The sequence below is a fragment of the Tiliqua scincoides genome, chromosome 1, assembly GCF_035046505.1.
Source record: "Tiliqua scincoides isolate rTilSci1 chromosome 1, rTilSci1.hap2, whole genome shotgun sequence".
NCBI classification, from domain to species: Eukaryota; Metazoa; Chordata; class Lepidosauria; order Squamata; family Scincidae; genus Tiliqua; species Tiliqua scincoides.
In genome coordinates this window covers 195,505,486-195,577,574 of record NC_089821.1, presented here as the reverse complement: position 1 = coordinate 195,577,574, position 72,089 = coordinate 195,505,486, and the positions used below count along the sequence as shown (strand labels likewise).

Sequence of the window (72,089 nt, the reverse complement as noted above, 5' to 3'; positions counted from 1 at the left end):
AATTCCACAGATAATGAAATTCATGAAGGGTGCTGGCAAACCAGAAATACTTTTAAGAGGCATCCAGGCGGCCTTCTGAAGCTTGGGGAGGCCACCTGTGACTTCCCCATGCCTCTCTAACACTTCTAAAAGACACTTCAGTCATGTCCCAGAGGTTCTCTGAGACCCTCCAGCCACGGCTTGGTGTCGGGATATTCAAATCCACAGATGCTGAGCCTGCAGATAAGGAGGGCTCACTATATATCATTCCATCCATGTAAATGGCTATTTATATATCTAGCGGGAGTTATTTTGGAGAATAAGATACCAAGAAAATTGTCCGTAGGATACAATACTGGTTCTAGCTTAAATTCTTTCTCATGGATGTATCCATCCATCAATCTATCTGGAATATGACCCCAAATCACCATTGTTTCATGGTGGTTCAGTGACGTGTTTAATGGATTGGTGGCTTTGGTCCAGTTCCCAGTGGGTAAGTGTTTACCTTATAGTAATTGACATGAATGGCATCTTTGTTGACAATCATTATATAAAGGTCAAAGATCAAATAGTTCTAAATTATCCTTGATGTGACTCTTTCCTAACCAGAGATGAGTCACAGTACTGATTGCAGCATGTGCTTTCCTGGTAATGTAACACCATCTGTTTATGCATAGAAAGCTATTTTCAGAGTGCAAAATTCAATACTTTTCCTGAGTATTATAGATCCTGAAAGAAGGCAATTGAATAATAAAGGCAAGTTAGGCTAATGCCCAAATTTATTTTCTGATTATAAAGACTTTTGACTGTGATTAAGGCCCAAATACTAACCAGCTTCCCAGCACTGGCATAGCTCTGCCAATGTGATGTGTGCTGCATCCTGCAGTTGGGTGTTACTCATGGAGTCTTCGTCATAGTAAGGGAATGTTTGTTCTCTTACAATGAAGCTGCATTGCCCTTATGTTGGTGCTGAAAAGTGGGTTAGGATTGTGCCCTAAGTAAATTAAATCTGAATGGGCATGCTTTTTTTGCCTTCCATTGTCTGTCTACCTTCTCATAGCTGACAGTGGTAACTTAAAAGCACTGGCTTGTCATTAGATATAAGTCAATCTAAGTTGTTCAAATGGCACTTTTTATTGCCATTCAGCTGGATCAGAATTTCAGTTTTTTTCCTCTTAAATGTTTATTAATCAGTGGATGATTTTATCAGTAATTTGTGTAATGGGTAGCGCAATCCTAACCCCTGCCTTGAACCAACTGAGGCCTTTCTGCACCATCTTTGTTTGTTGCAAACATGTTTGCACTTTCTTGGGATCTGGCTGGGCTGATGAGGCCTTTGCTGGCTCAGGCAGGCTGAATCCTGACCCAGCACTGGCGGTCACAGTTAAGTGTTCGCTGGGCAGCACAGGGGTGGCAGGAGGCATTTTAGAGATGATGAGGTGACATTTTGGGGAAGAGGACAGAATGGGGGAAAATCAGGCCCAGGAAGGGTGCTGGAACGGCAGAGTAGGCCTCCGCCATATCCTAACCCAGTGGTTCTCACACATTTAGCACCGGGACCCACTTTTTGGAATGAGAATCTGTCAGGACCCACCAGAAGTGATGTCATCAAGCAGGAAAAACTTTAACAATCCTAGGCTGCAATTCTACCCATACTTACCCTGGAGTAAGTCCCATTTAATAACATTGTTACAAGCATATCCATCATAGTCTGTTAAAAAAACAGTTCCCCAAATGCAGTCACATAACATGGCAGCATCGAGTCTGATACATTAAAAAATATTGAAATGATTGGGGTTCCACCTAAAATTGACTCGCGACCCACCTAGTGGGTCCCGACCCACAGTTTGAGAAACACTGTCCTAACCACTCTTCCGGCTGACCCAGGGTTACACCGGGCATCTCAGGTTTGTACCAGCTAAATACAGGTTGAGCCTCATTATTCCTGTGGGTTCTGTTCCAAGCACTCATGTGGATGGCAAAAAAACTTACTATAGCAAATCCATTTAAAAAACAAAGTTTCTTTGCTCCAGTGATTTAAAAACAGCCTTGCTAACCTTTGTGATGTAAGATAAGAGTCATTAAAAAGACAATCCATCAATCAGTCATCACTCAGTCCCTCACCTTCATCCACAGACTACTTCTTGGAATACTACCTTTTTGTTAAAAGATTTATTCACCAATGCAAAGTGATCACCATTCTTTCACTGCTCAGGGGGAAGGGAGGGGTCACCTAGAGGGAGAAGGATTGATGGATTGTCAGCCAGCTGCCCTCTCTCTCTCTCTCTCTCTCTCTCTCTCTCTCTCTCATTAAGGAGGCTACTGTTAAAGGACTGTTCAGTTTTTTAAACTGATTTTAAAGGGATGCATTTTTCCCCTTCTCCAGGGATCAGCACATTCCTTCTCATTTGCAGGGGCCATTCCTGTTGAGTCAAATCCGTGAATAAAAAATCCGTGTATAAATAGGCTGGACCTGTAGTAGCATTTAGTGGTGTTACTAAATAATAGTATTTTAAAACAAACTCAAAAGCATGTTTATTTTTTTTAAGTTAGTATATCTTGCACTGCTATTTGCAACTTCTGATGAGGCTGTGCAGATGCAACTGAGTTTAGTTGGTCAGATATGAATGATTTCTAGCAGAATTGAACATAACTCATTGTAGGAAAAAGATGATTGCCTATTTTAGGAGGAGTAAAACCTGCTTCTACATCTTTACCAGGAAGGGGGTCAAATACATTGTTAACTGCTAGAAGGCATTTTTTGTTGTAATTGTGACTTGGTTTTTTTTTTCTTTTAATCTTTCTGATAATCTTTGTTCTTGTTACATGCTGTGTGGTCCCTTCTCTCCCTCTTTCTGTAAGGTATCTAATTTGTTCTTCTTTATCAGTCCCTTCATCCACAGACTACTTCTTGGAATACTACCTTTTTGTTAAAAGATTTATTCATGTGGTTGGCCAGTTCAACTGCTTCTTATGCTAAAAGGAGGGATACATATTTTTTTAATATAAATATTCTCTTGTTTTTTTTTCTCTTCTCTGTTAGCATATTCTTATGTCTTTAATCCCTGCTACCTGTCTTGTATTTATTCCCTATCCTGCAGGTCTCAGTCCCCTTTTCTCTTTTCACATCTTTGTCCTCACCCCCCCACCCCCATTTCTAATTCTCCTGCCTGAGTTTGGTCCTGGAACATAAGGCCTTTACTCTCTCAACAGTTTGCACACCAGAAGGAGTTTCAGACACAGGCTGGCTATGCAACAAGCGCTGGTGCCAGCTCCACCATGTAGATGGAAATTCAGGGAAAGGTGGGATAGTGCAGATATAGAAAAATTGTAGGTAGTCATGTTGTGGGTAGTCATTTGGGGGAAAAACAAATCCAAAATGGGAATTGTCTTTCTTACTAGTGAGTAGGCTTTCCTGTGCTCAAGAACAAAAGGGAGAAAGATAGGTTTCTCTTTCTCACTCACCTTTTGTTTTTGGGGGCAATGTCATTGCTTGGTGTTGGATTCTCCTTTGTTGAAGATCTCCCTCATTGGAAGCAGAAGCTCAACAAGCACTTGCTGGAGATGCTGTATGAGGATTTCCTGCTGATGTTGGCAACCTTCAGTCTTGGAAGACTATGGTATCGCGCTCTGGATGGTGGTTCTGGCACAGCGTCTAGTGTGGCTGAAAAGGCCGATTCGGGAGTGACAATCCCTTCCACACTGGGAGCAAGTGCAGTCTGTCCCTGGTCTGTCTCCCTGGCTATGGGCCTTCCTTCTTTGCCTCTTTGCCTCAGACTGTTGGCCAAGTGTCTCTTCAAACTGGGAAAGGCCATGCTGCACAGCCTGCCTCCAAGCGGGCCGTTCAGAGGCCAGAGTTTCCCACTTGTTGAGGTCCACTCCTAAGGCCTTCAGATCCCTCTTGCAGATGTCCTTGTATCGCAGCTGTGGTCTACCTGTAGGGCGCTTTCCTTGCACGAGTTCTCCATAGAGGAGATCCTTTGGGATCCGGCCATCATCCATTCTCACGACATGACCAAGCAAACGCAGGTGTCTCTGTTTCAGCAGTGCATACATGCTAGGGATTCCAGCACGTTCCAGGACTGTGTTGTTTGGAACTTTGTCCTGCCAGGTGATGCCGAGGATGCATCAGAGGCAGCGCATGTGGAATGCGTTCAGTTTTCTCTCCTGTTGTGAGCGAAGAGTCCATGACTTGCTGCAGTACAGAAGTGTACTCAGGACGCAAGCTCTGTAGACCTGGATCTTGGAATGTTCCGTCAGCTTCTTGTTGGACCAGACTCTCTTTGTGAGTCTGGAAAACGCAGTAGCTGCTTTACCAATGCGTTTGTTTAGCTCGGTATCGAGAGAAAGAGTGTCGGAGATCGTTGAGCCAAGGTACACAAAGTCATGGACAACCTCCAGTTCATGCGAAGAGATTGTAATGCAGGGAGATGAGTCCACATCCTGAACCATGACCTGTGTTTTCTTCAGGCTGATCGTCAGTCCAAAATCTTGGCAGGCCTTGCTAAAACGATCCATGAGCTGCTGCTACAGACAGGAGATTGGAATAGATGGCCTTTAAGGTCCAACTCTGATTCTGTGAACATTCAGCCTGAGGAAGAGTTTCAGGGCCCTGGAAAGGTTATTCAGTACTTTTGTGATATTTTAGTTGGTTGTGATAAAGGTCTTAAGAGTAAAACTTTATACACTGCTTTTCAACAAAAGAGTAAAGCAATTTACATAGCTTTACTTTAGACTTTGAGCATAGATGCAAGTGTTTTCCCATCCCCATTCCTAACTTTTGTTGGGCAGGGGCAGGACCTACATTGCCTCACAAAGATAGAGTTGTCTGAAATTCCCCCAGGGGACTGCAGATAGACTGAGTGGGGCCAGCAGTTAGCCCATAGACTGTACATTGTTCAGGCCTGGCAGACTTCAAAGGCTAAGCAACTGTTGGCTTAAGGAAAATGGGCTGTTCATTGTTCACTGGGACTAGAGATTTCAACAACGCCAGTTCTCTGTCAGAATATGTTTAAGAGTTGACAGAATTGTTGAAGGGATTACCTTTCTATCTTGTCTCCTGGTCCCTTTCAGCCTTACTTGATGCCTGTCAGAGAAAAGATAGCAGTGCGATTCCTGGGACAGGGCAGGCTGACCCACAGGGAGTAGTGCCAAGAACAGGTACACACACACACCTTTATGCTTCCCACTTTCCCTTTACTGCAGCACTTTCCAAACTTACCCAACTGGGGATGCACCCATCAAGTTATAGACCTGGAAGTAAGTGCCAACTTACTTATCATTACTTGATGATATCAGCAACACCTCTGGGTTGGGGCAAAAAAACCTCAAGAATCACACAAAACTGACCTGGAAGTGCAGGTGGGCCCTTCCGTTGCTATGCTGAGCGGCAGCCCAGCCTGCTGCTGCAGACCTCCACACATTGCTGTTTTGCATTGCCTCACACTTGCACTGCCAAGTGGCTTGGTCCGTATGGGTCCCACGGCATCCTTAGTAATGGATTGCGACACCACAGGACATTGTGACACCCAGCTTGGGAACCTTGCTTTACTGGATCAGCAGCTGAACAGAGGAAAGAACCTTGGTAGTTTGTGTCCATTGCTATCATCTCAGGCTGCAGAGACTAGGACAAGGGCTATCCGGGGAAAAACTCCATTCCCTGGAAAGCACTAATTAAAAATAAATTCCACAGTGGCATCTGCAGGATGAAGAGACATGACAGTCCTCTGAATTACCTGTGAACATGAACCAGGCAGATCAATGGTCAAAATGTAGCTAGTTTATTAGAAGTCCAGAAACCTCTCTGAGGCTTCTTAATTCCTCCGTAAACCAGAATTAAGCCTTTTCTGCCCTATGTTGCATATACGCAACAGGGATCAAATGTGTTCACCTGTGGGGTGGACAGAAATGGGTTAAATAGAAGTGGGGGAAGGTGAGTAGTTCAGGTATAGGCAGACTGGAATGTGCTTGGGCTCAGCCGGACAGCAAAAGAAAAGTTTTCATCAAACGGATGCCATAACCAGAAATGCCCATGAGATGGAATTGGAATGCTACACATGACTCAGCCTGCAGACATGTGCCCCCTTCTCCCCCCCCCCCCGGTTGTTTCTTAAACCTGAGAAAGTTTGCACACTGGCTGGAGTCACTTGCAGACAATGTAAGAAAAAAGTATCTGAAGGTAGTCCTGCTAGAAATTCAGTTCCTGTTTGCTAGCTGTAGTATTTACATTTGTCCAAGGAATCCCTACCACACTCGCAGGTGAGCAAGTGGGTGCTCCTCTTTGAGCACCCAATGAATGGGTCATTCAGGCAGCTGGCAGAGAACAATAGTGAACCCTCTGGGCGGGGCTTGGGTGATGTCAAATTACCTGATTGAAGGAGTGACAACCTCCTCATCCCTCCGTCCCACCCCTTAACCTAGATGGACAGGTTTGCTGCTTGGTTGGCAAGGCAACTCTGTTGCTAAGTAGAATAGCTGCCCCAGACAGGACGATGATCCCTGAATCCACATCCAGCACATGGCTAGGGAATAATGGAGCTTCCAAATAAAGGAACAAGAATGCTGCAAGAGAATTTTCCAGTAACTCGTAAGACTGCTGACCCTCCACTGGAGCTCCTATGCATTAAAAAAACATGTTTGGGGGGGGGTGTTTATCACAATGCCTAAGAGAGATTTTGCCCATTCTGTTTTTCAGGGAGGAGTTTCCATTGCTTCCCTGTTCCAGCACACTTCTGTGTAACCTAATACATTACCAGCTGTGGACCTCTGCAGCCCCGTGCCCAGCTATCTCTGGCGCCCCATGGGCTATCTCTGCCCCCCTGCGCAGAAATCCGTGCCCCCCCCCACTCACCAGAGGCTCACAGAGCCTCGTGCAACCTTCTCTCGTGTCGGGGAAAGCTCTCTGAGGTTCCCCGACACTATAAACCAGGGGTGCCCAAACCCTGGCCCTGGGGCCACTTGCGGCCCTCGAGGACTCCCAATCCGGCCCCCTGAGAGTCCCCAGTCTGCAATGAACTCTGGCCCACCAGAGACTTGCTGGAGCCCATGCTGGCCCAATGCAACTGCTCTCAGTGTGACGGCCAACTGTTCGACCCCTCCTGTGAGCTGTGGGACAAGGGCTCCCTCCACTGTTTGCTGTTTCACGTCTGTGATGCAGCAGTGGCAGCAAAGGAAAGGTTGACCTTGCTTTGTGCAAGGCCTTTTATAGGTCTTGAGCTATTGCAAGACCTTCATTCATTCATGTAAGTTTCATCTCTAATATATTCATTTATGTAAATGTATTCAAATTTGAAATGTAAATTAACTCTTTTTTTTTCCCCCAGCCCCCGAAACAGTGTCAGAGAGATGATGTGGCCCTCCTGCCAAAAAGTTTGGACACCCCTGCTATAAACTATGCTTCCGGCAAACAGGAAGCAGTTTCCGCCCCCATCGGGAGCCTCAGAGAGGCTTCCACGGGGTCCTAGCGGCCAGTGCCTGGGGCATTTGCCCCAGGGAAGTGTATGGGAGGTATGCAGCTGTAAATTACATTACTCTTTTTTTGCTCAAGATTCTAGACTTAACTGAATCTGTGTAGAGGCCACTTCTTTCATCACCATTTTAAGAAGTGCATGGCAAACAGGTCTCGGTACTATACCCTTTTAAACACTTTTTTCTCATTCATTTACTCAGACATACAGTTAAGTGTGGACATAGAATTGTTAGGTTTAAATGTCATGTCATAAACAATCCATAAAACTTGAAAGCTTACACAAAACATTGTAAACTGTGGTTAGTACTAACAGAACGGTTTTTCCCATTGGATTTAAAAAGCTTTTCTGTTTCTGTCCTTAAGTACCATCTTTGTTATCTTATTATTAAACATAATACGTAGACCACTTTTTCTAAATAAAAAAGTTTTCAGTTTACATAACAAAAGGAAAGGGAAAAAGTGCTTCTGTATCTGAAAGGGGCTCAAAATCTACCAAAAAGGGAGGGGAATACAAGAAAACCAGCAAACAGCCACTAGAAATGGTGCTATACTTGAAGGAATATGGACAGGTGTTCTTCCTCTGTGAAATATAAAAGAGCCACAACTAAATGATACCTTTTTATTGGTTAACAGGTAAACGCACACATGTATGTACATGTGGTCATGTCATGTGTACATGCAGGTATGCATGTACATGAGCACATACACATACATGTGTGCACATTGCACACTTCATCCTTTAAAGACATTGTGAATGGAAAGCTAGTTTTTCAGCAGTCACGGAAATAGAGGCAATAGAGTTTTTGAAAAAAATGCACTTTGAAACTGCATTTGGCAATGTAAAATATGTCTACATTAAGAGCAATCCTATGCATATTTACTTGGAGGAAAGCTGAATACAGTGGGACCTATTTCTGAGTGAATATCAATATGATTGTGCTAAGTGACACATAGCTGTTACTAGAGAAAGGTTTGCTTCACAATGGGTCTTAACAAGATGTGGTTTATTGTTATTCAGATTAAGGATACTGTATTTGGATGCCAGAGCCACTTTTAAAGCTTATACACATAAGACGGAGTTCTGGTAGTAGACTGGTTGAAGTATCTGCATGTAACTTTCCATTTTCTCTATGTATATTTTCATATAATTGGGGCTGCAATCCTAAACACACTTTCCTGGGAGTAAGCGCTGTTGAATATAATGGGACTTAATTCTGAGTGGACAGACATAGGTTTGGGCTGTAATGCACCTATTAAAGTCCAGGTTTTCTCTGAATATTGTTGCTTTGAAAGCTACTCTGTTACAACTGTATTCTCGAGCATTGTGGCAGCAGGGAGAATAATGCATTCAAAAATCAAATACATCAAATCATATTTGATTTGTTGCTTAGCAGCCAAAGCAAATTATGGAAATTGAAATGTGGAGCAGATTGAACATTGTGATAGCAAAAGGGTTTTGCTTCTAGTTCCATCTTCAGATTAAATAACACAGTTTCTGTTCTGTGTAGTTTTTCTATACTTTTGCAAAATCACTCTGCTGAAGTCTCTGAAATACTCCAGCATGGAAGTGCAAATAAATCTCTACCTGCATTCCTTATGAAATCTGAACAGATGAATAATTAGATAAATGGATAGAAGATACTAGCATATTAGTATGGTGGTTTAGGGAATTCCCTTTGTTTTAAGTTAAACTCTAGTTCACCATATACATTCAAGGGTGTGAAAATAATCTTGTGGCTTGCAGAAGTAGTTCATACAGCACTTCTCTTCCATGTAATTTGGCATTCTTGACACATCCAAGGAACTAGATTCAAAATACAATAAATGAAGGAACATAAACACAAACTAGAAGTATAGTTAGCTATGCTTTTTGCTTTTGCTGCTTTTCCCCCTTTGTCATTGTTTGTTAAACAATACAGTTGGATTTAATTTTGGGTGAGTGCACACAATTTATTAAAAACAATTACTTCTGACAAAGCTGATTCTTTTTTCAGAAAAACAAAAGTATATTACGAACTACAGTGTTATGATTCACTTTTGCCAATAATTTAGTGGATGTTTGCTCTACCTTAATCAAATCCACACAATTGAAATCCTTCCTTAATTTCTGCTAAACGAAAAGGGAACTCTCCAAATATCTCCTCACTGTTCTCCTCAGCCAGGAAACAGCAGTGTAGAATTGTGTTGATAGTGTTTGCTTTGTCCGTAGGTGAAAGTGTCACTGCCTTTTAAGGACTGTATGAGAAAGTTCACAGCTCTTGAAGCACTCTGGAGGTACCATAATTCTGCGTCCTCCCCTACATTAATTATTAAACATGAGTCATTTGAAAATTATTTCATTTGAAGTGTTTCTATTTCATCTTTTCTCAAATGTGAATTCAAAAAAATAGTACAGGTAATTTTTTTGGCATGCATTGGAAATGTGCCATTAACTTCTGTGCAACTTCAGAATGTTTCTAGGTAAAACTTGCTGTTTTTATGGTCAGTTGTATACTGAAGAGTCTTTGTGTGCATCCGGTATCAGTTTTCAATATTATAACATATTTTTGTTCATCTCATCCTAAAGGTAGGACTTAGCAACCACCTTTCCAGTAACAAGTACATAACTTTGTCATGTGTAGTTTAATTTGTATATGTGTATAGTTGTTGTAATCAGACAATGGGTATGAAAGAGTCTAGGAACAGAATATTAGCAGCGCTTCTCAATGTTTGTCCCTGCCGTTCCACTTTGCATGGTCCACTTTTTGGAAATATCATGAGAAGTAATTGTTGATGATGTCATAACCAGTTACTTCTGGATTGGAAGGCAGATGCAACAAGCACCGATAAGATTTTCAGGGTGGATAGGAGGCTTTTTTGAGCGCACTGGAGCTCTGCCCGCTAAACCAAACCTCCTACCACTGCTTGTAACATTGCATTGCTGGTCTCACTGTCAGGTGACCGGGGTCTGGGGGTCCTGTGCATACCACTAGATACCAGCTCAAGTTACACTGGTTGAGAAAAATTGGTTCAAGGGATACCCAAATTATAAATTACAGAAAACATGGAATCTGCAACAAAATGTTGTAGTATATGCCCAGTGCTGAAATGAGTATTCCTTTAAATGGCTCCAACCAGCCTGAAACAGGAATACTGCTTGAGATGGAGAGAACTTCAGGAAGGGAGCGAGGAAACCTCTCTTTTCCAATCCCTTGAGGCCTTCTTGTATTTTGTTGTGCTAGAGTAGTGGTCTTCAACCTTTCTCGTGTTACAACCCCAATAAAGGCTTGTACAGGCCCTCACAAGTAGTTGTCCTTCTTGGAGCACAAGGGATCAGTCAGATCTAGGATTTGACTGTTGAGTTGGGAGGCTGCCAGATGATTGGAAATACTATGTTCAGATGCATGAGAGAGGCAGTATACTTGATCCTTTCACATTTCATTTCATATCCAGAGATGCAACTCGGTAAGTCCCAGTCTCTGTAATATGCACACCTTTCTATATTGGATTCATACATGCCCTTGGGCTCCAACAGGCTAGATTGTGTTCATTTGATTTTTATGCTGGAGTGTCTGTGAAAACAACCTGACTTTTACATCCTTAATCAATATGAAGCTTATTTATTTCATGTAGTAGCTAGTTGGCTGCTTATAATAGTGAAAAGAGACATGGGAGATGTCCTTGAAAATAGCCTTTAATACAGAATGAACCCATAGACTAGAGGAACTACAAAATATGTAATGTTGTGTTTCAACTCCTATTAAATCTGATTTCCAATATTTGTTGTTGCAAGCTGCATATTGTGCAACAAAAACAGTTGCAAACTACATGTATTTGCAGTAAAATAATGGAATTTGGCATAGCACCCACACGTGGAGGAGTTGACTTAGTATATAATGGAACCCTATTTTCTTCCTTAGCACATGAGCAGATATCACACCAACCTGTATGGAGAATGGAGATTTGGGTGAGCTTCCTTTGATCCTCTCTAGCCATTTGTGCTTGTGTGATGAAAGGAATGGGTTGGGCAGGGATATGAAAGATGCAAAACATGTATAGGATTTATGTTCCTTGTAACAATGTGGTGCACGGCCTCAGAAGGCCTCCTAGAGGCTTCTGAAGGCATGTCCAGTTTTCTGTGAAAACCATACACAGCCTCCCTGTACCTCTGAACGCCTCCCAGATGTTACTGGAAGATCTTCCAGTTACGCCTTGAGGTGCTTGAGGCCCTTCCAATGCAGGTTTGGCACCCACATTGGATCATGTCCACGGGTGCTTAAACCCGTGGATAAGAAGGGCCGAGTGTGTGCGCGCGCGTTTTAATTAAGATTATTCTTGGGCATCATTGGAACATTTTCTTTTTATGGCATTAAAGTATTGCACTCTTTGTCTTTGCCATGACAGCTGGTGCAGAATAATGGCTAAGCAATTGGGACATGAACTGTATGGTACGGTAGCTGCATGATGATGCAGTTTGGGTCTTGCTCAGTTTGGGTCCTGCTTGGGGCCATGGCACAGAGGTAAAAGCATATTTGAATACTCTTTACCATGTAAAAGGTATTCAAATTCACTTTGGGTTCTCTTTTGGGACAAAAGCAGGGTACAAAATGAATGAATAAATGTCATTTTCCTGCTGAAAATCATGCCACTGAAGTGCCTATTGAATGCTTAAAGTGCTGGGGGTGGTGGTGGAGTAGTTTATAAACATAAACTACTTTATGTTTTATACTTTATATAAGTATATGTTTTATACTTTATAAGTATATATGTTTTATACTTGTATAAGTATATATGTTTTATACATAAGTATATATGTTATATATAATAATTGAAGTTGAATAATTTGAATTGAATTCAATTCAAGTTGAATTCAGCTTGAATTGAAGATGAATAATAATTGAACTTCAGAATAATTATATAATAAGTATACTTTATATATGTTTTATATATAAGTATATATGTTTTATACTTTTTATAAGTATATGTTTTATACTTTATACTATAAATAAATAGTTTATAAACATAAACTATTAATAAACATAAATTCTATGATGACCTGGCCACCACTGTCAAGAAAATCCCTGTAAAAGAGCCATTGTTCATCCTTGGCGATTTCAATGCTAGAGTTGGTGCTGATAACAGTTCATGGCCCACTTGCTTAGGTCAGTTTGGCACTGGGAGGATGAACGAAAATGGCCGCCTGCTAGAGTTTTGCTGTCATCACGGTCTCTGTGTCAGCAACACGTTCTTCAACACAGAGCCCCAACATAGAGTCTCTTGGAGACATCCAAGATCAAAGCACTGGCACCAGCTCGACCTGATCCTCACCAGACGCTCCAGCCTTCCCAGCATCAAGATCACATGCAGTTATCATGGTGCTGCCTGCGACACTGACCACTCCCTGGTGTGCAGCAGAGTGAAACTGCAAACAAAGCGACTGTATCACACGAAAAAGGAAGGAAGACCTCGCATTGATACCAGCAAGACCCGGGATCAGAGAAAAGTGGAGGAATTTGCACAAGCGCTGAGGAATCTCTTCTAGGCCCGGCCGACGCAAACGCATCCAACAGATGGGAACATTTCAAGAATACCGTTTACAACACCGCCTTGTCCATATTCAGCAAGAAGACCAACAAGGCGGCAGACTGGTTTGAAGCCCACTCTGAGGAGTTGACACCAGTCATTGAGGAAAAGAGTAGAGCTCAAGCAGTATACAAGGCCTGTCCCAGTGAGCGCAACCTGCAGGTCCTCCGAACTGCTCGCAGCAAAGTCCAGCAAGCTGCCAGGAGATGTGCTAACGACTACTGGCTCCAGCTCTGTTCCCAGTTACAGATAGCAGCTGACATGGGCAACATCAAGGGGATGTATGACGGTATCAAGCAGGCCCTAGGTCCAACACAGAGGAAAATTGCCCCTCTGAAGTCTGCCACAGGCGAGGTCATCCAGGATCGGGCACAGCAGATGGAACGCTGGGTGCAGCACTACTCTGAGCTATATTCCAGAGAAAATGTAGTCACCGAAGAAGCACTGAACAACATTGAGTGCCTGCCTGTGCTGGAAGAGCTTGACAGTGAACCAACCCTAGAAGAACTTCACGTGGCCCTGGACTCCCTTGCCTTTGGCAAGGCACCTGGAAAAGACAGCATCCCTGCTGAAGTCCTAAAATGCTGCAAAGAGATCATCGTCACTGAGCTGCATGAAATCCTCTGTCTCTGCTGGAGAGAAGGTGGAGTACCTCAAGACATGAGGGATGCAAACATCATCACGCTGTACAAGAACAAAGGTGACAGGGGTGACTGCAACAACTACCGCGGCATCTCTCTCCTTAGCGTTGTAGGAAAGCTGTTTGCCCGAGTTGCACTAAAGAGGCTCCAGGTACTTGCAGAGAGCGTCTATCCAGAATTGCAGTGTGGATTCTGAGCCAACAGGTCCACCACTGATATGGTATTCTCCCTTAGACAACTGCAGGAGAAATGCAGGGAACAACGACAGCCACTCTTTATAGCCTTCATAGATCTCACAAAGGCTTTCGACCTGGTCAGCAGAGACGGCCTCTTCAAGATTCTCCCCAAGATCGGATGTCCACCCAGGCTCCTCAGCATCATCAGATCTTTCTACAAGGACATGAAGGGCACTGTTGTCTTCGATGGCTCCACATCAGACCTTTTTGACATCCGAAGTGGAGTGAAGCAGGGCTGTGTTCTTGCGCCAACCTTATTTGGAATTTTCTTCGCTGTCCTGCTGAAGCAGGCCTTTGGAACTGCAACAGAAGGCATCTATCTCCAGACCAGATCAGACGGAAAGCTCTTCAACCTCTCCAGACTGAGAGCAAAATCCAAAGTCCAGCTGAAATGTCTGCGTGACTTCCTCTTTGCCGACGATGCAGCTGTCACTACCCACTCTGCCAAAGACCTCCAGCAGCTCATGGATTGTTTTAGCAAGGCCTGCCAAGATTTTGGACTGACAATCAGCCTGAAGAAAACACAGGTCGTGGTTCAGGATGTGGACTCACCTCCCTGCATTACAATCTCTGAGCATGAACTGGAGGTCGTCCATGACTTTGTGTACCTTGGCTCAACAATCTCCGACACTTTTTCTCTCAATACCAAGCTAAACAAGCGCATCGGTAAAGCAGCTACCACGTTTTCCAGACTCACAAAGAGAGTCTGGTCCAACAAGAAGCTGACGGAACATACCAAGATCCAGGTCTACAGAGCTTGCGTCCTGAGTACACTTCTGTACTGCAGCGAGTCATGGACTCTTCGCTCACAACAGGAGAGAAAACTGAGCACTTTCCACATGCGCTGCCTCCGACGCATCCTCAGCATCACCTGAGGATCATCACCTGGCAGGACAAAGTTCCAAACAACACAGTCCTGGAACGTGCTGGAATCCCTAGCATGTATTCACTGCTGAAACAGAGACGCCTGCATTGGCTCAGTCATGTCGTGAGAATGGATGATGGCCGGATCCCAAAGGATCTCCTCTATGGTGAACTCGTGCAAGGAAAGCGCCCTACAGGTAGACCACAGCTGCGATACAAGGACATCTGCAAGAGGGATCTGAAGGCCTTAGGGATGGACCTCAACAAGTGGGAAACCCTGGCTTCTGAGCAGCCCGCTTGGAGGCAGGCTGTGCAGCATGGCCTTTCCCAGTTTGAAGAGACACTTTGCCAACAGTCTGAGGCTAAGAGGCAAAGAAGGAAGGCCCATAGCCAGGGAGACAGACCAGGGACAGACTGCACTTGCTCCCGGTGTGGAAGGGATTGTCACTCCCGGATTGGCCTTTTCAGCCACACTAGACGCTGTGCCAGAACCACCTTTCAGAGCGTGATACCATAGTCTTTCGAGACTGAAGGTTGCCAATACAAATACTCCAGCCCCCCAATAAAGAAACTAGCCTAACTGCTCAGGGGGGGGGGGAGAAGAGAGAGAGAGGTGTATATATAGAGCATGAATCATTTTTCCCAAGAAAATTGGTGAAACTGTGTACAGTGTGTTTGCTGTATGAGCTGCACATGAATAGTCACCTAAATAAAGGTGCTCTAATGCACACATTATGGTTTCTTATGGGGTGGAAGAGAACATGTCCCGTTAGAGATTCTTTGGGGATGCTGAGAATAGCGTATGCAGAATGTATCATGAGGGGAAAATTGGACTTAAAAGCTTGACCAATAACCAGTACCCAGTCATGTTAAGTGAAGGCAGCCTTAGTTCTGTGCACTACCAACAATGAAAAGCGAACCTCAGTATCTCAATCCTGGTTAAAGGAACAACTGCTGTCCCATCTCCCCACTATAATAGCAGTAAAGAAATCTGGAAAGGATGTAGGATTCTTTCTTTCACCACAATTGTAAAAAACTGAACATCATTATTACAGTTTGATAAAACACCCACTAAATCTAAATGCAAATGCAATTTCTTCTTCATGCATTTCTTCTTCATTCGGCAGGGAATGTAGACCAACATCAGAATATAACTCTTAACAGAGTTCTCTTTTCCCTGGGAAATAAGTTTGTGTTATTGTTGTTCTTTTTGCAAAGATAATGTATTAGGTGCATTTTGTCTGCTTATTTACAGTGTGGTCTTCAGGACTTGTGTGTCCACTAGATTTTGAATCCCATCTCATTGAATGTGTTTTCCTTGGCCATGTAGCTAACATGTGTTTGGTGTATACAGTGTTGATCATAGAGTAGTAATATGTGCACACAGAAGTCTGCACTTCTTGTGCACACAGAAAACTGATCACACTCAGCCGCTTGTCATATGCTGATACTGCAGTCAGTTGTTGCTCCTGGATCAGAAACGAAAGCTATGTGTGTTGCCTCATTTTATCATTGGTGGGCAACTTGTTAGTAAAAATGCAGTCTTCCAATATCGCCCTCTGTTATCACTTCTGTTAAAGTGATGCCAAGCATTCTGCCTGGCATCTTGAATCCTCAAAAGATTCCTTAGGCAATTCAGTACAATTTGATATGCCATATCATAACCTACTACTGAGGATACTGGTAACATCAATAGAGTGATATTTCCTCTATCAAGCGAGACACACTTTTTCTGAATTAAGATTGCTGGTACACTTCACATATGTAGCAGGAAAGAATTGAAAAATGAAAAAATTTACTGTTCTCTGATGAGCTTACGTTCCATCTTTTTGCATTAGTTTTTGTTTAAAAAAATACATGGAAGAAGGAGGGTAAGAAGCAGAGACTTATCAAGTGGTCTTTTCTGAGGAGAGTAATTCCTCTCCATCTCTGCGCTGGGAGTGGCTGACTTTTCCAATCCCACATGTTGCACCAGGATCACCTACCACCAATAGAGCCTAATTGAAAAAAGTCAAGGCCAGATCAGTGAATCATGCAGAAATTAGTGTGTTGCTTTCTTCTGTGGAGAAAGTCTGTCATTATTTACAAAAGACTTTAGTTATTTAATTATCATGTCATACTGGCCATGTTAGTTGTGGCACATGTTTAAGGGACTCTTGATTCTTAGTGAAAAGTTTATGCCAAGGCTATAAAAGCAGTTATGGTCTAAAATGGCCCCAATCAAACTTGAATAGATTTAAAAACTTTGCATCATTCAGAAATGATTGAAGCTGTGAGAAAACAATATGTGAGATCTTCTCCCAAAAGGATAGGTAAGAAAGAAATTGAGCAATGGTACACTATCAGAACTGAGGAATGAGGTTAAGAAGGGACCTGAGAACCAAGTTTTTAAGTAAGATCTTGGCAAGATCTCTTCTGCGAAGAAAGTCCTTCAGAAACTGTACCAGTAATCTAGATATTCTGTACAAACATAGGGACGTTCTGCACATTAAAACCTTTATAGATCAAGGAAGGAAAAGTACGAGGCCATGCAAATGCTGTGTACACATGGGCTTTTAAACTCTCTTCTCATTCATAGTCCTCTCAAGCTTCATGCACACTCAAGATAGCGTATTTTCTGAATGTTCTTTGCTTTTTTTTGCTTGGGAGTTCCTGCCCCATTCCCCCGCCCCACCAAAAGCCCACTGCATATATGCAATCCCTATGAACTCCTTATTTTTTTTAATAAAAGAGAAAATTCGACTATGGTATCATACAGCAGATGGTGGTCTGGCCAACAGTTGTATTTTGATTGTGTTGGATGTAGAATCTGCTTGTTCAGAGGGCCTTTCCCATCCCCTCCTTCACACTACTCTCAAAAAATCCTTTCCTGAGTATTGGAGGGGCTTCTGGAAGAAAATAGGGGGCTCCAGAGGGAGGAGATGTAACCCTCTGGAAAAGTGTATGCATTGCATGCATACAATCCTGAGCTCAGTCCCCAACATCTCAAGTTAGAGCAGGGAGATTCTAGTCTAAAACTTTGGAGAACCACTACTAGTCACTGTTGATCATACTGAGCTGGCTAAACCAATGGTCTGACTTTGTATGAGACAGGTTCCTGTGAGACAGACTTGTAGACAATCAGGCAGGGACTTCTTGCACACTCTTATTTCTGAAGTACTGAATCAAGGGTTATTTTGCATTTCTGTTTGCGTGTTTTTCTGTATACATCTGGCTGGCATAACTGTAGCTTATTGCTTGTCAAACATTTTCTAACCAAAGTTTTTAAAACATTTAGGTCACTACAGAAAATTGGAAGTTAGAAAACTAATAATAAAACCATGCCAAAGTAGATGTAATTTCTTTGATTTTGATGTGCTGCTATTGAAGATGAATATATGGAGTTGCATTCTGCTGAGTCAGAGTCTTGGTTCATCCAAGTCAGTATTGTTGACACTGACTGACATTAGGTCTCCAGAATTTTAGAGTGGGGTCTCTCCCAGCCTTACCTGGAGATGCTAGGGGCTTGAACTTGGGGCTTGCTACATGGAAAGCATGGGCCCTACCACTGAATTTTCATCCCTGCCCAGTGGACAGTTTACATGAAAACATCTTAATCAAGATATTTAAATCCATTCCAGTTTTATTTACTCAGAGGGCTTCCCCAGGTCTCAGAATGCCTTATAAGGCAATAAAAGCACCACTTCCAGTTTTATGATAAAACCGAAGGTAGCATTGTTCGTTATTTTGCTTTTTCGGGCATTCTGAGGTCCAAAGCAGCTGCGGGCAATTGTGTGCGGCCCCTGTGAGCCTCAGAAACCTTCCGGACCTGACCACCTGTGGCTGGGTTCAGAAGTGGAATGGTCCTGAAAACCGTGGGTTTCAATACCTGCAGTTTTCCATATCCGTGGGGGTTCTAGGAACAGAATCCCCGCAGATAATGAGTACGGTGAATTCAGTTTAATGAGTAATGAGCTGTTCATTAAAGTTGCAAGTCTGTTAAATCTAATTAATTTATGACTAGGTGCATGTGCAAAACTTATGATTAGTTTTTAAAGAAACAGATGGCACCTGTTATTTCCAAACTGTATTAAATTGAGGTCCATTAAATTGTCTGTTCACTGTATTTACTTTATACCAGAGGTGAGATTGTGCTGAAGAAGAGTCTGTTGTGAACTGAGAAACTGTGAGATACAGGAAGCTGGACTAGATGGGCCTATGGCCTAATCCAGTGGGGCTGTTCTTATGTAGCCAAGAGTGACTGTGTCTGTAGAAGTAGTTAGGAATTGAATTTCAGACTTAAGTGATATACAACATGCCCATGCCACTTGGAACATTTTAGATCAGTGGTTCTCAAACTTTTAGCAGTGGGACCCACTTTTTAGCATTACAATCTGTTCAGGACCAACTGGAAGTGATGTCATAGCCAGAAGTGATATTATCCAGCAAATTATTATAAATTAAGTAAAATAATTTTGGGAAGCAAACCCTGTTCTACCCAGTGAATTTTCTTTGTAGCCTGCCTGCAATAACACCCCCCCCCAACACACACACACACGCAAAAATCAGTAAGATTTTCAGCCCTACCCAGTGTCCAATTCAATTTCTTATATTTAAACCATATCACTATCTGGACCTTACCTAGCTTTAAAGAGAAAAATTTCTCTTTACCAGCTCAAGCCTTTGTTTTATTCTTTTTAGGGGGGGCTACCTTATGGAGATTTGTTAAGCTCTACTTTCATAAGATCAAGACCATTCTGGTAGCTTTGCATTCCTCTTTACCTGATGTGACCATAAGCCAAGGCATGTTTGTTTACTCTTGAGTAAATGTAACCGTGTAGATTTATTTTGCTTTCCATAGGGCTCAATACATTTGTCATCTTGGAAGGAGGAACTTCCTTCTCAGGTGTTTTTGGGGGCTGTGTTCATCAAATCGGGACCATTCTGGCGTCATTGGATTCCTCTCAGTCTGCCCTTTCCAATGGACAAAGGCAAGTTCACCTATATGCAATATGGCTCAGTTTCACTTTCCGTAGGGTTCCCTGCATTTGGCTTCTCAGCTTAGCAGCTAAAGCTTTGTTTTATGCAGTCAGTTTACAACAAAGCAAACTGACACCAACAGTAAGTTTGAGACCCAACAAGTGAGTCACGACTCACAGTTTGAGAAACCCTGTTTTGGATTCATGATCCTAGTTGGTCTGCTACTTTGCTTTTCAATTCTTGAAAAAATTTTTCCTGCAACCTTTCTCTTTCCTAGTCTCCTATTTTTATTAGAGTAACAGTAAAAAGAACCAGTGTGTTGTAGTGGTTCAGATCTCTGCTCATTTATTAAATTCTCTGGGTGATCTAGAGCCAGTTCTTCTCTCAACCTAACCTACCTGAGGGTTGGTGGTTGTGAAGATAAAATGTTTGGGTTATGTTGCACTAATCTCATTGGATGATGGTGAGATAGAGATGAAGGTAATGAAAGTGCACTATAGAAGAATTCTGTAATTGCTTAGAACAATTATTGATTTTATGTGTTACTTTTTAAATATATCCTTCTGGCAGTATGGCTTAATGTGCATTTCACAAACTTATGTGGTACAGAACATTACTTTGTTAATTTTGTCCAATGTATTATGTTAGAAGGGCACATATTAAGCACAAACTATTTTAGTAAACACTTCAATATAAGAATAGAAATGAGGAAAAAAGTTAAGGCTTAAGTTTTGTAAGTATACTTAGGCTGCAATCCTACACAAACTCTTCTGAGAGTAAGCCCCATTGAACACCGTGGGACGTACTTCTGAGTAGACATGCATAGAATTGTGCTGTTAAGGAAGTAAACATGCTTAGGATTGTACTGCACACAAATAGTATAAAACCCAGCTTGTGTTGTACACCAAAAAAAGAAGATGACTATGTGGCAATGTGCCTGTAATGAGATTTATAGAACTAGCAAAAACAGTACAGCACACATGTTTCACATGTGTTTCGAGTTGATGAGTTTTGTTTGTAATAAAGGAATGTGCTTAAAGGTTTTTTTTTCCCCTAAGGACTCTTTCTCAATTGGATTATTATGAGGGAAGTGTTTTGTCAAGTATAATTATTGCTCATCTTACATAATGTGTTAGTTTAAACCTGCTATTGCTGGACTCAAGCTATTTTGCTCATATGTATTTAAGCAAATTCTAGCCCTCTTGAGAGCTTGTTTGCACCAGCGGACCAGTTTACACTTCTATAGCAGCAGCTCAGAGTCATCCTTGGACCTTAATGCATAATGTAGGCAAATTTCATGTGAACTGATAGCACACTGATGCATCAGAAAGCAAAACCACAAAGATTTATGAACAAGCTGGTTTCCAGACTTCCCCTCACTTTTCAAAAATGGATGTTCTTGGGGAAAACTGAAACAATATAGAACTATTAAAATTGCATGAAATCCATTCACAATGGGTTGTATTCAAACTACAGCTTGCATGAGTACTTGGGTGGAGGTGATTTTTCACCTCCCTTCACCAGACCCAACTTCCCCTGAAAACCTACTTCAGAGGTCTGCCAAACCTTATGCAGCTTTAGGAGGTATGGGGGATCAGAGAGGGAAGGGGGAATAAATTGCATTTCCATCTCTTGTGTGAGCAGTAGAAAGCTGTGTTTGAATACAACTGATAGGAATTAAGGTCTGGAGGAGGTCTGGTCTAGAGGGTAGAGCCTCTGTTAGCTCACAGATAACATCAGAAGGTCGCCAGTTCGAGGACACCAGCAGCTCCCTGAATGGCTGAGAATGGCGAGACCTTGAAGCAGCTGACAAGCCGAGCTGAGTGATTCCACCCGCTCTTGGTGTGAGCAAGAAGTGTCTTGGCTGTCCTCCATGTGAGAGATGGAGCTGCTTGTCAGCCTGCCTGGGAGAACTGGAGGCCAGAAGTGAGACCAAACCAGGAAGATCCATTCTGAAATGGTTGGTTCTTGAAAGAGAGAACCTCTATGATTGTAAAAATCCCCTCGAGGGATTTAGAAACGCCTGCCTATGTAAAAATCGCTCTTCTATGACCACTATATTGATTGGTCCTTTATGCATTCCTGTGCTTTACGTTCTTATGTTTGTATTGTAATATCCATAATTAGCAGACAACTGGAATAATTGTATTTTGCAGCATATTTTTATAATCTCAAAGAGTGAAAATCTGTCCTGGAAACTATAACCTAATGTCATAATTTACCATTTATTAGCATAGCAACATGATACTATGTCTATACATTATAGATAACATGTGGATCAGGTAAATGCATTATTCAGCTTCTGTAATTCTAACAGGACATTGGCTTATCTAACTATTCAGAGGGCTTTCTGCTCTGAAATAAACTTTAAGAGGCTCTTTGGATCACAAAGGCCCGCTCTTCTGTTTCAGCTCTTCTTATGTAGAAATGGGCCTGCATCCCTTCCTTCATTTACAAGTACACAGGGATGCCTTACTCAGAACCCTGGCAGGTTTCTTCTGGCTTTTGTATTCAGCACAGTGTTTGCAGATGCTATTTTACCCCTTAAGGTTCCTTCAGAGTTTTCATCTTTTCATTATAAGAATTGCACTTTTAGTCTAACCGTTATACCTTACAAGAAGTCTGAGATTTGATTGCCTTTTTGTTTGTATAAAACTAGGATAAATTATGTCAGTGTGTTCTAATGACCCCAGGCTTCTATCCACCCGCTGCTATATTAATCTCCTCCAATCCTCATTGATTTGGAATATATTAACTTTTTCAATATAAAGGATGGTACAAAGGATGGTAACTCTCATATGAGCTAGCAGATTAACTCATCATTCCTTCTATGCATGAATGGTGATAGAAAACCTTTCTTGTTTGCCATCCTCATTGGCATATACACCAGCTCCCAAATTACATATTGTTGCATTGGGGCTTTGCTCAGGCACAGTAATCCTTTGGTAGCACTTTCACGCGATAGTGCTGGGCCGAAAAGAACTGGAAGTTTTGACCTATGGACATCTCAACTTACATACAGACCTTCAGAACCTAACCCGTACGTGCATAGGGACTTGGTGTATACTTTTATGTACATCCTTTAGGATGTCGGCCAGAAATTGAGTGCAAGGTCTTAACAGGTCAGTTCAGCTGCCAGAGACTTTGGTGAGTGGTTTGGCTGCTGTCCTTTGGACCTGAGAGGAGAGGCTAAGGCGAAAATGTTACTTGAATCTAGGGTCCTCAGTTACATAAGGATTTGTTGGTTAATTTGGGTAGTTGTACAATAAACAGTTATTGGAATCCTGAAGTGCTGCACCTTTTTCATGAGCAAATTTATTATCGAGTTGTTGACTTAAGGACTTCCGACTTGCAGATGTCCCAGCTTAAGGAAAGCTGTGTTGTGCTTTCACACAGGCACAGTCCATCTGCTCTGGCGTTTATGCTCGGATGCTGGTTTGTGAGAAGGAGGGAGGTGCTACATTTTGGAGATGCTGAAGAGGTGGGAAAAGGAGAGCCAGTATAGTACATGTCCAACCTTGTTATACACAGATTTTTTTAAATACATAGATTTGACTCAACACAAATGGCCACTGCATGGCCACTGCAAATGAGAATGAATGTGCTGATCCCTGGAGAAGGGGGAAAATGCATCCCTTTAAAATCAGTTTTAAAAAACTGCTTTTCTTACTGTTGTAGAGAGATAGTCATGCAGTAATCATTCCATTCTTCAGCTGAGACAGGCAAAGGCAGGAGGACCTTTGAATTTCTAATTGCTGACTGCCTCTCTACAACAGTAAGAAAAGCTGTTTTTAAACCACAATTGTAAAGGGATGCACTTTTTAATTTTTTAAAACTGCTTTTATTTAACACCTTTTATGGTATCAGCAGGGAGTCCCAGAATCAGACCCCTGCAGATGTGGAGGCATGACCTTATTCCATTAGGAGCAATGGAGGGTCAAGAAACCTGGACGTGAGTCTTCAGATCTATTTTTCCACTGTTTTTTTAATCCATGGTTTTGTTTTTTTTATCCACTAGGGGTTCTGGAACGGAGCTCCAGCGGATAATGAGGGGACGGCCTATATTTCATATTTTCCTCTCCAGTTAATGCAAATTGTAACTTGTAAAAACGTAAAATGCAGGTTGTAAAATGTAACTAATACTAAACCATCTAAACTGCCCCAAGGCACTTTTCCTAAGAAAAAGGCAGGGTTACCACAGTGTGTATATTTATTCAGGAATGAATTATCTCTCTTATAGATAATTATTTATGGAAATAAATGTTTCTGTATTGTTTCTCAACCACTACAGAAGTTGTTCACAATTTTGTTGTCAAATAATGTTTCAACCTATACTTCAGTTGGGGACTATCTTTGTATACCTGTAATGAATTTGGATTGTTGAGTGCCTATCAAATTGCAGGTAAAACAGGGCCACACCAAAATGCGGTAGTGATTATATTTAGAGGACTACTTAAATCCTCAAAAGTACATAAATTTGTAAATTAAAAGGAACATGAAAAGTAACGCCCTTCCCATTGTTGCAGACTGAGTATGTGCTGTGTAGCATCAGAACCACAGAACATTGAAGGTGACTGTTGGAAAAATAACATCAGCAGAACACTGTTGCAAGGGGAAGAATTGGCCTGTATGAGATTTAACGGCTGAAAGTTGTTTAGAGTTGGGGAGGTATTGCAATATGCAATATTTTGTTGCAGGTCCCATCTATGTTTTCAGAATTTTCAGTGTAGAATAGAAACCACACTTAGTCCATCACTTACCTCAGGGCTTTTCAAACTGGGGCATCGCGACGGCAGGGGCAGCCTGGAGGCAGGGAGGTGGGAGCAGCGTGATTCCCAGGATCACGCTGCTCAGGGGGGCTGCAGGTGCTTTACACTTACCAGAACTGCAGCGAAAGCGAAGTGATCACAGCCTGCTTCTGCTAAAGCGGAAGCTGAGTGTGATGACTCCGCTTTCACTTCTGAAGCTGCAGGGAGCCCTGCAGAAGGTTGTGCAGTGCTCCTCACACCCCCAGGAGGCTGCAGGAGGCTGTGGTAAGTGCACCCAAGCCCCTGCAGCCCCCCGATCCTGGGATCGCGCCTCTGCCTCCCTCCTGCTCTCGCAAGAACTTAGAGCGGCTCGAACTCTCCCTAAGAGTTTGAAAATCTCTGACTTACATTGTAATTATGATAGTTGCTGAATAGCAGTTGAATGCCTGGGCTGCCCATTCTAGTGTCATGGTGATAACTCTGGAATTGTGACAGTAGTACCACATAATATTAGTGTTCGAATGAAGAGAAAACAAACAAGCTTCAGCCTAATGTGATTCAATGTCAATGGAGTATGTAGCAACCATTTCATAATCCCTTAGGCTATAGTACTACTATGGAGAAATTTCATCTCAGAATGAGACAATCAGAAGAACAATTATTTTATCTTGTTTGAAAAGCAGGATATACCATGCATAGCATTTAATCACATTTTGCAAATTAATAATCAGGTGTGCTGTATTGCCAAGGCGTGTAATGCATGCAATCTTATAGCAATTTCTCTCAACATCCATAAAGCTCAGAATGTTAAGTTGCTAGAGTTACTAGTTGCTAGTGGTGGGTTTATGTACAGTGGAAATGCAACCTTTTAAGTTTTTGTCTGGCTCAGTTATGTACTCTGATCATAGGTTCCCTGATGTTAGAGATTGTTTTAAATGTCCTTTGCACAAACCTATCCACATGCTACATATGCATAACCTGGGTCAAGAATGAACTTAGTTTTCATGGCTCAATGAACTCTTTCTTCTTTAATGTTTTAATTTTAACACAAATGCCTGACCTTGTGATTCTTGTCTCTGCAGGCAGCTCAATTCTTGCAGTCTGTCCAGCTATAGATAGTATCAGTTTTCTGTCATTCTAGTCTTTTGACACTGGCTCAAGTTTAATAGACTGTAACATGAGAGACTGAATATTAGTAATCTTGGATCAATTCTCTAATCTGTGTTTGACAGAAAATTGTGCTTTGAGTAAGTGAATTAGTGAACTGGATTAGAGGACACATTTGGAGTCTCAGTTGAATGAATACACAGTGGTGTAGCTAGCAGCGGGGCGGTCTGCCCCGGATACCACCCTTCGGGGGGGTGACAAAACACAAATGCCCCAACATCGCTAAAATTGTGGACGTTAGGAGTAATCCCATCATGCTATATACTGTTGGATGTGGAATTTCCAGTGGAATGCAATGCAAAAGACCGGATTGAAATATCTCCTTTACATCAAAAGTTATGGCCAAAAACCGGAAACAAAAAAGTGCATGGAACCCTATGGAAAATGAAACCAAGCCATATCGTGCATTTACTTGTGAGTAGGTGAACTTGCCATAGTTCTTCAGAAAGGGCAGGCTGAGAAGAATCCAATGACACTAGAACGGTTCCTATCCAATGAAAGCAGCCCCTAGAAAACACCCAAAAAGGAAGTCCCTCCCTCCAAGCAGATGAATGTATTGAGCCCTATCGAAAGCGAAAGCAAGCCACACGGTTGCATTTACTCACGAGTAGTCAAATGTGCCTTGGCTCCTGGTCAAGTCAGGCAAAGGGGAATGCAAGGCTAGCTGCATGGTCCCAATCTGATGAAAGTGGAGCTCAGCAAATGCTCCAGAAGGCAGCACCCCCAAAGAATAAAACAGAGGCTTCAGCTAGTAAGGCCATTTTATTTGATTTTAGACTTGCAAAGCCAGGTGGGTCCTGATACTGCTGTGCTTGGAATATAAGAATTTGCATTGAACTGGGCATCAGGGAGGGCTGAAAATCTCAAGGATATTTTTGTGTGTGGGGGGGTGTTCTTGCAGGCAGGCTACAGAGAAAATTCACTTGGTGGAACAGGTCTGGCTTCCCCTTATTTGTTTTTCTTTAATTTAATTATCTATAATTTATTTTATCGAGATTGTTTAGGTCACTTACAGCCATGACATCACTTCCAGTGGGTCCTGGACAGACTGTCATTCTAAAAAGTGGGTCCCAGTGTTAAAAGTTTGAAAACCACTGCATTAACTCAAAACGGGGGGGGGGAGATGACACCCTAGTGACCAAAATTGTGGAAATCGTGGCTTTTAGGAATAATACCATCATGTTATATACCATTTGATGCAGAATTTCATCCATTGCTTGTGGGGAAATATTCACTGCATTTATTTTCTGGCCATTATTATTATTCATTTCAAATTCTGAGCTGCTTAGAGGAAGGGTGGTATAAAAATGTGAATTAATAAATTAATAATTAAATAATTATGTCATATGGGGTGACAAAATTGTATGGGCCCCAGGTGTCAAATGACCTAGCTATGCTACTGTGAACACACCACGTATATGCGACATGGATGCCTTTGGTTGCTGTACAGTGTCATTGTGATGTCTTCCTGTGTTTGGTAATGGCACTGTACGTTATTGCAACTTCTGGTTCAGCCCAACTCCATGGACTTCACCTTCAAGTTGTGCAACTGATCAGCTACCAAGAACACTGTTCAACACTACCTTGGTTAGCTCATTTGGAAGATGTGCAAGCTGATCAGAAGCTTATATGAATGTTTCCTCTGGAGTAAAACTAATAAAGTTCAGTGGGGCTTAATCCTGGGTGTGTGTGTGTAGGTCTGAACCATAGGCTCAGTTCAGACCTGGGAGACTAGGGTGCCATCTTGCGTTCTCTGACAACTCAGAACTCACGGATATCAGACAACTATGTGGGTTTTCCAACCATATATTCAATACACACATAGAAAATTCCAAACTCATGGATTTTAAGAATATGTTCTTGGCTTATTCCGTGAGGAGGATTCACAGATAAGGAAACCCATGTGGGTTTTGCATCCAGTCATGTCCTATATCTGTAGGAAATGCTGAAACCCAAAAACATCGGTTTTGCACATTTGTTCTGGACCTCAATTACTGGTATGTCTTCCTCTTAATGTATAAATATAGTATTCTGCCACAGTTTCTAGTATTCTGTGAAGCTATGGATAAGTATGTTCCTGTGTTTATGCTGAAAACATAGATGTTTTTCTTCTATGGGATTCCACATATGTTGCATCTAATGCTGAGCTGTACAACCAGATATTTTGTTCAGAAAGATCTTCATTGATCTGAGATTCTAAAGTTGTGTTCTAAATTGCCTTCAAGGGAGGGTGTATCTTTTTAGTTATTTAATTGCCCTCAGTAGTGATGGCCTGGAGAAAAAGAAAAAGGAACCATTCAGGAGGAAACATCTTTTCACATTTTTCACCAGAGGCCTAAAATAGAAAAATTGAAAACCTTCTTAATAAATATTTTTATTTTCATTATGAGTGAAATAGTTTGTAAGAGAACTGCTCAAAATAACCATGTTATAATACAGCTAGTTCACTGCTGTTAATTTGTTAGATTTGAGATTAAAAGTAGCAAGATTCATGTTGATAGCGCTGCCACCACATTTGACTGGTTTACTAAACAAGCAATCTATTTAAGGCTTGATGCAGGAACAGTATTCTCAACTGCTGCACATTATAGAACATCTTCAGGTATTAACTTGGTGTAGGAGTGCAATCAGGAAGTCCGCCAAGCATATTGCTCCTGCGGTATTATTGCAAGGTCAAGAGCAAAGTTCAAAAGCAAACTCAGTAGGCAAGAGTGGTGATAGTCTGCAAGCTTTATTTCGTTGCCAGCAACGGGCTTCTCAGGGACTCCTGTCCAAAGTGAAGAGAGCAATGAGAGCCATGTGGGAACTCTCAAAGCCCTCAGAGAGAGCAATTTTCCAGTGTGAGCCGCTCCCTTATATTTGATTCTGGCTCCTTTGTCTGAGGAGTCTTACATTTCTCATTGGCTGGTGAGTGACATCAGAAATGGGGGCTTTCTCAGGGTTGGCCAGAGATAACTCTACAAACATTTGATTGGTTGGCTTCAAGTTACAAACTCCAAAAAAGGCAAAATGTACATTTGAGACATTGTTTCCAACATCCACTAGATGGCACTCTTTACTCATTTATTACAGAACTGGTGTGCTTGTTTCTGACCACCAGTTCTATCTTTCTAAATTCCTTTCTGTCTGGTCTCATTAATGACTGTTTAAACTAAGCCTGTTGTCTTCCCTCTATTCTATGTGTAATTCTCTTTATATGTGATCTGTATAGTGGTGTAATTTTATTTAATACAAGACAAACTAACTTCTTATTGTAAATAAGGATTTTAAGAGACCTTTCTTTTTATTTCAATTAAATCTAGCCCCTCCTGTTAGCTTTCAGTTCAAACAGAGGCTCTTGTTATGTTTTGCTGGCTTATCAGGGACTCTCTGGTATGTCCCTGCTTATCTCTGCAGATGTCTGTATCTCTGAGTAGTCTTTTTAATTGGCAACAGATTTACTGTCTTTGCCAAGTCTGTCAACTGTCTTATCTAATGTTACTAGTTTTCCCTCATTAAAAATGTCTCTAACCTGTGTATAACCTTTCTTGGTGCCAAGAGATATCAGCTTCCTAATTAATTGCTGCAGGTACATCCTGCTTCCTGCCTCCTCCCTAGTTCCTCTGTATGTTGTATCTAATCTCACTTTAAGTCTACAGAAATATACAGAGTTCTTATCTTGTGAGGAGTAACTTTTCTTAGTCTCTCTGTCAATTAACTTTTGCCAGACATCAGCCTTTTCAAGGTTACATTTTCAGACTTGTGGCTTTAAGTAAAACTTAATAACTTTCCCCATCTGTGTATTTCATGCTTTGATGACTATTCTAACAGCTAAAATTCACTTCTGAAGCCACTATGCCCTTATATATGTGTTAATTACATTTTATAACTATTTACTATTAAATATTGGAGAATATTTGGTATGCATGCAAACTTACCATATTTTTCACTCCATAAGACGCACTTCCCCTCCCCAAAAAAGTGGGGGGGGAAGTGTGTGTGTCTTATGGAGCGAATACTGGGGGCAAGGTCCGCACCGGGGGCATGGTCCTCATTTGCACAGGTGCCACAGGGGGAGGGCAGGCGGAGGGGGCAAGGTCCGCACTGGGGGCAAGGTCCTCATTTGTGCAGGTGCCACAGGGGGAGGGCAGGCGGAGAACAAAGGGGGCAAGGTCCGCACCGGGGGCAAGGTCCTCAATTGCGCAGGCGCCACAGGGGGAGGGCAGGCTTACTTTAAAAGTAAGTTTTCCTCCTCTAAAAACTAGGTGCATCTTATGGTCAGGTGCGTCTTATGGAACGAAAAATACGGCAGTAATTTATTTGACACTTCTGTGATGCTCTGGTATGTTGCTTTGGTGTAATGCATATACAAGGCTATAAATTTGATTTAAAGAGAAGCCCAAATGAACATTGTTTAGAAATCCAAGAAGCCTTTTTCTCTCTGGTTTAAGGAAAATGCAAAAATCTCTTCTTTTCCCCATGTGTTTTCCTAGCAGGGAAGAAGCTGGGAGTCTGTTTAGTTTAGTTTCATTTATCATACTACCAATTAGCCTGACAGATGGAAATTTCAGCTTCTTATACTCCCTTTTCCATGAAGTGTTCACTTTATCTGATGCCCTTGACAGTTTGAGACTGATTTACAGCCTGTCTCTGTTTCAGTTTCAGACTTCTTCAGACAAAGTGGATTTCATATGTTTTAAGCATCATTTTCCTTATTTCTTAAACATAGAAACTAATAACTAATTTAGCTAAAAACACCTCATAACATAGCATTAACATTTGGTTCATTAACATAAGTAAACATTTGAACATTTTCTCTATTAAACTGCTAAACATATAAACTATAATGTGTTTGTGTTTATGAGCATGGCATAATGGCTTATGGTTTTCATGGCCTTGCCTCAGTATGGTAGCAAGACCTTCATACAACAACTGCAAATCTCTCTTGATTTTCACTTGTTTCAGGATCTTCTACGTTCTGCATAAATGTGAAAGAAAATCATTCTTTACAACAGAAAGGAGGAAAATGGCATGTAAAAAGAGTTAAACTTGTTCCAGAGCTTTCAAATCATGAGGATAGCCTCCAATTTTTTTGCAGTCCATTAAACTCGCAGCCCAAATCTTTACCTGCACACAGCCATGCTGCATGATCTGCTCTGTATCCAGCGCAGGTTAGGAGGTGGCTAGAGGTCTCCTCAGGTGTTACTTGGACTAAGGGGAAATCTATCCCCTTACCATAAGAAATGCCTCAGCAACCCTTCTTGATCTGCACCAGCTATTTAGTGCAAATGCAGGAATGCCTGTATAAGGCTGCCTGGCCCAGGAAGGGGTTACGATATGGCGGCCTCCTTCACTGGTCCCACCTCCTTCCTGGGCCTGTTCTTCCCTCCCCCAGCCAGGCCAGCCCAGGCCTGCCCCTGCCACCCTGCCCACACCCCTGTGCTTATACACACATTCCTGAGAGTAACCCCATTGAGCAAAATATGACTTCTGAGTAAACATGTATAGGATTGCACTGTAAATCTGAAATCCTATGCACATTTACCTAGGTGTAAGGCTTGGTGATACTTTACATCTAGTTGGACATGCATAGTATTGAAGTCTTGTGAAGCATTTATAATTTTTAGAAGAAGTAGTGAAGCATTAATAATTTTTAAATTTCATAAATATACCAAAGACCACAATTTATGTGTGAAGCTATGCATAGAATTATGCATATAATTCTATGCATTCTCCTCAATGCATTCTCCTCAAATTCTCCTATGCATTCTCCTCAATTGAGGAGGCTGGTTAGAAGGAGGTTGAAAGGGAGGGTAAAAAGAGTCCAGTCTCTCCAGAGTGCATGGAGGCTGCTTAAAACAGCAGTAATAGAGGCCCAGCAGAGGTGTATACCGCAAAGAAAGAAGGGTTCCACTAAATCCAGGAGAGTGCCCGCATGGCTAACCAGCCAAGTTAGAGAGGCTGTGAAGGGCAAGGAAGCTTCCTTCCGTAAATGGAAGTCTTGCCCTAATGAAGAGAATAAAAAGGAACATAAACTGTGGCAAAAGAAATGTAAGAAGGTGATAGGGGAGGCCAAGCGAGACTATGAGGAACGCATGGCCAGCAACATTAAGGGGAATAATAAAAGCTTCTTCAAATATGTTAGAAGCAGGAAACCCGCCAGAGAAGCGGTTGGCCCTCTGGATGGTGAGGGAGGGAAAGGGGAGATAAAAGGAGACTTAGAGATGGCAGAGAAATTAAATGAGTTCTTTGCATCTGTCTTCACGGCAGAAGACCTCGGGCAGATACCGCTGCCCGAACGGCCCCTCCTAACCGAGGAGTTAAGTCAGATAGAGGTTAAAAGAGAAGATGTTTCAGACCTCATTGATAAATTAAAGATCAATAAGTCACCGGGCCCTGATGGCATACACCCAAGGGTTATTAAGGAATTGAAGAATGAAGTTGCAGATCTCTTGACTAAGGTATGCAACTTGTCCCTCAAAACGGCCACGGTGCCAGAAGATTGGAGGATAGCAAATGTCACGCCTATTTTTAAAAAGGGAAAGAGGGGGGACCCGGGAAACTATAGGCCGGTCAGCCTAACATCCATACCGGGTAAGATGGTGGAATGCCTCATCAAAGATAGGATCTCAAAACACATAGACGAACAGGCCTTGCTGAGGGAGAGTCAGCATGGCTTCTGTAAGGGTAAGTCTTGCCTCACAAACCTTATAGAATTCTTTGAAAAGGTCAACAGGCATGTGGATGCGGGAGAACCTGTGGACATTATATATCTGGACTTTCAGAAGGCGTTTGACACGGTCCCTCACCAAAGGCTACTGAAAAAACTCCACAGTCAGGGAATTAGAGGACAGGTCCTCTCGTGGATTGAGAACTGGTTGGAGGCCAGGAAGCAGAGAGTGGGTGTCAATGGGCAATTTTCACAGTGGAGAGAGGTGAAAAGCGGTGTGCCCCAAGGATCTGTCCTGGGACCGGTGCTTTTCAACCTCTTCATAAATGACCTGGAGACAGGGTTGAGCAGTGAAGTGGCTAAGTTTGCAGATGACACCAAACTTTTCCGAGTGGTAAAGATCAGAAGTGATTGTGAGGAGCTCCAGAAGGATCTCTCCAGACTGGCAGAATGGGCAGCAAAATGGCAGATGCGCTTCAATGTCAGTAAGTGTAAAGTCATGCACATTGGGGCAAAAAATCAAAACTTTAGATATAGGCTGATGGGTTCTGAGCTGTCTGTGACAGATCAGGAGAGAGATCTTGGGGTGGTGGTGGACAGGTCGATGAAAGTGTCGACCCAATGTGCGGCGGCAGTGAAGAAGGCCAATTCTATGCTTGGGATCATTAGGAAGGGTATTGAGAACAAAACGGCTAGTATTATAATGCCGTTGTACAAATCGATGGTAAGGCCACACCTGGAGTATTGTGTCCAGTTCTGGTCGCCGCATCTCAAAAAAGACATAGTGGAAATGGAAAAGGTGCAAAAGAGAGCGACTAAGATGATTACGGGGCTGGGGCACCTTCCTTATGAGGAAAGGCTACGGCGTTTGGGCCTCTTCAGCCTAGAAAAGAGACGCTTGAGGGGGGACATGATTGAGACATACAAAATTATGCAGGGGATGGACAGAGTGGATAGGGAGATGCTCTTTACACTCTCACATAATACCAGAACCAGGGGACATCCACTAAAATTGAGTGTTGGGCGGGTTAGGACAGACAAAAGAAAATATTTCTTTACTCAGCGCGTGGTCGGTCTGTGGAACTCCTTGCCACAGGATGTGGTGCTGGCGTCTAGCCTAGACGCCTTTAAAAGGGGATTGGACGAGTTTCTGGAGGAAAAATCCATTATGGGGTACAAGCCATGATGTGTATGCGCAACCTCCTGATTTTAGGAATGGGTTAAGTCAGAATGCCAGATGTAGGGGAGAGCACCAGGATGAGGTCTCTTGTTATCTGGTGTGCTCCCTGGGGCATTTGGTGGGCCGCTGTGAGATACAGGAAGCTGGACTAGATGGGCCTATGGCCTGATCCAGTGGGGCTGTTCTTATGTTCTTATGTAATTACAGTTTTTCCCCAGGACTTTGTGAAAAAATTCACCCCACAATCACCTCATGTTTTGCTCATGATTTCAAAATGTATGGTAATATTTATAAAAAACCAGTTCCAAACGACTTGACCTGAAGTGAAAAGTACAAAGAGAACAAAGTCGGTCAATGGCTGCAGTCCTAACCACACTTCCCTGAGAGTAAGCACCATTGACCACTATGGGACTTACTTCTGAGTAGACCTGGTTAGGATTGTGCCCATAGCCTGCTAAGCTTTATGAATAATCTCTATATCAAACCTTAAGAAATATTTAAGAGCATTTTCTGTTCCTTGAGCTAGTTAAATTATCTGAACAACAATTCCTGTACTAATATTTCATGTGAGTCGCAATTCTTTAATTGCGACTTTAATTGCCATTTTCTTTAATATTAATTACTGTTTGTTTACCTGTTGGGAGAAAAAAGATCTACCTATGATGGAACTTAAGGAGCAGCATCAACTATTTCCTTTCTCCAGCAAGGACTCCTTCTAGATGAAGGAAGTGAATACCACCTAGTGTTGATTTGCATATCTTGACTATTATGACACCATTTGATTGCTTTATATGGCAACTCTTTCCATTGCACAATTGCAAGCTATCAAAGTACAGAGGTTTTCAGTGGCACATTGAAAATTGCCCAGTTGCATTGTAAGGGTCCAGAGAGGGGTGGCAGCAACACTGATCCAAGGCAGTAGCACCTAGTATAGCGCTTACACCCTTCCTGTTCTCATCTCTTCGCTTTGTTTGGATGTGCAGATTACTGGGAGAAAGCACTGGTAGTTTGATTCCACTGCTGCCATCCCAGATGATCAGGCTAGCCTGGGCAGAACCCCTCTCCTAGAACAATACTCAACCTCCGGGGTCTCTAGCAAATTCATTTTCACAGTAGTGCCTGCAGAGCAAGGAGATGTGACAATCCACTGATTTTTTCCCCAAAACAAGGCAGTTTCAGAATAATATTGCAAAACGTTTATTAAAACGCTAATAAAATTATTAATATTTATTATTAATTATTAACAGTATTTATATACCGCTTTTCAACTAAAAGTTCACAAAGCGGTTTACAGAGAAAAATCAAATAACTAAATGGCTCCCTGTCCCAAAAGGGCTCACAATCTAAAAAATTTTCTAAAAAGAAAAAGAAAAAGGAAATACAGTAGAACCTCCAAAGTTGACCACCTCTCTGTAATGACCACCTCCTTAAGTTGACCTGATTTTCAAAATATGGACAGACACTGCATATACACTATGGGAGACCAACCCCTGTATATTGACCACCTCCATAAGTTGTATCTTGACTACGTCAACCATTGCACAGAGTATAATTTATCCTCCATAAGTTGCCCACTGAATGCGATACTGTGGGCCTGTGTTTTGTCCAGTTTGTCCCATCTTGGAAAAACAAGAAGCCACTCAGCAATCCCTCCCCTATGCCCGCTAGTGCGTGTGTGAAAGGGTTTTTAAAGGTGGGCACGCTGCACATAGCTGACAGACCTGTGCCGGCTGCCGATTGTACCTGGACATGTACCAAGTTGTGAGGAACATGAAATTATGCAGGGGATGGAGAGTGGATAGGGAGATGCTCTTTACACTCTCACATAATACCAGAACCAGGGGACATCCACTAAAATTGAGTGTTGGGCGGGTTAGGACAGACAAAAGAAAATATTTCTTTACTCAGCGTGTGGTCAGTCTGTGGAACTCCTTGCCGCAGGATGTGGTGCTGGTGTCTAGCCTAGACGCCTTTAAAAGGGGATTGGACAAGTTTCTGGAGGAAAAATCCATTACGGGGTACAAGCCATGATGTGTATGCGCAACCTCCTGATTTTAGAAATGGGTTATGTCAGAATGCCAGATGCAAGGGAGGGCACCAGGATGAGGTCTCTTGTTATCTGGTGTGCTCCCTGGGGCATTTGGTGGGCCGCTGTGAGATACAGGAAGCTGGACTAGATGGGCCTATGGCCTGATCCAGTGGGGCTGTTCTTATGTTCTTATGAGGTTCCCCTGGGGGCTGGGGATAAGAATAGGCCCTCAGTTTGGCTGTACTTGTTGTAAGAGGCAACTAAACAGCCACCGGGTAGATGGGACTCATTAGCCTGGGAAGGCAGCTCATCTGAAAGAAGGAAAACTCTGATCCCAAACCTCCACTGCCTTGTGGCTACATCCAATTATGGAAAAGGCTTCTGGAGTCAACCTCGAGGCAAAATCCGGAGCCGGAGTCCCTAAGGCATTTCATGGCTGAACACAGTCACGTTCTGGCAACTCCTGCGACGCCACTGGAACCAACCGTATTGGCTTCTGCCTTTCCATTGGACCATTTCAGTGACGTGGAGAGGGGGGATTTGCTGCATGGGTAACAGCCTATTCTCCATACCTACTTTACCCAGGCTTCGCACACTGGAGAGGACACTCTGTTCCAGAACCACCATTTAGAGCGTGACACCATAGTCTTCCGAGACTGAAGGATGCCAACACGATGAGGTTGCTTGTGCATAGTGAAGCCACTGTCCTTTCACTTTGGTTCCCATCACCAGTGCATTACTTTATACTTATATTGATACACAACTGCTGTTTTGCTGCCTATTCTCCCTGTTTGGAGAGATCAGCGTGGTCAGTCTGTGGAACTCCTTGCCACAGGATGTGGTGCTGGCGTCTAGCCTAGACGCCTTTAAAAGGGGATTGGACGAGTTTCTGGAGGAAAAATCCATTATGGGGTACAAGCCATGATGTGTATGCGCAACCTCCTGATTTTAGGAATGGGTTAAGTCAGAATGCCAGATGTAGGGGAGAGCACCAGGACGAGGTCTCTTGTTATCTGGTGTGCTCCCTGGGGCATTTGGTGGGCTGCTGTGAGATACAGGAAGCTGGACTAGATGGGCCTATGGCCTGATCCAGTGGGGCTGTTCTTATGTTCTTATGTTCTTATCCTTTTGGAGCACTTCACAATCCCTTCTGGTCTTCACCACTCAAGAAAAGTTTAGTGTCATCCACAAACTTATGAAGATGTTGAAAAGAACCAGACCCAGGACAGATCCTTGAAACGCTCCACTTTCCACTTCCCTCCACTTTTTTTGTCAATTGCCCATTGACACCCACTCTTTGTTTTCTGGTCCTCAACCAGTTCCCAATCCATGAGAGGACCTGTCCTCTTATTCCCTGACTGTGGAATTTTCTCAACAGCTTTTAGCGAGGGACCGTATCAAACACCATCTGGCATTTAGTGAATCTGAGGAGACCCAGTGGAGGCCAGGCAGCCTAAGTAAAAAAGTGTTTTTGGGGTTTTTTTTTAAGCTGTTGGGGCTATGTAACATGCTACATGCTATCCTTTTCAGCCACACTAGACGCTGTTCCAGAACCACCATTCAGAGCGTGATACCATAGTCTCTCGAGACTGAAGGTTGCCAAGTACAACTACAAGGTTGCCAACTACATGCTATGGGCTGGCAAGGGATAGCATTGGTCTGTCTGTCTGCTATGAAACCAAGTATTTTTTTTAACTTACAATTTTTTTTAAGCTTATGAATTTTCAGGGTTGTTTTTTTTAAACACTGATTGTGGGCTGTTTATCCTCTGTCTCTTGATATAGATATAGATGATATAACTAGTAAGCATCACAAGAGGATCAATTCTCATTAACATTTGCAATAAAACTTTTAAAATTATAACTTTAGCACCAGGACCCACTTTTTCGAATGAGAATCTGTCAGGACCCACCGGAAGTGACATCATCAAGCAGGAAAATTTTTAGCAATCCTGGGCTACAGTCCTACTCACACTTAACCAGAAATAAGTCCCATTTACTATCATTGTTAAAAGCATCTTTATTGTAGCCTGTTAAAAGAAAGTTCCCCAAATGCAGTCACATACCTTGGTAGCATTAAGTCTAATATATTCAAAATAAAATATTGAAATGAATGGTGACCTACCTGAAATTGGCTTGCGACCCACCTCGTGGGTCCCAGCCCACAGTTTGAGAAACAGTGACCCAAACCATGAGACACAGAATTCCATAGGGAAATAGGCAGGAACAAAAATAGTACATGTATAAGATATAGTTACTTCATAACATGCATGGTGAGACAATGTATATAGGGTCAGCGTGTGGTAACAGATGCTATATGTAGCAGTTTTTGAAGTAGTGGCCATGTGACATAGCTGGTTTACATATCTAATTCAATCTGGACCTATTTGCTGCCCTTGAGTAAGATTGACTAGCAGATTGATCTGTTTTAATAAAATATTTGGGGAGCTGGAAATCCATTCATCTTTCAGTTTAATTTCAGAGCAGCCAATTTCCTGTGGTCTAATGTGAGGCTGGGATCTTTTCAACTTTTGCTTAAAAATGGAAAATAAAAACTTGGCTAAAAAACTTTAATGGAGTATTTTATAATATTCACTGTTGATTCATTGAGTCAAAAGTAAATAGTAATTGTGCATCACAGTTGGATTAATTAGAAAATGTGTAATTAGGTCCTATATGATATCAGGCTTTCTGGTGACAGACCTTTGAACAATGGACTACATTCTGGTTTAGGTGTCTGACATGATTTATTATTTCGTTAGCTTCCAATTTCCATCTTGGATTCTACAGTAAGGTCAGTGTAATGAGCTACACATACTGTCTTATTTCTCCTCATTCTTTTTTTTACCTCCATTCTAAGCACAGCCTCTTGTTTCAAATACTGTATATCCTAAGCTTAGTGAGTTATGATTTGTAACCAGAATGATTATTCCTTAAGCATTCTAGTATTTGTATTCTTTTCACATTCTTGAGGAAGAAGGGAAAGCTCTGGTTGCTTGGGTGAGTGTTCTGTGTTTTCTTTTAAATGATAGCACTGTTGTTAAGAAGATAATGTGCGTTGCATTGTAATTCCTTTGTACAGGGACCAGCACGTTTCATAGTACTGCAGTGACTGGAGGTGTTCGGTATGATTAATTGTACACAGTGAGTGACGATATGGACTGTCCTTTCTGTGCCTTTTAGAATTTTACCTCTGAGTCCTTAAATTTAAAGTAGCGTTAGAACCATGTATCTTTTTTAATACCAGCAGATTTTGTTGGGAATTTCGTTTGTTAAACATTACAGTACAGATACCTTTTAAAAAAAAATGTATGATTTTTGCTGCATTTTGTTTCCTGTTCTATATGAGGTGTTGTCATACGTGATATATTTTAGGTTGGAAATATAGTGCTGTTGGTGTAAATGGACTCAAGCATTTGAAAAGCAAAATGTCCTCAAGTCAGAGTATGGATTTGGGTTCCCACAGCCATGACGTTCCACAGTCATGCTTGTTAAAGTAGGTTTTTAAGAAGGAAAGTCCTGAATAGTCATTTAAAAAAAAAATATTAAGGATGCAATTATATCTCTAGAAAGGTATAACTTGTTTGTTAATTTAAACATCTCAATACTATCTTAGGGTTAGTTATCTGTAATTCTAAAGTTTATAAAGAGCTGCTGTTGTGATGAGTTTTAGACTTTTATGACTGTGCTGTATACAGAAGCAGTTGGCAGAACAGACTATTACGAAGAGGTCATTTGACAAAAAGTACATCTGACAACCAATTTTAAGGAACTTGAAATGGGGAGAAATTAATGATTGGGGGGGGGAATTGGCCTGTACACTCATAGTTCTGCATTAATCCACATACAACTTCCATTTTGAAAATATACATGGATACAATCCTCTTCATAAGCTCTATGGATTCCAGCTGGAAACAGGCAGTTGAGCATGTTTTTAACTGAAATCAATGTGCTTAACTTTAAATAGATTGTACCTTACATCTTTTGATTAAAAAAAGAAATGGGTTGGATGAGCTTTCTGGGGAATATTTTGTAATGATACCTGTGAAAATATTATTGCTTTCTGAAATTTGAAAGACTATTATAGTTATGCAGAATGGCAGGTAAAAATATCATCCTTTAATTCGTACATTGTCTTTAAAGACTTTTTTGTGTGTCCTGGTAGTATTTGTATAAATTCATTTGTTTTAATTTAGTCCAGGTGTGTTCCCCCTGTATCTGTGGGGGATCCGTTTCGGGCCCCCCCCACGGATACAGAAACTGAGGATACAGGGGAACCCCATCTTCACAGCCCATGTGCCCATTAATGTGGTTTATGTGCTGAACGCTAGGAACTGCTTTTTGTTAACATTTCATATAATGCTCTTCAAGCATTCAGACTGCTTAGGCCCACCTGCTAATTGCACTATAAGCTTCCATGCTTATAGTGTCCTGTAAAAGAAAGAAACATTTCCTGTGGTAAACATAAACAACATTAATAGGTGTGAGAGGTGCAGCACTCTTATCAGCGTCCATTTTCTGAGTTCTGCTGCAGTAGGTGGCAGTGCTCCACTGCACCTGCAAGAGAAGGTAAGGCAACAGAAGGGGAAAAACTGAGAGGGAAGGAGCTGGGGCAGAGAGGCTGTGGGGGGATGGATCTAACAGCAATGTCATATGCTGGATCCTATGCCCAGTTTTGCAAGCCTTCTCTACCCCCTTTGTCTCTTCCTCTACAAAGCTGGTGCAGGTTCAAGGAGACCCATTGAGGAGTGGGAAGCTTACTAGAAGGGTGAGGGGAAATAATTTCCCTTTGAAGCCTCCTGATTCTCCCCTTCTAGGTATAAAATGCCTCTTTTCAGCATGGCTGCACCAGTGGGGGAGTTAGGGAGGATGATAGAATTGGGCTCTGAGTGACTGAATTCTAAATAGGGAATAAGTCTAGGTAACTTGTGTTAGGATTTAATTTTCTAATTTCAAGCTCTTCCTTTTGTCTGTTTGAGCCTATTTCCCCCTTTTAAAATACAGGTGGGGCCTCTGTATCCACGCATTCTACATTCGCGGATCTGGCTCAACGTGGATCCCCCGGACCTGCATTGATGAACCAAGTGTGTCCCATGGTGAGCCCTTGGGAGGTGACTGGTGCTGTGTTCCGGTCACCTACAAAGGGCTTTCTGAAGCCTCCAGAGGTCATGTGCGTCCACTCTGCGGGCTTCAAAATGGCCATTTCAACAAAAAAAACAAACACCCCACAACTTCTTGGAGGGCTTCCCTGGGCCTCAGAATGCCTTATATGGGCAAAAAACGTCACCTCCAGTTTCCCCCTGGAAACTGAAAGTTGCGTTTTTTTTGACTGAAACAGCCATTCTGAAGCCCATAGTGGCTGCAGGTGGATGTGTGTGGCCTCTGCAGGCTTCAGAAAGTCCTCCAGATGCATCTGGAGTGCAGCTTCAGTTGCCTTCAGCAGGTTTAAAGGGGCTGGATTTCATTATCCACAGTTTTTTGTATCTGCAGGGGGTCCGATAACAGATCCCCTGCAGATACCAAGGCCCTACCTGTAAACCAGGGGTGCTCATGCTTTTTTGGCTGGAGAGCTACTTTGAAACTCAGCAAGTCCCAGAGATCTACCAGAGTTTTTTTACAATGTTCGCGCCATCATAATATATAACATTTATGTGTACAATGTATGTTGGTGTACCTTGCATAACCGCATGAGCCAATATTGCACAACACAACATAATTAACTATAAACATTTTTTGTAATTACTTGAGTTTACTTTGATGACTTGCACTGAAGTGAATCAGCCAAGGATGCGTAGTCCGGACAATAGCTGCTGACAGCTTATGAACTACTTTTGTTGAAAAGTAGTATATAAGGCAGTTTACATAGTGAAATAAATCAATAAAGATAAAAAATCAAGCATTGGCAGTTTCCCTGGTTCAGGGCTAAGCAATACACAGTGCCTCCATTGAATTCTTTTGCTTCATAGTAGTATATTTGCTGGCATTTCAACATAATAGCATTTGCCATAACAGAATTAGATGTGTTGGGGTCAACCTTATGCATGTCTACTCAGAAGTAAGTCCCATTAAAGTCGGTGGGGCTTACTCCTGTGTAAATGTGGACAGAATTGCAACCTCAGAGCCCAACTCTATGGTGTCTCCTCAGACGTAAGTTCCATTCTAGTCAATGGGGCTTACTCTCGGGTAAGTGAGGAGAGGACCGCAGCCTCAGAGGCAGATCTACTCAGAAGCAAGCCCCATCCGAGTCAACGGGGCTACTTCCAGGTAAAGAGCGTGGCCAGGACTGCAGCCGCAGCCACCCTGGCGCACCAGGACCGCCCTCCCTGCCCTGCGCCGCCTCCCGGGCTCCCCTTACCAGGGAGGGGTTCTCGGCGGCGCCTCTGGCGGCGCTCGCCCTCCTGCCGGCTGCAGCCTCGCAGTGCCCAGCGCCCAAGGCAGGGACGGTGGCAGCCGCACGGGGCAGCAGCAGCAGCAACCAGAGCATCCCCACTGGCCACGCTGCCTGCGCTGCCGCCCCCGTACCTATTCAAAGTACCGTGCTTGGGTGGCCAATAGGAACGCTTCGCTACCGAGCATGCGCAGTGGCGGCGGCTGGAGCTCAGCATCTGCAAGGAAGGGGCAGCCTTCCCATTTGACAGCCAAGCAAAATGAGTCGATCGCAGAGCCCTTAGTCTATAGACTAGAGTAGACTAAGGCGTCCGCGATCGACTCATTTTGCCTCGCGATCTACCGGTAGCTCGCGAGCAACATGTTGAGCACCCCTGCTGTAAACCTTTTCTACTCTGAAAACTCACCAGCCTACTTTCATTGGTTTAGAGCAGTTAGTGTCCCCTTGCTGTCTCACAGGTCTCTTGCAGCTAATGCTCCAGGGTCTTATGAGCGTAGATAGATGCAGAGGAGTTGGGAGTCCACCAGGTGAGTTGGCTGCCCAATGCTTCCTCAGCAATCAGCTTCTGTGTAGAGAGAGCCCTGTAAAATTGGGCTTATCCTGGATGGGAGGGAGGGTGTGAGTAGTTGTCCCCTTTCTTTAGTTTTTCCTTCCTTGTGGAAGTGACATACCAGCATGCAGCACTGTCTTGGCTGCTCTGTTTGTCACAATTGCTGCTTGAGGCACCTGAGAGGGCATAGGAAGGTCAAGTGCTTCTGTTCCGATTCTGCATGGTGGGCTGTAGAGGCCTCACTGGATCACCACAGGCTAAAATGCCCAAATGAACAGAATATGTTTGAAGTGATGATTAAGCACAAAAAGAAATGTTTTTCTAGGAATGTGTTTCTATTTGTCAGTTTTATGAAGAATAGATATAATCTTGCTATTAACACATGTCAGAGCTGTTCATTTTCTTAATTGATGATATTTTGTAGTTTATTTAGAGTTTAAGTGGTAATGATGGAAGGTATGTGCGTACTGTGTGTTTTGTACAGGAGTGTATTGTATATCTGTGATGTTTGATGATCAGGTCAGAGAAAGTCGTATGCGCCACCATATTTGTTTTTAAAAAGCCTTCATGAAGCATGGGGAAAACAACAAGGCTGATAATCAGACCAATGTTGTGGCCCAATCCTAAAGGGTGTTAACTCTGGTGAAATGTGTGTTCTACCAGAGTAAACTGCTTTATGGCAATTGGGCCAGTGCATGGGGTCTGGCCACAACTGCAAGTGGTGAATGGCCAGGTCCATGTGAAGACAAATGCCAGACACCTGCTAGTGCAGGTAAACCAGCACAGAGGGTTGAATGGGGCAGAGGAGGGGAGGTTGAATTGGGCAGGGGAGGGCAGAACAGGTCAAGGAGGCGTGGGTGTGGTGGCGCATGCCAAATCCTGACCCCCTTCCTGGATCAACTTGAACTTGTGTTAGCAATCAAACTGGCACAGGTCTGAGTTGACTGATGGTGGGTGCTGGGGAACAAGAGAGCTAATATTCCCTTAACCCTAGGAGGCCTCCAATGGCTGAAAATCTCCCATGGGATATTTCAGAAGCTGTGCCAGTGGCTCTGCATCGCTGTGGGGGATTTAGAGCCCAATCCTGAACAGTGCGCGCCAGCTTACCACAGGTGTGCACTATTGCAAATCTGGCGTGAGGCATTTTTGCGGGCCCAAGCACTGGTGGTAGCCCAGCACTGGCTGGTTCTGGGCAGCCGCAGCGGAGAGATATGTGGAGGTTTGCGGAGAAGAGGTGTTCCGGGGAGGGGGGAGGCAGACGGAGGAGGCATTCTGGGGAGGCCGGAAGGGGTGTACTGGGGGGAGGGAGCGGGGAGGGAGGCAGGACCAATGGACCTTTGCTCCACCAGATCCAGAGCCTCCATGTTGGGCTCGCTGCCCTATACAGAGGCTCTTGATTCACTGCCAACCTTTTGATTGGCGGCGAATCGAGTAGCCCCATTGCGGGGCTACTCTATTTATGTGGGAAAAGAGATCAAAAGTCCCCTTCTCCTGAGGAAGAGGTGGCAGCTGCCTGTAGTGTGCAGGATACAGTGGCAGCCATTTTACGCACTGCTGCGGCCCCGCACAGTTTAGGATTGGGCTGTTTGACTCACTGGTATATAAAAGTGTGCATTCCACATTGTAGAGTTAATCTAAAGATGGATTTGGGGACTGGCTGACGTATCAACCCTCTTATATCACCCACTTTGAAGTCACCCTCCCCCATCAATCAGACCGGGAATGTATGTATGGGCCACTATGCCTATTGTCTTACGCATCTCTGAGCTGTAACAAGCTAATAAAGGATTGGCCTGTTTGTAATCCATATGTTGTGCCTTTTCTCTCCCAACTCCCGCTGGTCCTGGTTGCAATCATAATAATTTGCTTCAATATTGGCAATTAAACTAAATTTTAATTTATCTGTTTTTCTCTCTTTTTCTAGGTTTGCTGACTCTTGATTTCTCAGGATGCCGTTGGTAAAAAGAAACATAGACCCTAGGTATCTTTGTCACACAGCCTTGCCACGAGGCATCAAGAATGAACTGGAATGTGTTACCAATATCTCCTTGGCAAATATAATTAGACAACTAAGCAGTCTAAGTAAGTACCCAGTATATTAAGGGACAATATACTTTTATTTTAATATATATACTTTTATATTAAGGGACAATTGATTTTAGAAATGGGTTATATCAGAATGCCAGATGCAAGGGAGGGCACCAGGATGAGGTCTCTTGTTATCTGGTGTGCTCCCTGGGGCATTTGGTGGGCCGCTGTGAGATACAGGAAGCTGGACTAGATGGGCCTATGGCCTGATCCAGTGGGGCTGTTCTTATGTTCTTATGTAATAAATTTTGAGCTAAGTGTTACATGACTGTCTTATGGCTAAAGCAGAAAAACTTCCTTCAAAACACTAATTAGTTCATCTCTTGTTTAAATGAGCACACGTGTTTTCCCCATCGGCTGTACACTTATCAAAAATCTTGTTCTTGGTGTTGAAATTAACAGTTACAAAAAGACTGGCAGGTCTGCAGAACTTCTATACAGACTTCTATACGTTCTATGCAGAACTTCTATGCTATCCTAGTATCATGGACGGAAGTGTTTGCCAGTTTAGCAGAGGAAAATTGCAATGTGGCTTGATTTGTGGCTACCTGTGGAAGCCTGGAAAGTGCAAGAGCTGTGCAGTCAGGATGATGATGTTTCAGAAGGGAAACATCAGGTGAAATGGAGGGTTCTATGAGTTTCTCTCATAGAGTGGCACTTGTGAAAACCCCATTTGAGAAAATGGGGTTTATGGTCAGCCTGCCTATGTGAATCACCTTGATTCTATGTGACTCAAGTCTGAGCCTTTGAGAAAAGCAACATATAAATAAACCTCCATCCCCTACAGAGCTTTCTCACTTACCTGATAGGACTCCCTCTGTAGTGCCGTTCCATTCTCCTTTCTTCACAAGGGGGCTTCTAGGAATCAGTGACGTCACTAGGGTTTTCATCACCCAATGCAGGAGGCCAGTGTGTCACCCCTATAATGGATCTTCCCCCATGCAGTGGGTGGGGCAACACCCCAGACAGTGGTTGTAGTGATGTGCCATTTTCCCGTCCCCGCTGGTTTTTTGTCTATAACTTTTGATACAATTGAGATATTTTAACAAAGAAAGTTTGTTTCTTTGCGTTCTGCATGAAATTACACATCGATTCATATCTAACATAATGGTATTATTCAAAAACACCAATATTTTAAAATTTTGGCCAATATTTAAATAATTTGGGTGGTGTCACCCCCTCATGCGTATCACCCAGTGTGTCCTGCAGTCACCCAGCAATGCCACTGCTAGGAATGAAGATGTTCTGAGGAAGATTTCGTTCTGAGGAACAAAATGGAACATCTCCAGTCCTAGAGAGCCTTTGTGAAGAAGGAAGGAGCGTGGAGTGGCACTACAGAGAGAGCCCGATGAGAGAAGGGGGTGCTTCATTAACTGATGCTTTGTTAAATAGCACACTTGTTGAACTGGCATCTCTGCCCTCTTGAGGTGGTGAGCAAAGATTCTGGTTAACTGAATGTGCTGCTTAATTATTGCACAACCTTTACTGTACAAAAAATATGAGTATGCGAACTAGAAAAGTAGGATTGAGGCTGATGCTAGAGACAATTTTAATGACAAGGGAAAAGGCAATAGGAGACATTGCATTTGTCTGAATGATACGATAACAGACAGATAACCACAAATCTGCTATTCATGTTTTGGTTATGATGTACATTGGGGCAAACAATCCCAACTTCACATATATGTTGATGGGATCTGAGCTGTTGGTGACAAATAATCTTGGGCCTATATTGGACAGATCAATGAAAACATCGACCCAATGTGAGGTAGCTATGAAGAAGTCAAATTGCATGCTAGGAGTCATTAGGGGAGGAATGGAGAATAAAACTTCTAATGTTGTAATGCCCTGTTCAAATGTGTGGTGTGGGCACATTAGGAATCCTGTATACACTACTGGTTGCCACACTTCCAAAAGAATATTGTAGAGCTGGGAAAGGTGTAAAATAAGGCACCAGTATTATCAGAGAGTTAAAGTACCTTCCTCACGAAGACAGCCTGTCATGTTAGTTTTTTTCAGCTTGGAAAATGGTGGTTAAGGGGGGAGATGTGACAGAGATGTGCCTTTGAATACTAGGTGCAGGAGAAATGGTGGAAAAGACAGTTACCTCTGTCTCCTGCTTCCCGAGGCAATTGGAGGGACTACAGTGGGAAACAGGATGCTGGTCTAGTTGGACCTTTGACCTGATTCTGCCAAGCTGTTCCTATGATTTAATATACAGCAGAGGGAAAAAAGCAGAGAAATGATCTCATGTTTTAGAGGTGAGATTCTCTAATTGCCTCAATCTCACTTCCCTAAGATATTTTAGCACTTACTGTTATAGCATCTGTAACATCGAAAGAGAATTTGGGGAGGTATGTTTGGGTGAAGCTCTATCACTCCTATGAAAACAGATTCCAAGATTTAAGAGTCATATGGGTTTTCACTGGTACTTGTATAGTTCTTATTCTGTTATGGGTGATAGGCCTATTGCCATTAATTTTAGGGACAATTAAAGTAGACTGTGACTTTCCCGATTTTACCTGTACGATTCCTTTATGGCTTATAAGACTGGGACGTCACGAGGCCCCAGCCTGTGGGCCCTGGCCTGTTTCCCCTTAAGGGGCGGGGGCAGCCAGGAGGCAAGGAGGATCGCGCTGCTCAGGGGGGCTGCAGGGGCTTGGGTACACTTACCAGAGCCTCCTGCAGCCTCCTGGGGGTGCGGGCAGCCTTGCATGGCTGTCCGCAGGGCTCCCTGAAGATTCAAAAGTGAAAGTGGAGCATCGCACTCCGCTTCTGCTAAGCACTCTGGTAAGTGTACCTAAGCCCCTGCAGCCCCCCTGAGCAGCGCGATCCTGGGGATCGCACTACTGCCTTTCCCCTGCCCCGCTGTCTCTCCCCGCCCCCACAAGAGCTTACTGCGGCTTTCAAACTCCCTGGGAGTTTGAAAACCGCAGGCTTATAGTTCTACTGATAATCTGCAAACAAAAACACTCTTTTTTAAGCTACTTACATGAAACTGAAATTATTTAGGGAGCTGAATACCTACCAACGGATATTGCATTTTATATTATTCTTTAGGCCAGGGGTGCCCAAATCCAGGTCCTGGGGCCACTTGCGGCCCTTGAGGATTCCAAATCCGGCCCTCAGGGAGCCCCCAGTCTCCAAAGAGATATGACCCTCCGGAGACTTGCTGGAGCCTGCACTGGCCTGATGCAACTTCTCTCAGCATGACGGCCAACTGTTCGACCTCTTGCGTGAGCTGTGGGATGAGGGCTCCCTCCGCTGCTTGCTGTTTCACATCTGTGATGCAACAGCAGCACCAAAGGAAAGGCTGGCCTTGCTTTGTGCAAGGCCTTTTATAGGCCTTGAGCTATTGCAAGACCTGCATTCATTCATATAAATTCCATCTCTAATATATTCATTTATGTAAATTTATTCAAATTTGAAATGTAAATTAATTCTTTTTTTTCACGGCCCCTGGCACAGTGTCAGAGAGATGATGTGGCCCTCCGGCCAGAAAGTTTGGACAACCCTGCTTTAGCTAAAGTCTTATAATAAAGACACATCAAACAAGGCAAAGTAAAACATCCAGGCACAAAAACCACTCACTGTTCAAGACCAACAGGCAGAGGAGCAAAATCAGAAAAATTTACACCTGGTCAACACGGAATACAAATATCTCGCTACACTAAGTGAGCAGGACTCATTTCTCCCATCCAGCAAATAATAATAATAATAATAATAATAATAATAATAATAAATAATTTGATTTTTACCCTGCCTTTCTCCCCGAAGGGACTCAAGGTGGCTTACAACAGGTTAAAACAGATTAAAAACATAATGAACAGTGTCAGTATCAGTACTATGAGAATTTTGCAAAAATGGGGTTAGAAATTGGTGACATAGAACAGTATAGTGAGGACAGAAAAGCAACTTTAGTTTAATTGAACGAAGCTTTGTTCCGCCTATTAAGTATAAGACAGAAACAGAAGCAGTAAACTGAATTCCATGCCTGCCCCTAATGAACATTAATACGTATATAAATGAATTCGTCACAAAACTTTAGACCCTTCAGGAACCTTTCTGAAATGTCCACTTTTCCCCCTAAGGCCATAACCAGTTCAAAGAGTTGTCTGGTAGAATGTGGAGCTAGCCTGAATTGCCACTGTTGCTTGTGTATATTAAGCACTAGGACATTAGCATTTCCTATACTGTGTCAGCCAAATGAATCCTAAGGAGCACATAGCTATAACAAACACATAGCCTCTCGAGAAGATTAAAGGTTTTCAGCTCCTCCAGGATGCTTGACCCAGAAGTTGATTAGGACTTTTTTTTTTGTTTGCAGCAATCAGCATGCATTTCTCTCCTCAGATGTGCTTATATAGTGCTGTCTACGTACTGAAGTAATAGACTGACTGTTGGAAATACCTATTTTCATTTTTGTATACTGCTGTGTTCAACAAAATCTGCCAGATAGCACCACCACCATGAAGACAGGATGTACAGAGCATATAGAAATACAGAGCAGTGAAAGATTGAAGGCAGGAAAAAAATTTCGTAACCAAGTTCTTTCTGTTCTTGCTCTGCAGACTTTTAAAAACATAATCCTTTAGTTCTCATCTTCAGGGTCTCTGTTTTTGCAACCATTGTATCTGGAAGAAATACAAACAAAACTAATGCTGAAAAAATAGAACATACGTAGGAGTTAGATTTTAAGAGGGGGTGTAAGAAGCATTGGCTGATAGGATTATCAGGTATTCTTATTTCAGATTTCGGAATACAGCAGATTCCCAGATTATCATAGAATAACCCGATGGTTCCCTGTAACACCAATACTAGCACTGATCTGATGATCCTGCACAGTGGCATACCTAGACCATCTGTCACCCGGGGCAAACTAACATTTTGGCACCCTCCCCATGATTTAATTAATTAATTAAATTTATTATTATTACTGTATTATAGAAGATAGCAATGTAAAAATGGTAGATGAAATAACTTTAGCTTACAAAAACTTGTGCCACGTTACTTTGTTAGGGCACAATCCTAAGCAAGTCTACTCAGAAATAAATCCTATTATGTTCAATTGGTCCTACTCCCACGAAAGTGAGGTTAGGATTGCAGCCTTAGGGCCCAATCCTATCCAATTTTCCAGCACCAGTGCAGTCCCAAAGTAAGGGAACAAATGTTCCCATACCTTGAGGAGGCCACTGTGTCTGCCTCCCCACCACAGGATGAAGTGCATGCCCCACTGGCATAGCTGCACTGGCACTGGAAAATTGGATAGGATTGGGCCCTGAGTTCTCACAGGGTCGTGGATATTTTACAATCTTGGCACATCTCCCACACATACAGTTCTGTCTTAAGTAGCATTATGGACTCTGAAAATATCTGATCAAAAGAATTCTCTCAGAGACAACAGCATCCTAAAATGTTCTCTCTTTAAAATGCAATGTAAGAAGTTGCCCATAAATCATCCTGAGCATATTTATTTGGAAACACTGAAATAAATTTACTTACAAGGTAAAAGTGTTTGGATCCATAGAGTTAGGTATACCATGTTATCATTATAATATGAAATCCGTTATGCTCAGAATGGTGCATTTGCACAGGATATTTTTCAGGGACTAAAACCAGTGCATCTAATCCTGCAAGCCTGTCATAAAACTCAACCTTCTTTTCTGGGGCATAGTTCCCTGTGTTTCTAGTTTTGCATTTGACATAAAGACAGATCTCTCCTAAGCAAATATGCCCAGAAAATGACCCTGCCCTCGTATGATATTTAAATCAGACACTTTTCAAAAAGTCACCTTTGCCTGGGGTGGGCTCCTTTCCAGTCAGCTAAGACCCCCAAGCCCCTCCTTCCAGAGAATGAACACTTCTAGTGGGAAGAAAAAGTTCTTAATGGAAGGAGCTGACTTTCAGGCTGCAATCCTCTATGCCAGTGGTTCTCGAACTTTTCTGGCCTGTGGCTCCCCTGATCCTTGTGGCCATTGGCCACGGCTCCCCATTACAACACCTCACCTCAGTTACCCCCAAAATGGGGATGAAAGTGTTATAATTATACACTAGAAACAAAAAAAAACAGCTGCCAGCACTCTGAAGCTGCAATCCTAACCACACTTACCTGAGAGTAAGCCTCATTGAACAAAATAGGACTTACTTCTGAGTAGACCTGGTTAGGATTGTGCCCTGAGTTTGTTAGCAGCACACCTGGAGGGTTTTGGAAAGGGAGGGGGGAGAAGGATGAATTTGCTGGGGGAGGGATAGACTTTGTTTTGTGTGCATCTGCTAATTGCAAACTGATGCAAATGGAGACCCAGAGACTGTTTGGCTGCAATCCTAACCTCACTTTCCTGGGAGTAAGTCCCATTGAACACAGTAGGACTTACTTCTGAGTAGACTGAGCTAAGATTGTGCCTTTTGTCTTACAATAGCAGCCAACATGGGAAGTTGCCTATGCTGCCTGTACTTACTCTTCCCTCCCAGTTTGAAGCCTGCAAGGAGCGAGCCCTGTGCTGATGAGATGCAGCACCTCTGCTGCGGCCCAGCCAGCCTCTCTCCCACCTCCCCCACCATGTTTCGCATGCCCTCCCCACCTCACGCTGCCCCACCCACCTCGTTGCACCCACCAGCTGCAGAAAAGCAGCAAGTCAGCAGATAGCAAGTGCAGCAGAGCAGAGCAGCTATGTCCACCTCTCCTCCCCAGATGGCTCATGATGCCTCTGGAGGTTAGCCATGGCTCCCTAGGAAGGCGGGACAAACAGATTGAATACCTCAGCTCTACTTGGTTACCTGGGAGTAAGACCCATTGAACACAACAGGACTTACTTTGAGCATTTTGATGATGAGCCTTTAAGAAAAGGACAAATGGGTGAAGCTGGTGGAGGCACCCCCAGAGGGTCAGCGCTCTGCTCTGCGATCTGCCCCGCTTGCCCCACCCTAGGTCCGCCAGTGATCCTACCGACATGCGTTGCAAGGCAGCCACTGGTTCTTTTAGTTCCCCCCTCTGTTCAGCCCAGTAGGGAGAAGGTGTAAACAAGAGTTTCCTCTTTTGAATTGGATATGTAACTGTGTATCATGTTGGATATTTATAATGACAGTGTTTTCTTTAACAGAAAAAAAATTGTCCCAAATAAGATTCAGATCTAACCAAATGTAGGGAACCTTGAACTAAAAGCTTGACATTATGTTATAGAAGGCTTAGATGTATTGATTGATCTAGTTTGATGAATGCTCCGTGGCAGATTCTCCCAGCCGGGAGAAACTGGCACCAGCACATGGTTAAGAAGATGCTACTTGCATCAATTATTCAGCGAGCTAGTGAATAGCCCTGTTTCCTGCATCACCACACTATCATGCCTAAATTAGGTGATCATTGTCAAGATTCAGGTATGCAGGGCGGATATCAAGTTTTCCTGATTCTTCTACCAGTAGGAGCTTTGTCCTACGTCCGGCACAGGCCTAACTGAAATAGTTCTTTTAGTGGTTCAATTTGTGTGCCATTCTGCATGGCAAATGCACATGAAGAAGCATTTCTGGCAGTCACTTAATGTTTATGAACTTTGTTTCCTGGCAGATTGTCTTAAGTGGGAGCATGAATGTTGCCTTGAAACAGTGTTGGACAGTTAACAATGATTGTACGTAGTTCACTCTATGGAAGGTTATTTTCATTTTAGTGTATGGAGGGAGCCATATCCGCAGATATTGCATTTGCAGTTTCACTTAACCGTAAATGTGGGAGAGCCCCCATGTCCCCCTAGGGGAGCATTTGTGGTCCTCAGAATGACTGTTTCAGCAAAAAAAGAGATGTGGTTTTCTTGTAAAACTATGTTTTACAAAGAAAATGGATATGACATTTTTTGGCCTAACCAGCCATTATGAGGCCCACAGAGGCCGTGGGTGGATGTGCGCAACCTCTGCGGGGTTCAGAAGACTCTTTGGAGTCTAAGGAAGTGCAGCTCTCTGTGTCTACAGACAGAGGTGGGGTGTCCGCAGTAACTTTGGATTCACATATCTGCAGGGGGTTCCAGAATGGAACTCCAGTGGATATCTAGGCACACCTGTACTTTACAGTTTGATTTGTGTCAAATTACTGGGTGTTTGTTTGAAAGCAGATGCATACTACAGGATTTGAATTTACAAATAGTAAATATTATGATTATTATTAATACACCATTTTTCAACAAAGTTCACAAAGCAATTTACAAAGAAGATCAAATAACGGGCAGTGCAATCCTAACTTGCGCTGGAACAGGCACAGGCCTGGAGCTGCTCTGTGCTACTCAGGGAACGGGGCTAGGATCTGGCATAACTGCTGGGTTCTGGCCCCGTCTTCCGCTCCCCGCCTGCCCCTGTGAATGCCCACTGCCCACCCTCTCTCACCCCGAATCACCTCCCTTCTGCCCTCCCCATGCCCCCCTGACTCCTGCATTGGCCGACGCATAATCACCCACCACTGTTGCTGTGGAGTCTGGATCTGGTCTCTGTGGGCCAGCGCACTTCTGTGCGTTGGTGCAGCTTACTTTCACGGAGGCGCAAATGTGCTTTACAGCACATTTGTGACCCTCCCGGGCCAGCGCAAGGGACTTGTGCCAGCCCAGGGCTCATTTAGAATTGTGCCTTGAATGGCTCCCTATCCCAAAAGGGCTCACAATCTTTTTTTAAATTTTAAATAAAGCAGAACACTACCAGCAAACAGCCACTAGAAAAGCACTTTGGTGGGGTGAAGAGGGACAGTTACTTTCCCCCTACTAAATGTAAGAGGAGCACCAATTGAAAAAGTGCTTTTTTGCCCAGTTAATGCATGGGTTGCGTCATTTGTTGCATAGCATATACCACATCATTTGGCAATTTGCATACAGATATGGCTGTCTAAGAGTACAGGTCCAGCCTATTTATACATGGATTTGACTCAACATGAATGGCCCTTGCAAATGAGAAGGAATGTGCTGATCCCTGGAGAAGGGGAAAAATGCACCGCTTTAAAATCAGTTTAAAAAACTGAACAGTCCTTTAACAATAGCCTCCTTAATGAGAGGGGGGGGGCAGCTGGCTGACAATCCATCAATCCTTCTCTCTCCAGTGAACCCCTCCCTTCCCCCTGAGCACCTGAAAGAAAGCTGATTACTTTGCATTGGTGAAGGGAGGGGCTGAGTGAAGCTGCTTGGAGGAGGACTGACAATCCATTGACTGTCTTCTTAAGGACTCTTATCTTACACCACAAAGTTCAGCAAGGCTGTTTTTCAATCACTGGAGCAAAGAAACTTTGTTTTTTAAATTGATTTGCTATAATGCGTTTTTTGCCATCCACTTGACTGCTTGGAATGGAACCCATGCGAATAATGAGGCTCAACTTGTAGGTGTGACCTCATTAAAGTTGTGACAGACTTTGAAGTGAATTGGTAAGACCAGGAGGAAAGATAATTTTATATGTGAGCTGTGAGCTATTCCATAAAGTAACCTGTTACATAACAGTGCTGCTCAGCGTGATGCAATGGAATGCAGCAGGCGTAAAATTTTTGAGTAGAAGGAAATGTAAAGCCCCACAAATAAGCATACAGAAGCTAGAAGGCATATTTTGTAATATAGTCTTCTGTTTTTTTCCTGTTTATTGCCTGTGTGTGCATGTGCAAGTAAACAAATTAAACAGGAGAAAAAGTGCCGCAAAATTCCTTCAGGTCATGAGTTTGTTTAACTGAGCTGCTTGGCAGCTTAGGAAAACACTAAATATTTAGCCAAGATGCTTACATTTAAGGTTGCTAGGTGCTCTCCATTTCAAAATAACACTTCTCCCTAGAAGAACTGTTGCGCAGTTGATCACCACTGCTACCGTGCCATGTTCTTATCATGGGAATTGTTCAGGCAATATTAATAGAATTAATCTAGCAGTGAAGTAGAAGGCTGAAAATATTCCAGTTTTCCCACTGACTAGAAAAACCTGTTGTTGTTGTTGTTGTTGTTGTTGTTTTTAAAAGTCCTGGAAGCAGTTTTGTTTCATTTGCAAAGTACAGTACATCTTTTCACTTATGTTTATTCACCTTTCCCATTTATAGTGCTTGGCAGTGGGGAGAGGTTTGTCTTAGACTTTCACAGGGTGCTACTAATGACTCTACAGTAGATAGAACCAAGTGCCAGATGCTGGGGAGGGCACCAGGATGCAGGTTGTGTCTTGTTGTCTTGTGCGCTCCCTGAAGCATTTGGTGGGCTCCTGTGAGATACAGGAAGCTGGACTAGATGGGCCTTGGGCCTGATCCAGTAGGCCCTTCTTATGCTCTTATGCTCAGATGTTTAGTTGCACCTACAGAAACACTTGATAAAATTGCTGACGAAAAAAGGGACATATTTTGTATTATACGACAATGCCTACAAGCTGCTGTTAAAGAGAATTACGTGAATTAATGCACAATGGATTTTAATAAGGACTGACCTTTAAAACTGAACATTTTATTACCTGACAGTTGTGTAAAAATGTTTAAAATCAGTCGTATTTGATTATGTTAGAATTCATCTGTACTTCTTTAAACTTCCCATTTGCAGGTAAATATGCAGAAGACATATTTGGTGAGCTTTTCAATGAAGCTCACAGCTTTTCATTCAGAGTGAACTCCTTACAAGAACGTGTGGATCGATTGTCTGTTAGCGTCACTCAACTTGATCCCAAGGAAGAAGAACGTAAGAATGAATACTTTTATGGTGTTTGTTTTTGTTGGTTTCTTAATGTTTTTAGAAACAGACCTAGACAGCAATCGAAAATGTTAAATGTACTGTATTTAGAGAAAGTGTTTGACTATTTCTTGTTAATCATATGTGTGCAGTTTTATGGGATAGTTATCAAGCTTGGTTTGTTCTCTGATATGAGGAACAAATAAAGTTGATTTCTAAATTTCTGTACTAAGTTGATGTAGATTGTTACCTTTGCTACAGTTTCCATAGTTTCCACTATTACGTTTCACTGTGATATAAATGTGGCTCAAAATAAAGGCATATCTCCCCATCATTAGGGCTAGACAGAAGCACCCCCAGAATACCACAGAATAATCTCATCCTTTGGAATTGGGGAGGGGGTATATTTCAACAATTTTTTTGAGGATTGAATTCCAGAAGAAAAGGGAGACTTCCCTGTATCTGTTGGATCCCCCACCGATTCTAGAGATCTTACTATGCTTCTACAGGGGCCCCATAAATGCTAGCATGCAGTGATGTTGTTGACTAGTGCCACCACTTAGAATTTGCATGAAGCCTGTGGTTGATGGTGAAAACATTGAAACTTGATCCAGACTGTTGGTTTGGGATCGTGCCTAGTGCTAGATTTATTAGTAGGGTCTGCATTGTATCAAGTTGTACTCTTTAAGAGGCAGGTTTGCAGCCTGGGTGTGCTTTTGGATCAAGTGCTGCATGTAGATGCTAAAATAGTAGTGTTCGTCAAGAGAGCTTTTTAGCAGGTTGGTTGACCATGACATGGCTGTGGTAATATATGTATTAATGGCATCCAAAGTAGTATGCCATAAAGGCATCAGTAATATGCCTTACATAGGGCTGGCTTTTTGAAAACTGCTTGGAGACAACAGCTGGTTTAGAATGTGGCTGCCAGAGTGTTAGTCTAGCAGCCTAGTCACATGGAAGATATATTTCTAATGTTATGACTACTGTTTCAGTTTGGTTTCTGAGTGCAATTCAAAGTGCTGATTTTGACCTTTAAAATCCTAAATGATCAGGTCCAGGATAAATTAGGGGCTTCCTTCTGCCATATCAATCTATCCTGTAATTTAACATTTTCCTTAGGGGCCCTGTTCCATGTTCCTCACCTTCTCAGGGTAAGATAGGTGGGGACTTGGTAGACAGCCTTCTCAGCAGGGTCACTAGGGAATCTGCCATGGTCCATCTCTGTTGGTCTTCAGGTGACTATCAAAGGTGGCCTTATTTCAGAAGGCTCGGAGAGATTGATTTAGTTAGCTTTGACTATACAGTTGTTGTTCCTCATCTGTGGGTTCTGAACCTGTGGCTTTGACCCAACACAGGTTCCGAACCCAGTTCTGGATGGCCCACAGATAGAGTGATCAGATGTCATAATCGCAAAGGATGACAAGACACCCCAAAATGTAGGACATAAGAAAATAAAAGCTAAAAACACTCATATTTATTTCATGAGTTGTAATATAGTTTTAAATTAATCTAATTACATATATCTAATAATTACATACAGTTATTACATTATGTACTCAGTTGTATTTTTCCAATGAATTTATCATCTTTAAATGCCTTGTTGGCCAACAATATACTTATAGAACTCTGGTTATCAGTAACTCTAGTTCTCCACTAAAGGTTAGCTGTGTCTCTTAGTCACCTGGATCAGACATATTCAAACAATCTCAGCCATTTGGCATCTGAATTATACCAAATTACTCTTGAGTATGTGTTCACATACAAGAACGTGGTCATCAACTCAAACAGATCCAGCTTACACAGACTTTCCCACTACGTCTAAATGTGCTTGATCAGGTGCCATTCAATATTAAGCTGCTGATTCCCAACTTTGAGAAGAGAGCTGAGCAAAGGCTTGACAGTAGCCATTTCATCCAAATACAGAAATAAGGTTTGTGGCTTGGTCAGTGATGGTTTATCAATATCATTTGGTATCTGACTGAAACAGAAAACTGCAGTTCATTGCAAACAGCAAATGCAAGTTTCAAATCTTAGAAGAGGTGGGGAAGCAAGTGAGCCCAAGATTACTCTGGGGCATACCTGTACTAAACCATAATTTGTCATTATTTCTGAATGTAACTCTTATCTCATTGGTTGGTTCTCATCAAGATAGATAAAGTGGATAACAGAGTGCCAGCTGTTGTCAAACTAGGCCTTGTGTAAGGAACACATTTTTGAAATGTTAGATTGGAACTTATTACTCACCTATTCAGCTGAAAAAATGGTTTTCAGGAACAAGTCAGGAGCTTTGTAATGGGCACCAAAATTGAATAGTGAACCCTACTGAGCTGACTATAGTAGTTTTGCTTACAGCAATTTGTGTGGGTTTGTTTCAAATTGGCATCTGTTCACGTTAATGCAGCTGATTTTTCTTCCAGTTTGTAACTTGTCTCAAGGAAGTCTTGCATTAATGGGTTTGTTTAGTTTTCTCTTAACATCAGACTTTTAATCACTTCTGTTATTTTTTCTTTTTCAAATAAAAGAGTTTTTTCATTGTGATGAGACAAAATATTTTTATGTACAGTGACAAATTAATAGCACATCCAAGCTATGTTTAAACTTTGTTCTGACTTTTCTTGACAGTCTAGCCCTTTAAAATATGTACTTTCAGAAAATTAAATCTTTTTTCTTGATGCCACATGCAACTACACAAGCCAGATTTCACTAGATTACAGCTCCTGCACCTGTGGATTCTAACTTTCCTGCTGCTAACTGGACAGAGAGGCACTTACATCTTATATTTAGCAGGTAGTGAGTAACTGTCTCAATTCACCAAAGACACTTATCTTTTTTAGTGGCTTTGTTGCTGGTGTTCCTTCTGCGTCTTTAGATTGTAAGTCCTTCTGAAGCAGGAGACCGCTTATTAGATTTGCTCTGTGAACTTTTTGTTGAAAAGCGGTATATAAATATTCTTAATATGTTTGTAAAATGCTGACAGTGTTACTTGTCCGAATAAAATTATAATGATAGTCCAATTTTTATATTGGAAGACTTAACTCATCAGTATTGCAAAATATTTTCTGTGTTCTTGTCTTGTACTTTCATCCAATAAAGCTGAACTTGTCAAATACACAAGTTGATCTTGCTTAAGTTATTGTTTGTTTTTTTTAATTTTTATCCCTTCACATCCTTGAGGTGGTAACATCACACTCCCTCAGGTTTCTTTTATCCTTTCAATAGAGCAACGACTCGGATTTCAGAGGCACAGACTGCTTCATGAGTAATCAGATCACAGTGATCCCCAGATCAGATTGCCTCTACAGCTAAACCAAAGTAATCTGCCTGAAAACACATTTGTAGAAATTAGCTGCTTAGCTTTTATGTTCAGAAAATAGTCTTTTATCTTTTAGTTATTGAGCATTCTTCTATCATCCATTTCAGAGAAGGGCCTTGGGGGTCCTACCTGGGCTTCAATACCTCATCTGCCTACTCTTAGATATATTAGCTGTCTTTAAATTATTGCTTCCCACACATCCTATCTTAAAACATTGCCATCTGGTGGCCTTCATAACCACACCTTTCCTAGTTTTTTTTCTCTTCCAATTCACTCATGTCATTTTTGGAGTATCTTATTACAAGGGACTTTCTGAATATTTTTTCTGGCTGATTTTTGTCTCCCAACTAAGCTTTCTTCTGTATGTGAAAGTCTCACATACCTCACAACTCCAGCATATTCTTCCTGTTCAAACTAAAACCTCTCATTATGCAACTCATCATGGATGACAGCTGATGTAAAAAGCTAGAGCTTTTAATGTCCGTCTTGCTCCTCTTCACATTCATATCCACTACCAGCCTCTTAGTACAAAGGCTTCATCTCCACTCTGCCTTCTCTCAGATTTCATTATTCTAAGCTGAACCTGAGTCATCCTGTAAGGTTAGGCTGCAGACTTTTCCCTGGCCATATACCTAGAGCCCTTGCTCAGAATTTCAGCCTCTTTTGTCTTGTATACTGTTCAGCTATCTCTTTTTACCACACCTTTTTTTGCTGATGAAGACTGTTACCAATAGGCACGTGTTGGACAGCTGATGCCAGTCGAGGTAGACAGTATTAGGCTACATGAAATCAGCGATCTGCCTCCATAAATAAGGCTCAGCTGTTCACATGAGAATCTTGATTTTCCCCTAAAATCACCTACCATTCAGTGCTCAAACCAGTTGGAGGCAGTGGAGGCAATTGGAGGCACACCCATGTGCATTTTCTGAATTTTTTAACAAGAGAGAACATGGTGGTGGTTTAGATGCAAACTGTGTCTGCCAAAAAGATAATGTTTGTTTACGGATCAGAAGATTACAGTGTAGTAGACAAGTGCTGTTTTCCACTACATTATTCCAATGTTGCCTGTGGCTAATTGTACTGCAGTCTTCAGCATGACTTTGAGCATTCAGTTTTCAAAAATAGATATTGAGAATGGTGAAGCTAATCCAAAAAGGGACTTATAAATTCACCAGTCACTTAAAAAAAAAAAAATCTGAAGATCCCACTAGCAGAATTCTTATGAAGCAGAATTCATTCTGTGGTTGAATTCCCTCTGAAAAGAAAGGTTTGTCTCTGTCCTGAATATATTGTAGATATACCACCTATTCAGTACCACTCTATTCATCTTACAGTTCTTGGAAGAGAATTGAGGACTGAACTATGTCACAAGTAGATTGTTTTTGTGTGATGATATATAACAAAATACTTCATCAGGTGGAGTCACAACTAGTTAGCATAGTTGGATTAACTGCAGTGAGAATTTACAGTCACTTATACAAATTTTGGTTATGCTATTGATGCTCCCTTTCATTTCCCCAGGATGGCTGTTCGTAGCAGTAGTAGTAATGAACCATTATTTTACTATTTCAAATTATATGTATTGGGCAGCCTAATCCTATTCTGTGCTAAAACAAGCAGGCTGGCTGATTGCGCTGAATCAAACATAGGGTTGGAGCTGCCTCCAGTGCAACCTAGGGCAAGAAGAATCAGTTCCCCGTACCCTTGGTAACACGGAATAATAATAAGGCTACTCAGATATGCACCACCAAAATAAGTGGTGCAGATCCCAGCAGCCCGGCACTAGGCCAGGCCTCCTGGGAGGGGAGTTAGGATCCAACCCAAGTGCTGGATCCTGACTCCACTGCTCTCTCACTCCTGGTCTACCCGTAGACCTAACTGCCACCCACCCTCCCCCGGAACACCCTTCCCCTGCTCTCCCCATACCACTGCACAGGCCAAGACAGGCTGGTGCAAACGTACCGGGCACTGGTGCACTGGAGGCCAAATCCAGCCTTTGTAGGCCGGTGCACATCCATTCGCCAGCCTTATGGCACTTTTGCAACATCTCTGGGCCTGCGCAAGGGAGTTGCGCCAGCCCAACCAGGCCTTCGGATTGCACCCTAAGTCCTGCATAGACTCCTCCAGTTTACATCTTCTTTTGCAACTTCATTTTTAATGGGCCAACACCATCCATTTACATGTTCAGATTTTTCCAATTAACTAGGAAAGTGAATGTCCAATGAACTACTTTAGTCCAATAAAAAACTAAAGTCTAATGAACTTTCCAAAATACTTTTGCTTCTCATTTCACCTGTAGCTCACTGTCTGTTTTGTGTAGTTTCATTACAGGATATAACCATGAGGAAAGCTTTCCGAAGTTCCACCACTCAAGATCAGCAACTCTTTGACCGTAAAACTCTACCAATTCCTTTGCAAGAGACTTATGATACGTGTGAACAGCCTCCTCCGCTCAATATACTTACTCCTTACAGGTCAGTTAAATATATATATAAAAATAGTGAGATTACATGTATAGTGAGATTACATGCTTTGTGGCAACTTCCATTTGTCATAACACTGCTTCATAAGATATAAACTTTGTCAGCTTTGCTACTATAAAAACAAAAGCAAATATGTACTATTGATTAGAATTAGTTCTTGAAATTTGTGCAAGCAGGAAAGAAATGTCTTCCAGGTACTATGGGTATGGTCTTTTAGCCCCAGTGTTCTTTAACCTAGCCCATTTAGCCCTATGAACAAAACCTCAAGCAAAACTAGAGAAAATGGCACCCTGTCCAGCATTTAATTTGTGCCAGGACCAGTCTGCCTATCTACTTTTAAACTCTATGACCTGTCCAAATATATTTTAAAGAAATATGCCTTTGAGAATATACAGAATACATTTTCCTCGCTTCTGAATTTCAGAGGGCAGGTTCAGACAACTGGCAACCACCAAAGCAAGTCTATTATGGATTACCAATTATTTTAAGAAAATATTTTAAGAAAAGTAGAAATATTATTTTTTGGTCCTTTACATAAAGGTGATTTATTTCATCTATTTATTTATACCCCACCTTTTCCTTTGCCAAAACAAATGCCCAAGGTGGCTTATAAGGTGATGCTAGATGGCCTTTATAAATGAATATCATGGTTCCACAATTTATCAAAACTGTACAAACCAGGGGTGTGAAACCCATTTCATACAGAATGCCAAATAGCATTCATGGTGCCTGCTGAGGGCTGGAAGTGATGTCATTAAGCAGATGATGGCCAGAAATAAGCACTTTGTTCTCACACAGGAGCTCATTAGCTGCAAATGGCAGAAGAGAAAAATGTGCAAATTTTGATAATATTTTCAAGATATGGGAGAGCCCAGTTATTGCGCAGCACTGCTTCTGCTAAGGTGTTACTTAGCAACTCTGTAGCTGAAAAGTGATTTGCAAAGTGATGCCTCAGCAGAAGCGGTGCTGCTGAAAGGGCAGCCCATGTGATAATTGGGCACTTTGGCATCATCTCCCTCTCTCGCTCCTCTTGGTCTGCTACTTTTCGTTTCTTGCTTTCTGAGGCCTCCTTCCATCTCTCCCTCCCAGAACCTTGGCTGACACAGCTCTGCTGGGAGAGTCCAATTATCATATGGGCCGGATAAGGAGCTTCTGTGGGCTATATCCAACCCACGGGTCTTATGTTTGACACCCCTGGTATAAATTCTCATGTTCTTCTCAGTCAGAAATTTTCTTCTTTAATAATTTGGAGGTGAGGAGCCTGCAACTACAGTTAAGCTGCTATATGTTTCCCAGTAAAACCTCATTTATCTACTGATAAAATGTTCATATGTTCTCTCTGTATTTAATAACCTGTTTCACCTAATAACATTGTTTTACTTTAGAGATGATGGAAAAGAGGGTTTGAAGTTTTATACCAATCCTTCTTATTTCTTTGACCTGTGGAAAGAAAAGATGCTTCAAGACACAGAAGACAAAAGAAAGGAAAAAAGGAAGCAGAAGGTAGTATGATTGTAGTTTGAGTTGTTTGGGTTTGGTAATGAGAAAATTTTAATATAATGTGGACACAAGAATATTTTCAAACCTGCCATATATTCCTTTGTATCAGATTTTATATTTATTTTAACAATAAAAAAAGTTATTTAGATAAGAATCTGCCTCCTACTGACTCAAACCAATGGTGCATTTAGCCCAGTACTGTCACCCCTGACTAGAAACACCATTCCAGGGTTTCAGGCAGAGGTTCCTCCAGCTTTCCTGTGTGACAGCTTATATAACAGGAGAGAGAAGGGATTGAACCTAGGCTTGTAGAGATGAACATTCATATCTGATACCTGTGGCCAAAGGCCTTTTCTTTTATCAAAGATATTTAGTAACAAAATGCCATAAACCTTTGCAGTGGTCAGTGAAGATGAAAAAGAATTCCATCATAATTTTAAATGGTTCTATAATAATCTTTAAAATATATTTTTGAAGCAAGTGTTGAACTGATAAACCTAGATGCACGAATTTGAAATATTGTTTGCACTCTAATGGCATTGTTTTTCCTTGTGGTCTAACAGATTATACTGTGACTTGCTGAAAAGAACTGTTTCAGTTGTCAGTTTGTCTATGTGTTCTTTTATAGCAGAAGAATCTTGATCGTCCTCATGAACCGGAAAAAGTGCCAAGGGCTCCTCATGACAGACGGAGAGAGTGGCAGAAGCTAGCCCAGGGTCCAGAGCTTGCTGAAGATGATGCCACTCTCTTACATAAGCACATTGAAGTTGCTAATGGCCCCGCATCACATTTTGAGACAAGGTTTACTTCTGAGTTTTTTCTTCCATAATACTCTTTGTATAGTCTATCATTTGACACTATTAAAATGTCACACAAGTTAAAGGTAATTTTTAAATCAAAATTATTAAGTGTAATTATGGGTCATTTTCCAGAATAATAATTGAAGCTCTTTCCTTGAATTAAAAAGAATATGAGATATTAAAAAATATCTCCGTGTGTGTGTGTGGCAGGTGGCAAGTTTCTATGTACGCTCTTTTGGCCTAGATACTCTTCATATGTCATTCCTGGCTGCATGGGATGAGCCCACTTCCAGCAGATCCCATTGTGACAAGCCATTGCTGGCTCTGGATGCTCCCATCCACATCTTTGGATGAGCCTAACTCCAGGTCCCAGTGAGCTGCTATTCACCCACCAGTGCTATTCACCACCATCTGGTCATGAGTTTTTCACGTTTTGCACTTGTGTGACCCCCTATTGGTCAACTGTCCCTTGTCTACTTTAGTGTCTTATTATTTGTCCTTTATGCTTCTTGCTACATTAGAACAATAGAATATGGGGGAGTGTCCCATAGCTACAGTTTCAAGTATCCATGGATGCAGGAGCCCCCCCTCCGCCCACCTTCCAAAGGTAAGGGGAGCTGTGCTACCTTTGCCTTCAGAGGGCCTTTTTTCATTTAAACAGTCATTCTGATGCCCGCAGAGGCTACAGGCACTTGGCTTCTGTAGGACTCAGAAGGCCTTCCGGAGATGAGAGAAGCAGCACTACCCTCATCTCCAGAGAGTGCACAGAGGGGTGTCCCCAGTATCTGAGGTTTCATGTAGCTGTACAGATGTGCCACAGATACTGAGGAACATCTGTATATCAGTTGGGGTGAAAGCAAAAAGACAGAGATGCAAATTGGCAAATATTACCAGATTGGTAACTGGGATTTGTTTTAATGCAGACCTCAGGCATATGTGGAACACATGGATGGACCCTACTCCCTTTCTGCATTACCATTCAGCCAGATGACTGAACTACTGAACCGAGCAGAGGAACGTGTCTTAGTAAGACCTCATGAACCGCCTCCACCCCCACCAATGCACGGGGCAGGAGATTTGAAACCTGTTCCACCCTGTGTCAGGTAAGAAGTGCTTAAATTAGAAATCCAGGCCATAAGGTTGCTTTTGTAGTAAGTTTGCACTGAAGGGGAAAGGTTGCCTTTGCAGGTCTTTGTTACCCAAAAATAAGAAATGTGCCAGGGAACAGGACGTTTTGAAGTATTTTATTTGCCACATGTGTTTTATTCAATATATAATAAACTCTCATGCAGTGGCGTGGCAAATGATTGTGTAGCCTAGTGCCAAGCTCAAAATGATGCCCCGGAAGTTATGTCATGACCGATTTAATTAACTAAATAAAAAATGTGCCCCTTACTGTTTAGAGACACTGTGCTGGGGTAAAGAGGGATGGTTATTTCCCCCCTGCTAAATATAAGAGCACTTTTATAAAAGTGCCTCTTTACCCAGTTAGCAGGGGTGACTGTAATATGATACATGAAAATGAGAGCTGACTCATATTAAAACCCAGTTCTGTCCAGTCTACAGGTGTACACATTTGATCCCTGTTGCGTATATGCAGCATTGGGCAGAAATGGCTTAACGCCTTATTGGTTCCATGCTGTATCATAATAACATGTCATTGGTTCTCAGTCTTATAGGTCAGTTTGGATTTAAAGAAATCTACTTTTTGTTCCATAAGTTGTGTTTTTATTTTCTGGTTAATTGGCCGTAACTTTTGATAGAATACAGATATTCCAGTGAGGTTTGTTTAATTGCATTCTGCATTACATTACCTTTCTGGTGATCTATAACATTATGGTATTATTCGTACGTAAGAGGTTTTTCAGTTTTGGCCACTAGTGTCAAGTTCAGCTTGTTGCCCGGTGCAGTTGCTACCCCTGCATCCCCTTAGCCACACCACTGTTCTCAAGTCCTATTCTTATTGATATTCAGAATTAACTTTTTTTTTACTGAAGAAAAATTTAGGGGCATCTAATTTTTTGGAAGTCTTTTTTAAAAAATTCCTTCTATCTTAGTCCTAACACATTCTGAAGTGCAAAGGCAAAAGAGGCTTCAGCAAGATTTTGCTGATGTCAGTTTTTCTATCTGGAATGAATTTGAAAGCACTTTGCCATGCAGCATCAGCATCAAAAAACAGCATGCTGTGATACTGTTTTTTAAAAACAGCATGTCAAATGCTCTTTTGTAAGTTCACGCAAGGGTGTATTTGGCTTGTGACTTAAGATTTCAAGAAAGACTAGGACCTTTATGGGACAGAAATCAAAAATTTCAAAGTCTTGTTGTAAACTATAAATTGTTAGTACGTTCAGAGATCAGATTAGTTACCAGTGTTCCAGATTTAAAGAATCTTCTCATACTGCATTTTAAAAGGATTAATGGTTTGATTTTAATTGTTGATCTTATTTGTGCATTCTATTATGATTATTGGAATATTTTATGAATTGTTGCTCACAGGCTTGAGCTATGGAAAGGCAGGATAGAAATCTTCAAATAAAAAAAAAGTGAGGACTTGCAGGAAAATAAGTGAAGTATGACCATTTTTGCACGAAAGCTCTAAGGGCTTTGTATTACTCCAGTGATTGAAGTCTAAAAATATAATTGTTAAATATAAATTACTTTAGGCTCAGCTTCATGCTTATGGTTGTAATCATTTGCAATGTTTTTTTACTTCAGCTCTGCCACAGGCTTGACTGAAAATCGTCCACAGTCCCCTGCTACTGGCAGAGCACCAGTGTTTGTGAGCCCTACTCCGCCCCCACCTCCTCCACCCCTTCCATCAGCTTTATCAACTTCCTCTTTAAGATCTGCAATGATCTCCACCCCTCCCCCTCCCGTGCCCCCTCCCCCACCTCCTCCAACAGCTGCTTTGCAAGCTCCAGCTGTGCCTCCACCGCCAGCTCCTCTCCAGATTGCTCCAGGAGTTCTTCACCCTGCTCCTCCTCCAATTGCACCTCCTCTAGCACAGCCATCTCCTCCAGTCACTAGAGCAGCCCAAGTATGTGAAGCCGTTCCACTTCCACAAGGCGAAATGCAAGGACTGCCGCCACCGCCACCGCCTCCTCCACTGCCACCTCCTGGCATTCGGCCCTCATCACCAGTTGCAACTCTCTCCCACACTCCCACCACCACTGTCCCTGGCCCTCATCTTCCAATAATGCCTCCGTCCCCACCATCTCAAGTTGCTCCTGTTTCTGAACCCAAACGTCACCCATCAACACTACCTGTCATCAGCGATGCCCGAAGTGTCCTCTTGGAAGCAATACGAAAAGGTATCTGTTATTAGCAGAGTTCCTTCCTTACCGAAGCAGAGAAGCTATTTATTTTTTAGCTGATGTAATGTGTCTAATTATTTCTAGGAAGTGTATTTAAAGCATTTCACTGATTGGTGTTCAAATAGACAGATTGCCAGATAGATTTTTTTTTTTGTTTTTTCCCCTCTCAACTTTGCTTGTCTTTGAATAGAGCTTGTAATTTAAATGATTATATGAAAACAGTAGCTGCAGAAATTTACAAATGATAGAAAAGTTGGCATACAGTTTTATAGCAGTGAGATTGTATAAATATCCTATATAGGTATTTCTTATCTTATTTAAATTGAGCCATGATGATTAAGAAACTTATAACTCAATCCTATTATCCCCACCACCACCAATTTAGCAGTGCCAAAATAGCTACCACTATATCTCACGGGGGGGGGGGGTGGTTTCCTCTGGGTAAAGGAACAATTGGGGTTAACCTCTGTGGCACAGGGGGAGGGTCTACTTGGACCTGCACTACCTTAATATCTGGTTCAGGTCTGTATGGGCCCACGCTGTGGGATTGGGTTTGGTGAGGAGGTTGGAATTCAGCGGCCGCTGAACCTGTCGTCTTCCCAGATCTGATTTGCCCATTTTCCACCCCGTCGCTGCCCTATTCTGCTTCCCCCACCATCATACCTCTATCAACAGTGGCCTCTGGTTCCTCTGGAGCACACAGAAGGCTCCAGCCTTTTCATTGGCGCTCCAGCAGCTTGTGGTTTCATATGCTGCTGGAGCACCTTTTATAACCAGTGATGACTGCTTTATAGCAGTCAGCTCCAGCAGAAGAGGCGATAACAGACAGAGAAGTTAGGATTGGGTCGTTAGTGATATAACTGAGGCTCATGATTAATCCATCATATACCAAATGGTGGCTCCCAGGCTTTCCTTCCACTAATCTGCGAATTGTTTAATTAGTCAGAGAGTGGGACATGATGTTGGTCATTTTGCTCCCCTTTACACTGCAGATTATAATAGAAATTAATTTGACTTTGACATATCAATCTTTTGATGTTTTCAAATTGAGATCCTGAGTGTTTGGTTGGGAAGGTACTGAGTAAAGAGTAGTGCAAGAGTCTTGGTCTCTCAGAACCATTTTATCAACATAAATACAGCAAAAAGGTAATAACTAGATGAGGACAATACAGGCGTGTCCCCTTATCTGCGGGGGTTCTTTTCCGGAAAGCCCCATGGATAGCTGAAACCACAGATACTGGCAAACGCCTGTCCCCATGGTCCCCTGTTATACAAGCCCTTCTTAACTCAGTGCAGGGATGGGCAATGTGCAGTTGCGCAGTGGAAAGGGAACGGTATACTTCAGGCACTCAGAGGTGCTTATACATTCCCAGTGGAATTCCCAGTGGATGGGTGCTCCCATTGCCTCCGGTGCGAGCCTACACGGAGGAGTCCAGACCCAATCCACAGATAACTGAATCCGTAGATACAGAATCTGCAGATATGGGGGCTCCCATAGCTTACTTTTTCATACAAGTATCTGCAAATATCCTCTTGACTTATTTGCCAAGCATCGATCTATCTTTCTCCCTCCAAGCTACTTCCCAGGATCCCCAGAGACACATGCACCGAGGCATGGCTCCATATAAGCATACACAGGTTCTAGTAATTTGTGATTCATTCCACTGGAAATGTATAAGCACTTCTGAGTGCCCAAAGTGTACCGTTCCCTTTCCGCTGTGCAACTGCACATTACCCATCCCTGCACTGAGTTAAGAAGGGCTTGTATAACAGGTGACAATTCTTGCTGAGGGAGATAACCCCACCTTCTTTTACCTCCTTAGTTGCCTGTGAAGAAAAGAAGTGATTATATTTTGTTCTGGCTAGGTTTTTGCAGAAGAGACTCCACCCAAAAAAATCTAGTCCTATTTTTTACAGCACAGCTCCCATCTAGCAACAGAGAGAAAATTTGCATTCTCCAGAGTCCCTTCCCTCACAGGCAAGGAGGCGACCAGGTTTGTTGGAATCTGCTTTTGTAGTTTGCCTGATAGAAGCAATGGTTCATAGTGAGGTAGTATTGCTTTTATCAGGCAAACTATAAAAGTACATGATGGTAAATACTAAAGCAGGGGTGCCCAAACCCCGGCCCGGGGGCCACTTGCGGCCCTCGAGGCCTCTCAATGCGGCCCTCAGGGAGCCCCCAGTCTCCAATGAGCGTCTGGCCCTCCAGAGATTTGTTGGAGCCCGCACTGGCCCAACACAACTGCTCTCAGTGTGAGGGCGACTGTTTGACCTCTCACATGAGCTGTGGGATGAGGGCTCCCTCCACTGCTTGCTGTTTCATGTCTGTGATGCAGTAGAGGCAGCAAAGGAAAGGCCAGCCTTGCTTTGTGCAAGGCCTTTTATAGGCCTTGAGCTATTGCAAGACCTTCATTCATTCATATAAGTTCATCTTTAATATATTCATTTATGTAAACTTAGGCAAATTTATTCAAATTTTAAATGTAAATGAATTCTTCCCCCCCCCCCCCCCGGCCCCCAACACAGTGTCAGAGAGATGATGTGGCCCTCCAGCCAAAAACTTTGGACACCCCTGTACTAAAGAGTAGTATTGAGATGGAGCAGCCTGAAGTGATCACTGTTGGGACAAACTGAATAGATTCATGCTACCATGTCTGGTACATAAAGCATGCACAGTACTCCTCATTTTTCTGTCTTGTCTTTTAGGTATTCAGTTACGAAAAGTGGAAGAGCAACGTGAACAAGAAGCTAAACATGAGCGAGTTGAGAATGATGTTGCCACTATATTGTCTCGTCGCATTGCTGTGGAATATAGTGATTCAGAAGATGATTCAGAATTTGATGAAGTTGATTGGTTGGAGTAGGATGGATATACGCCAGAAAACTGAATGCTTATGTCCATTGTGGTGCTTGTTCTTTGAAAATGTTTGGTCATTTCTAGTGTTTTTGTATTTTCTTTATAATCCATGTTTTTCTACTTTTCAGTTCAAAAAAACATTAGCACATCTTTGAAACTAAATGTTTTACAGTGATACAGCTCTTTAAAAGAGCATAATTCTGTTCCAGTAGACCACTAAGTATTACGCATGGGCAGCTGTTGGTAGAGTAGCAGATTAAATTTTCTGGCATATCTTTAACTGTGCACTTTGTGAATTTTAAGTTATGAAGGCTGTTAAGACTGAAGTTTTAAGGGCAGCTATATGTACTAATGAGCCTTACTACACTGTTAATTATTTCAAAGCAGGAAAGAAAAGGGTGCAGTCCATCCAGCACTGTGACTCCCTATGATTTGAGTAGAGAAAGAACTTGATGGCTTGCACCCTGGTTATCATGTTGCCACTGCCCTGATTAAATCTGTACATTACAAGGTTCTAGCTGCACTGGACACACTGAAAAGAAATAAGGATCTTGGAGGAGTTGCATTGTTGTTTTTATTAAATAATTATGGCCTTATTTGAATGTTTTGAGATTTTCTTCCTCCTTCCCTGGTACCTATTATGTGACTCTATTTTGCCTGCTTAAGAATTTGATTTTCCCTCCTTGTGAAATCTTCTGACTTAGCCATTCTGTGTAACTTATGTAACTGTTCGAAATAACAGTTTGATTTAAATAAATGGTTTGTTTTAAGTGTTCCTAGCTGTTACTTTTTCAGTTTAGAGTCACCTTAATTAAGTAATTTCTGCCCAGCGTTGCATATACGTAACAGGGACCAAATGTGTACACTTGTGGGCTGGGCAATAATGGGTTAAACACAGAGCTTTCACTTTTAAATATTTTCAGATATATTAAAGATACCACACTTTGGAACAAGTGCTTGCACTTTGTTGCAAGTTTGCAACAGTGCATCATTACACATACCAGGGGTAGCCTTCCTTAGGCTGCAATCCTATATATAATTTACCTGGGAATAAGTCCCATTTGGATTTACTTTGGAGTGAAACATGCATAGGACTGTGCTGTTAGTGTATGAAACAGCCCCCCAAAGCTACATATTTTGGTTGCATATATCTGCCTACATTCTCACAAATTGCTTTTCCATTTGAATGCCTGTCTCTGAGTTTTGAATCTAGCATGGGGAATTAGCACAATTTGGCAAGTTGCATGAAATCACTAACCTTAGTTTAGTAGTGATAAATATTAGATTCTGCTAAAGGCTCAAAGACAGCATGCTTGGCTGTGAGACAGATATTTTCTGCTGTAGCAGATAGCTAGCACCATTGTCTGTGGCTCACTCACGAGCTCAATAAGCTTTTGAAATCAAATCAGAGTTAACTCATACAAGCTCATGTAATGTTGCATTTAGCTTTTTGTCTTTCTGTCAGTTTTGGTTGCCTCCTGTTTTTATTTCTTTTTGCAATACTCATCATTTTTTTTTTATTTTGCAGACTGGCAATGAGATACATAATGAATGTTTAGTGAGAACAGCAGAAGGATTTTTTGTTAACGTCTATAAATTTACAGCTATTTGTCTTAGAATCAAAGGCCCTAGATTATTTTTCTTGAAAAAGAATAAGGCAATGTGTCAGTTTGATATTAGTAAGAAGAAGCTTTCATTAAGTGTCTTGAGCTGTAAATAATGAATCCCAACTGCTTAAACTAGGTAACTGGGGGGAGGGGAAGAGCAGAAAAATGCAAATGTATAAAAGAAATGTCGCTATTTATTGCCTTTCCACTTTCCTGTATTTTCTCTTCCTTGCTTGTCTTCCCTACAATAGTCCATCACCACGTTTTGTTCTTTCACTTGTTTTGGTTTCATTTACATCAGTACCTTCCTTTTTTTACCAGATACATCAATATAAATTCACTACATAGTATAAAAAGAGCTTGGTTTATAAGCACCAATAAAGATAGAATTTTTTTTACCTAAACATGCCTTATCACCCATTCCTCTGTTTTTGTTAGATATGTGATTTTTCATATGTAGACCTGATTCATGTTAAACTGAAAAACAAGTCCTATAAAGAACAGTTAAATGAGCTTGGTATGTTGGCCTAAAGGGCTGTCTTGCAGAAGAAGGGGAAAAATTGCTTTTTGTGGCTCCTGAGGGTAGGTCTAGAGCCAGTGGGTTGAAACTATACCAAAGTAGGTTCAGGCTGGACATGAGGAAGAATTTTTTAAATAGCTGCTGACTAGCACGTGGAACAGCCTGCCTTGTGCAGTTTTTGCTTGCTCTCATTGTTTTCAAGCAAAGGCTGGATGGTCACCTGTCAGGGATGCTGTAGCACTTGCCTGCACAGAGCAGGGGCTTAGATTAGATCGGGGTGCCCAAACCCTGTCCCTGGGGCCACTTACGGCCCTCGAGGACTCCTAATGCGGCCCTCAGGGAGGCCCCAGTCTCCAGTGAGCCTCTGGCCCTCCGGAGATTTGCTGGAGCCCACACTGGCCTAACACAACTGCTCTCAGCGTGAGGGTGACTGTTTGACCTCTCGCGTGAGCTGTGGGATAACAGCTCCCTCCACTGCTTGCTGTTTCACATCTGTGATGCAGTAGCGGCAGCAAAGGAAAGGCCAGCCTTGCTTTGTGTA

The 72,089-nt window shown here is 42.3% G+C and overlaps 1 protein-coding gene across 1 annotated transcript; it reads left to right on the top strand.

The window, feature by feature from the left end:
• Nucleotides 1–44,368: 44,368 nt before the first annotated feature.
• On the top strand, nucleotides 44,369–69,428 carry WASF1 (WASP family member 1). The gene is made up of 8 exons (XM_066610605.1): nucleotides 44,369–44,501; nucleotides 55,029–55,163; nucleotides 60,788–60,941; nucleotides 62,336–62,453; nucleotides 63,079–63,251; nucleotides 64,174–64,353; nucleotides 65,966–66,561; nucleotides 69,271–69,428. Exons 1-8 carry the CDS (start codon nucleotides 44,369–44,371, stop codon nucleotides 69,426–69,428), a joined length of 1,647 nt encoding a protein of 548 aa, XP_066466702.1.
• The last annotated feature ends 2,661 nt before the right edge of the window (nucleotides 69,429–72,089 follow it).

Coding starts and splice junctions, on each gene's coding strand:
- WASF1 (XM_066610605.1), top strand. CDS start 44,369: ATGCCGTTGGTAAAAAGAAACATAGACCCTAGGTATCTTTGTCACACA. Junction 55,164..60,787: donor TGATCCCAAGGAAGAAGAAC/GTAAGAATGAAT, acceptor TGTTTTGTGTAG/TTTCATTACAGGATATAACC. Junction 64,354..65,965: donor CCTGTTCCACCCTGTGTCAG/GTAAGAAGTGCT, acceptor TTTTTACTTCAG/CTCTGCCACAGGCTTGACTG.